Raw genomic sequence first — 72,089 nt, forward strand, 5'->3', positions numbered from 1 at the left:
GATAACTTATGCTTCTAGACAGTTGAAACCCCATGAGAAAAATTACCCCACCCATGAACTTGAGTTGGCTGCTATTGTGTTTTCTTTGAAAATCTGGAGACAATATTTGTATGGTGTCCATGTTGATGTTTTCACTGATCATAAGAGTCTGCAGTATGTGTTTACCCAGAGAGAATTGAATCTTAGGCAGAGATGATAGTTAGAATTATTAAAGGACTATGATGTGAGTGTGCTGTACCATTCGGGCAAGGCCAATGTTGTGGTGGATTCCCAAAGTAGAGTGTCCATGGGTAGTGTTTCGCATGTGGTAGAAGGTAAGAAAGAGTTGGATCGTGATGTACATCGTTTGGCTAGATTGGGGGTTAAGTTGTTTGACTCTACTGAAGGTAGTATAGGGGTTCAGAGTAGTTCCGAATCCTCCTTGGTTTCGGAAGTGAAGGAAAAGCAGTACTTAGATGCTAGTTTGGTCAGAGTGAAGGAGTCAGTCAAGGATCGAAAAGTAGAGGTTTTCTCCCAAAAGGGAGATAGTGTGTTGAGATTGTAGGGTAGATTGTGTGTCCCGGATGTTGATGATCTGAGATAGTGGATTATGGCTGAAGCGCATGGGGCGCGATATTCTATTCATCCTGGTGCCATCAAGATGTGCCGAGACTTGCGGGAAATCTATTGGTAGAGTGGCATGAAGAAAGATATAGCAGCGTTTGCAGCTAAGTGTGCAACATTCCAACAGGTTAAGGTTGAACACCAAAGACCTGGTGGTATGATGCAAGAGTTTAGTATTCCCACCTGGAAGTGGGAAGAGATAAATATGGACTTCGTGATTGGTTTACCTCCTTCCTGATGCCATAATGATTCCATTTGGGTTGTGGTTGATAGGTTGACTAAGTCTGCTCATTTACCGCCTGTTCATACTTTATTTACTGGTGAGGATTATGCTAGATTGTACATCCGAGAGCTAGTCAGACTGCATGGAGTTCCTTTGTCTATCATTTCGGATAGGGGTACTCAGTTTACTTCGCAATTTTGGAAAGCTTTTCAGAACGGTCTTGGTACCCAAGTGCTTTTGAGTTCTGCTTTTCATTCGCAGACCAATGGTCAGGCTGAGCGGACCATCCAGACCTTAGAGGATATGTTGAGAGCTTGTGCACTTGACTTTAAAGGAAGTTGGGATGGTCACTTACTGTTGATAGAGTTTGCTTACAATAACAGTTTCCACTCTAGTATTGGCATGGCTCCGTTTGAAGCCTTATATGGAAAGAAGTGTAGATCACCCATAGGTTGGTTCGAGTGGGTGAAGCGGTTGTGAGTGGTCCTGATTTGGTATTTGAGGCTATGGAAAAATTTAAGTTGATTATGGAAAAGTTGAAAACTGCACAGAGTTGTCAGAAGTCATATGTAGATGTTAGAAGGAGAGACGTTGAGTTTGAAGTTGGTGACCTAGTGTATCTAAAAATTTCACCCATGATGGGGGTGAAGAGATTCGGAAAGAAGGGGAAGCTTAGTCCCCGTTATGTTAGTCCTTACAAAATTCTTAGCTGTATTGGTAAGGTAGCTTATGAGGTCGATTTACCTTCCGAGTTGTCCTCTGTTCATCCATTATTCCATGTCTTCATACTTAGAAAGCATATTACCGATGCTGTGGTAGTGGATTCCTCTATGAGTGTTGACATTCAAGAAAATCTTTCTTTTGATGAGATTCTTGTTAAGATTTTTGATTTCAGTGTCCGAAGACTAAGGAACAAAGAAGTTCCCTTGGTCAAGGTGTTGTGGCGAAACCAATCTATTGAAGGTGCAACTTGGGAAGCTGAGGCGGATATGCGATCTAAGTACCTGCACCTATTTTTCGCGAACTCCGATCAAGACGAAGGTACCGTTCTTTCATAAATCATGCACTTTTGATAAAAGTTGCAGCAGTTCAGCTGTCATTTATTATGTGTTCAGCTGTAGTTTCTTGAATTTATGCATTCAATGTTGCATTCAGAGTGAGGAACGATGTGGTGATGAGTCTAACGAATGGTTTCAACTATATGCTCTATTCCCTATCTAATATTTTCATGTCTAGCGTCATTCGAGGATGAATGTTTCCAAGTGGGGATGATGTAATACCCCGGGAAATGTTTTGTTGAAATTTTGTTCGTAAACATGTTGGGTTCTATCTTCTAGAATAATTTATAAATTTTCCGTGTGGAATGTCTTAGATTATGACCCACCATTGCGTAGAGTATCAAATAAGATTTCCAACGATATGTGGATCATCCAAAATGGACACCCGAGCGACATGTTATGAACATCCCGATCGAACCGTGAATAGTAGTGAACAGTAAAACGTGCAGGAAAAAGTACTGAGGCCGGGCGTATTTTTTCTCCAAATTTAAATAATCATAACTCCTTGCACATAATAATCTGGATGATCTACTAAATATCAACGGAAAGCTCTGCGAGTCCTCTTTCCAATGAAATTGGTTTCATCCAATTTGTCTATCGGAGCAAAAAGTTATGGTCGATCTACTTCAGCCTATCAAAAGTGAATTTTTGAGTCAACTTCAAACGATCATAACTCCTTGTACACAATGATCTGAGTGAGATACTATGTATCAACGGAAAGATATGAGATTCCTCTTTCTAATGAAATTTTTTTCATCCAATTTGGATATCGGAGTAAAACGTTATGGTTGATTTACTTCAGACTATCAAAACAGTCTACCAAAGGACAGATTCGAGAATTATTTGATTTTTAGGGGCGTTTTGGTCATTCCCCCACCCAAAATCCGTCCAAACCTTATATTAAAGCCTATTAGAAGCATTATATGTCATATTTCATCAAATTCCCTCAAAAAGAAAACCCTAAGATCCTACATCCAACTTCAAGAACCTCCAAAGTTCACCATAAATTCTGCAAATTTATTCAAGATTCCAAGTTCCTAGTTCAAGAACTTCAAGAACCTCCAAAGTTCACCATTAATTCTGCAAATTTATTTAAAATTCCAAGTTCCTAGTTCAAGAACTCCAAGAACCATCATTCAAAGACACGATTAACATCTCAAAAACGAGTATCGATCTAAAGTTCATCATTCAAGGTATGAGGGGTTCTTCAACAAGAACTCTCTTTCGTTCTTGTGCCCAAAAGTAATTTTCTTTACAAAAGCATGGTTTTTATTTGATTTTTACGAATTTGAAGCATGAACCCATATCTTATGATGATTATTATGAAATATTGATGTTTATGATATTGAAAGATGAATTTACATGTGTGGAGATATAAAGCATGAATCTTGAACGATATTTATCATAATTTTGATATTTGGGTCATGAATCCCCATTGAAAATTGTATTTTTTTGAGAAAGTGTGTGTTATAAGCACGTTGATGTTGAATATGTGAGATATTTTGAATGATTTGACCTTTTGGTGTTAGTGGAGTTGTTTTGAACTCGAGTGTGAAAGAAATCCACAATGTGGTTGATTTTGATAGATGGGAAGCATGATGACTCCCGATGTATATTTATATATTACTGAAATTGTTTTGTTTTGGATTGTCTTTGAAATGATCTGAGCTAAGTCCGGGAGAAATCTTTAGCACCGAGTGGGAGGTATAAAGCAACCTTACTTCTGTAGAACTACGTTCCCCCGTAGGAGTGAGCCTGAGGCTGATTATATAGTGATCACTAGTTTGTGTGGATTTGATATCGATAGTCCTACTCCGATGGCAAGGATAGGACGGCTCTCCCCAACGTGGGTTGTACGTTGGACTCCATGTAGCTCACATGGTTTATGTCGGTTATAGGATCTCCCAGTGTGTGTGTGTTTCCCTATGTCTATAGTGAATGGTGAAGTGATTTGAAAGTGGAATTGTGAAATTTACTCTTTCGAAAGATTTAAATGATATTTACATTATGAGAATTGATATTCTTGATGATCTGAAAGTGATTGACAAATTATATGATGACTCATATGTGTTATTATACTTATTTCATCCTCTCATGATTATGATGATTTTCTTTGGGCTATGTAAGTCTTTCATATATCCTGCATATTTCTTATAAATATTTATGATGATGATGTTTATAAAACTGGATACAACCCCATATACTCGGTTCCTTTCCATGGTACTGACCCACATCTTCGGATGTGGGCTGCATTTTCTCGGATTCTAGGTTCAGGTGCTCAGTTTCAGGTTCTACAGTGATTATTCGGGCACGCTGTTCTACATCCTCTGTCGTGGTGATTCCTCATGTTCCGAGGACATGATGTCTGATGTTGGTTTCACGGAATTGTTTACATTTGATAACTGAGTATGAGTTAGTTGGGGCATGTCTCAATGGCTCGCTGGTTTTATTAATTTTCTTAGAGGCTTTTCAGACTCGTATAGATGTTGAGAGTTGACAAATAAGTCGTATTTTGTTATCTTTCTGAAATTCTTTTATTGTTGGATGATGATTACTCTGTTGATATTTGAGGGTTATTTATGGAAACCCCGCTGATTTATGTTGAACTGAATGAAAATGGCTCAAAGGGTTAGCTTGGGGCTACTCGTAGCCTCAAGCACCATGTGACGCTAAGGGACCCATTTTTTGGGGCGTTACAACTGTTCGATTAGTCTGGTCGGCCCATCTTGGGATATAAGTAACCATCAAACGGATGCTTTCGAGGAATCATCTCTAAAAGTTTCTTTGTCTTTTCAACTAGAACCAAATTCAGTTGTAAAAGGTGACATGAATATCTTAGTTCACTTCTTGTTCCTTGGTACAGGTGTTTGTGTCATTCTGTTTACCCAAGTGGGCTTTTAAAAAATCTGATGGAAACCGACTATCATGGATGTGACATACTGTCATTGATTTTTTTTGGTACTAACAGACTTGATTGGCATTGCAACGACTGATGTGAAAATTTTAGCTATGATATTATCTATCAATTCCTGAAATGCATCAGTCGAAATCTCAGTGGTGGACTCCTTAAAAAGTGAAATTATTATATACAACTACCAAAAATTATAAAATTAATTTTATGTAGGAGAACTCATATGATATATAAAGTGTAATACATCTTTAACATTATTTCTTTATGGGCTGAATTTATAAGAAAGAACCCATATGATACAAAAGGATTCTTAGGTATCATAAAAAAATATGATATGTCTGATACATTTCGTAAAGCATAATACATTGTGTATATAATGATGTATCAGGTGGATTATATGTCATGCATAAACTTCTTTTACAAAAAAATATTCCTAATTAATAACATATAATTCATACACTATGTGTTATCCATACCTGCAGTTCATTTTGAACTTCAACATCGTCTATTTGTTAAGATGAATCAGGGAGATTTACTTTCAGTGAAAGCCCAACAGACTTTATTGACATTGAAACGACTGGTGTGTAAATGCCAACTATGATGTTATCTATCGATTTCTGAAACACATCAGTCAAAATCTCGGTGCTAGACTCCTGAAAAATGAAAATTATTAGATATAGCGTACCAATATTTACAAAATTAATTAGATGTAAGAGAACCCATATGAAATATATAGTGTAATACATCTTTAAAAATCATTTCTATGTGTTGAAATTTAAAAGACTAACCCATATGATACAAAAAAATTGTTATGTATCATGAATAAATATAATAGGCATGAAACATTTTATAAAGTTAAAAATAAATTATTTATATAATGCATTAGATGAATTATCTGTCATGCATAACCTCTTTTACAAAATGATATTCCTAATTAATATATAATCCACTATAACACCCCACATTTTTGGGTTAGAATTTAAATCGTTGTTCCTATGCGTAAAGACTTGAACCCAATTATTCTATGTATATACATGTGTGATTAGCAAATATATTATGTGGGAATATCTTTGTATATTGATCAAGGTCATAATACCCTCACTACAAAAAAAATTATGTTTAGCGACACGCACTTTTCGTCGCTATCATATGAAATTCCGTTGTTAAATGGAAATAGTGACAGAATAGCGAAGGATATGCTTCTGTCGCTATATTGCTCGTTGCTAACCTCATAGCGATGAAATTTTGATTTTCGTCGAAAAATTTGTAATCCCTTAGTGACAAATAGTTTCGCTTGTTGTTGTTATCGATGGATTATTCTGTTGCTATAGCATTGCTATTCCCAAAATTCATTTTCGTCGTTTTTAAATTTACGACTGAATATTTTATCGTTGATCCATTGCAACATGATTTGGTTGGCTGAGTAGCGATCAAATTTATCCATCGCTAAAGTTTTTCAGTAGTAACGAGAAAAGTTAGTCACTAATTATTTGTCACAATACTAGCTGTGTTTAGCAACTAAATTTTTTCGTCTCTAAAGTTTTTCAGTAGCAACAACAAATATTAATCACTAAATTTTTATCGCTAATAATTTTCTAGGAAAATAATAGAATCACATAAATTATAGAATAATTAAAATAAACAACATTCATATAGATAGCAAAATGCACAATAATTGTGCCCAAAAATTCACAAATTCAAATATTTTGTCAAACATAAACTAAAGTCAAACCAACATCTATGAAAAATAGTATTTGTTACTATGTAGATAAATATTTTGTATTTCCACACAAATAGTCTATCAAAAATTAATGCAACATGATCAAGGACTACAAATACTATGAAGCTAGGAATCAACGTCGTCATTATCATATCATTAGTAGGAGGAGGATCAAGCATGACCCCTTCTTGTACCCTAATACCACCAACATGCTCAATAACTACCGGAAGAAAATGAGTAGTTAGTGCAGGAATCAATTGCTTCATAAATTCCTCAAAATTTGTTGTCAGTAAAGAAACCGAAGGTGGTACTGATGAGGAGGAGGCATCGCAACCACAAAGTTTTTTTTATAGTAACTGCCAGCTTCAAACCCAAGACCAAATAATCTTTTCTTCTTTGCTCCTTCCGCAACTTCATAATATATTTTCAATTGATTAATTTCAGATTCATACTGTAATTTTTCCCGTACAATTTGTTCATACTTTTCCTGTAACAAGTGGAGTTATTAATATAGACTCAAGTTCATGTCAAAATAAAAGAAAAATAAGAGAAGAGTTATATAAAATGATATAAATTATGGACTTACATGTAGAAGCCGGGAACGCTCACCAACATAAGATTTTCCATCATGATTATGTGTATGGACGTGCAAATGTAACTCACTTGGAGTTGGATCTCGACCTATTTTAAGAGCCTATATAGAATTCAAAGATAATGACAAACATTTAAAATGGAACATGGCCTTAAAATGGAACACATATTATGGAACATGGAACACATAAATAGCAGCAGCAACAGAAGTAGCATGGTAGTAGAACCATATCTTTCAAATGAAATCAGTGGACAACAACTTAGACACAACCATAGCAACAATCATGACTAGTCTAGCAAAAAGTATCAGCCAAATCATTTCAATGAAATCAGCGGACAACATGTTAGTTTCCCAGATATTAGCTATCATCATCACAACCAAGAAGCTATACACTAAATCTTACACAAACAGCAGCAGTAGTAGCATACGTACTAACCAAATCTTAAACTTATGGAACACATAAACAGCAGCAGTAGCATACGTACTAACCAAATCTCAAACTCTTAACAAATCGTCCAAACCAGCCATATCATTCAAATGAGCCATATCATTCAAATGAAATTAGTGGACAACAACTTAGACACAACCATAGCAACAACTATGACTAGTCTAGCAAAAAGTACCATCCAAATCATTCAAATAAAATTAGTGGATTGCATGTTAGTTTCTCAGATGTTAGCAATCATCATCACAACCAACATAAACAGCAGTAGTTGCATACGTACTAACCAAATCTCAAACTCATAAAACACATAAACAACAGCAGTAGCATGGCAGTAGAACCATATCATTCAAATAAAGTGAGTGGACGGCAACTTAGACACTACCATAGCAGCAGCCATGACTAGTCTAGCAAAAAGTACCAGCCAAATTATTCAAATAAAATCAGTGGACAGCATGTTAGTTGCTCAGATATTAGCTATCATCATCACAACCAACATAAATAGCAGCAACAGTAGCATACGTACTAACCAAATCTCAAACTCATGAAACATATAAACAACATTAGTAGCATGGAAGTAGAGCCTTATCATTCAAATGAAATCAGTGGACGATAACTTAGACACAACCATAGCAGTAGCCATGACAAGTCTAGCAAAAAGTACCAGCCAAATTATTCAAATTAAATCAGTGGACAACATATTAGTTGCTCATATATTAGCTATCATCATCACAACTAAGAAGCTACACTAAATCTTTACATAAACAGTAGCAGTAGTAGTATACGTACTAACTAAATCTCAAACTCATGGAACACATAAACAGCAGCAGCAGCAGTAGCATGGCAGTAGAACCATATCATTCAAATAAAATTAGTGGATAGTAACTTAGATACAATCATAGCAGTAGCCATAATTAGTCTATCAAAAAGTACCAGTCAAATCATTCAAATAAAATCAGTGAACAGTATGTTAGTTGCTCAGATATTAGCTTTCATCATCACAATCAAGAACCTACACTAACTTGTCCTACATTTATAAATGTCATACAAAAAGTGCAGCCCTCAAAGAAAAGAACTCATCCAAAAATTACCAACCATATCATTCACACAAAGTACCAGCCATATCAATCAAAAGAAATCAGTGAAAAATAACTTAGACACAACTATAGTAGTAGCCATGACTAGTCTAGCAAAAAGTACCAGCCATATCATTCAAATGAAATCAGTGGACAACATGTTAGTTGCTCAGATATTAGTTATCATCATCACAACCAAGAAGCTACACTAAATCTTACATAAACAGCAATAGCAGTAGAATACGTACTAATCAAGTCTAGTCAAAAGTACCAGCCATATCATTCAAATGAAATTAATGGATACATAATCAACAATAATCAATACTTACAAGCTTCTTTCGGTGTTCTCCAATTATGATAGCGCTACCTGTTTATGTCCCAGCAGCTACTTCACGCCAACCACAACGGTTCTTTAAATTTATCTCAGACTTCTTAATACACTCATCACTTTCCAAAAGTTCCTTCCATTTTTCCCACACATGATCATTTACAAATTCTGGTTGAACTGTAGCTCTATGTTTCTTGATATTAGAAATAAAATTCTTATAGCATAATGCAACCTTCTTCAACCACTGTTGCTTCATTACTTCTTTACTAATAGAAGCATCCCAATAGAAATTCTTCTGAAATACAGATTAAAGTAAAATAATTAAGTGTTAGCTGCAAACTCAGACAATTGATATAGATTATTATTTTAAAGAACATACCTTGAATTCTCCAAAATAACCATCTTTGACATCTTTTGAGACACCTTTCCAGTTGATCCCATTGGGATCAACTTTATTTTTGAAAGATAACGTGATTGAACTGGAGTATTTTGAAGAAATTTCCAACCTGTACAACATCAAATCCAACACTAATGACACTACAACATTTGTGTACAAAAATAGTAATCACAAAAGCTATTTGGGCATTGATTATCAACTAATAATCACCAACAGCCAACAAAAACATTGATGAAAAATAAATAGCAAATACTAACCCTGAAGAAGTCAGATAAATAAGGGTCTGGCCATTGGTAAAACTGGAAACAGCTGAACCAAATATATTTCTTTGACTAGATGTTCCCTCAGTAGCTGTGTTGCTTTGAGAATTCATATTCTCGCCTGTTGGGATGCTTTGGTTTGGTGGAACGGAAGGTGTTTCAGTAATGACCGTGGTATTTCTTTCTCCTAATGTATGAACCGATGGCATACTATTAGGAAATATTGTTTTCTCGACTGGCAGATTGATAGGAATGAAAGTGGTATCATCCTATTCAATTATTGTAGATTGCATGATTAGCAGTCTTACTCCTACCTGAGCACTTTCCTGCACGATATCCACCTCGAGTCATATCTACAAAAAAATGATGTCATTAAATCATTACTATTAAAAACCAAATTAAAAATCATGTGATATAAAAAACTAACATATTAATAAAAGAAAATCAAAAAAATAAGAAAATGATAATAATTTAGAGAAGCCAATACCAAAAACAAAAAAAAAATACAATAAAGATAAAATAGCAAATTTTTATCAAACACGAGTCACTATTAACATCTTCTTACTGAAAACAAAATACAACAAATATAAAATAACAAATTTTTTAACAAGCTCTAGTCACTATCTGTGTCTTGTTCAAACTCTTCCTCTTCATCATCATCCTTAGTTTCATCAATTTCATATTCTTCTTCTTCAGTGGATCCATCTTGGATTTCATGATGATCTTCAAATAAACCATCATTAAGAGGTTCATTCATTTCAAGAACACCCCCATTTGGATCATGCAATAGAATATCTGCATCAATAGAAATAGACATATCTATCTCATGGACTTCAACTTCTTCAACTTGAAAAGGAACATTCAGATTTGAAGTTGTCACCACTTTCTCAACTAGTAATACAATAACATTCTGAGGTTTGACCTTTAATACATCTAGCCAATCATCCTTGTCCTTCTTTTTTCTTAGATAAGGTACATAACATACTTGAGTTGCTTACATTGAAAAAGTCAAAGACTCATACTTTTTATACCGACGACCATGGTTAATATCAAACAATTTGTACTGATTGTGCCTCTTAACACCGACATTCATTATTGGGTCAAACCATTCGCATTTGAATAACACAGTTTCATTTAAAGGTGCTACAATATTCCACTTGTACAATCTTTTTTATCTGCCCATAATAATCACCAAAATTTGGATCCAAGATACAAAATCCACTATTCATTATTGATCTCACGCTATCATGACCTTCTGTGTGAAATTTATATCCATTAACAAAATAAAACGAATGGCATGTAGCTCCTATTAATGGTCTACGAGCATGACAACGCAAGTATTCATTTTCAATGAAATTGCACCGAGCCTATTTAAAAAAAATCAAAGATTTATTTAAATTTGAGAAGCCAATTTAAGTACATCATTATATGAAAGTTAATATTTATTTAAATCTTACATATTCCTTGAACCATATAGCAAAATTTTCTTCAAGGCTCTCGTCTATTTCACTTTTAGAGAGATTTGAAAATTCTTCTTTCAAACGTTGCAGGTACATATTTCATTGCAAAGAAATAATTTAAATCAGAGAAGTCACGATATAAGAATAGATTTTATTATTATTAAGAGAATTTGGTTAGTACACAAATGGCTTAACCTCCTCACAATTTAGTAAAATATAAGTTTGAGCTGCCTTGCTCATTTTTTTGCTTCTCCCCAAAGTCGACCTGGATGGGAGAATATTGAAAGATTTTCTTTAAGATCTTCCAAAACACCACCATTGTCATTACGGTCCACATTATGATTTTGGGACATGACATGAGGTTCAAAATAATGAGAAAATAATTATGTTGACTCCATCATCAACTAAGCTTCACAAATGGAACCTTCAACACTAACTTTATTCCCAATCACCCATTTAAGAGTTCCCAAATACCTATAAATAGAAAATAATAAAACACATTACGTCTAAAAGTTATGTATTAATTATTTATCACAAGTTTGACATAAAGCTTCACATTTTCCTTTCAAAAGGATAAATCCATCGATATTGCACAGGTCCAGCAATCCTTGCTTCATATGAAAGGTGCACAGGAAGATATTCCATTGAGTCAAAGAACCCAGGAGGAAATATACGTTCTAACTTGCACAAAATTAGTGGAATATCTCTCTCTAATCAGACCATATAATCCACTTGTTGAGTGGTAGAAGTAAGATTCTTAAAAAATAAGCTCAATTCTGTAAGTGCCTGCCACACATTACTAGTAAGTAGTTCATGAAAAGCAATAGACATTAGTCTTTGCATGAACACATGACAATCGTGACTCTTCATACCAAATAACCTTTTCGCATTTGTGTCTGGCAACCTACCCAAATTTGAAACATACCCATCTAGAAACTTTAAGCCTTTCACCCAATTAAACAAGATACCTCGTTCTTCCTTGTCTAATGTATAAATAGCTTTTGGATATTGTCTATTACTATCCTTTCCCAATTGTGGTCGATCATAATACTTTGTCGTATCTAGACGTGATTGTGGATTATCTTTGGTTTTGTCATCAAAATTGAGTTAAAGACATTATCAAAGAAGTTTTTCTTAATATGCATCACATCAAGATTATGTCGAATCATGTTAGAACTCCAGTATGGAAAATCCTAAAAGATGCTTCATTTTTTCCACCCACATGTCTTACATATTATTTTATTAACTTGTTCTGTATCTGACTCTGTTATATTTATTACCCCCAAATTAAGAATTTGGTCTAATATTTCCTCTCCTATTCTATATGTTGGGGGTGGGGGGTCGTTTGATAGTCCGCCCTTTAAGAAAGTTCTTTCGATCTCTCCTAAATGGGTGATGCTGGTTAAGGAATATTTTGTCCCAATCAAACCATGATTGTTTTTTTCCATGCTACAATCTAAAGGATTCTATTTCCTCCATAGAATAAGGACATGCTAATTTACCCGCAGTACTCCATCCCAATAACATAGCATATGTTTGAAAGTCACTAATTGTCCACATCAAAGCTGCCCTTAATTGAAAGTTTTGCCTTTATGAGATGTCAAAGGCTTCCAAACCTATCTCCTACAACAAGGTCGATTCCTTTATAAGGGGTTGTAGATATACATCAATTTTATGTTTGGGATTGATGGGACCTGGAACAATGATAGTTAAGAACATATAAGCCTCTTTCATGCACATTCCTGGAGGTAAATTGTATGGAGTGACAATCACTGGCCACAAAGAATATTTTCTTCCAGACTGACTAAATATTTGAAAATCATCCGTACATAACTCCAACCTAACATTTCTTGGTTCAGCAGCAAAAAAGGGATCAGTTTCATTGAAGTGCTTCCAAGACTTAGAATATGATGGATGGCGCATCACACCTTCCTATTTTTTATACTCATGATGCCATCTCATGTCGACAAATGTAGCATGGGATGCATATAATCTTTGCAATCTCAAATTCAAAGAAAAATAATACATTTTATTGTAAGGGACTAATTTTCTCTTACAAAAGCCAACACAACGCGTATACCTTGGCTTGCCACAAAATTTACAAGATGTAAGGTGTTCATCATCATCCCCCTAATACAACATACATCCTAATTCACAACAATCAATTTTTTCAACTGGCAAACCCAAGCTACGCATTAGCTTCTTCGTCTAATAATAGTTATCAAGAACTATGTTATCTTCAGGTAAATCCTCTTTAAGAAATTGAGTCATCTAGTTATAGCCTCTCTACGACATATTATTCTCCATTTTAATATTCAAAATTTGAGAGACAACTGTGAGTTGAGTGATAGATGAACTCGGATATAATTCTGCATTAGGAGCATCTAGTAAATCAAAATATTTTTGAGACACGAGATTATGATCTTTCTCCATTGAATGTTGACAAGGAAGAGATGACTTAGGTTCAATATTGCTATAAGATTACCAACTTGAATCCTGAGAAAAGTTGGGACCAGCTGCATCCAAAATCATTTGTCGGTATGGATTCTCTCCGAATACAGGTTGACCACCACCATGCAAGTCATTACCATAAGAAGTCCTACTTATACCATCTCTTTTCCCTTAATGCTTCCAAATAAAATAGTTCTCAACAAATCCAGATTGATAACGGTGACATTTAACAGTTTCGACATCCATGAATTTATAGTTCTGACATTTTGCACATAGACATTTAAATTTGTCACCACTCATGCAATTTTGTTAAGAACATGCAAATTGAATAAATTCATCCAGCCCGATTACAAATCTAGAGTATAAAGCCCCTCGGCCATCTAACTCTCATACATCCAACCACGCTCTAGATTATTCATGTTCCTATTAAGGTTGAAACAAAAAAATAGGATAATCAGTGCTAATTAACTAGCTTAATAAGAAACGTGACAATTAATCTACTAATTAACCTTGTTGGAAATTCATATTAACAAAATACGATAATCTATGATCAGACTCTATATGAAGAACTAGTTAGCAAAGAAAGCATAATTAAGTAGATTAATTGACAGTTTAAAAGTTTCACTAAATTATTCAAATTGATGCTCTCAAAGTAGAAAACAAAACTAGTTTACAATAAAAATAAGATATAAGTGATACATAGTTTATTTTTACAACAAATTTATCGGTACATGCTTAATAACAAAAATAAGTTACAAACATAATCAATTATTTAAAAACACACCTGACTGTATACAATATTTCACTTATTTTGCCACCACTGCACTATACCAAATCCAGTAAAAAGGCACCTGAAAGAATATTTTGAATATATAAACAATAATGGAATTAGAAACAAACTGAAGAGGTTCTGCACGAATAGCACACACACACAACATAATACTAAAACTTGAAGATTTCTAAGATAATCAGTGCAATATAAAAAAGTAAGTAACCTAATAGACGAAGGAGGAGGAGAACTGCTGGAAAGAACAGACAATAGTTCAATGTTTCAGTTTCTCACAAGAACATACAAGTTACTATAACTATCTTTCTACATGTTGCAAGATCATGACACATCCTATAACTATCTTCTACATACCAAACCCCAAAACTACAACAACATACCACAAATTCCAAATGAATCCCCAAAATCCATAAATCAGACCACAGAAAATTCATAAATCAGACCCAAATAAACCCTAGCCCCAACTGTTTCCATGAACCCTAACCCCAACTATGTAAACTAAAGAGAAATCACAATATTCACCCCCACTGTAATGTAAAATCATGGACAAAACATCCAAAACCAAACGGATTCTCAAAGAATAGATAAATTTAACCTTCAATTCGAACAATAATTTAAAATTGACTCAAAAATTAAAGAAAACACTAATTTGAATTCGGATAAAGTATAACAGTGGAAGCAAATACCTTTAAATGCTTCAAATCGGCAACCCAGTGTTAGCTTGACCTTCAATACATGCATAAATGTCTTTGATTCGTGCAAACACTCATTCAAATTGGTGCAAAACTCATTGAAATCATATTTAATTCTTGAGAGAGGGAGAGTAGAAAAAGAAATGCGGGGGCTGGGGGGGCTGAAATGAATAATAACTCTAGAAGCCCGCCCTTTTATATTCTTTAATATTAATTAAAAAATATAATTAATACTTCATGACGGAAATGTTGGTCGCTAAATAAAATGATTTTTTTTTCAAAAAATGAAGCATACCGACCAAAGTTTGTTGCTAAATCCGTTGCTATGAAATAATTAAAATAGCGACCAATATTTCATTGCTAATCTGTCACTAAATTTAGGCGTCAATTTTTCCTGCTATTATTTAGTGACAGAATTTTAATTTCGTCACTGATTCGTTGCTAATAGCATACCAAAAAATTGAACTGTTATGTTTTTGACCAAATTGAATGTTCCATTACTGATCCGTCGCTATATTGTGATGAAAATTAGTCCGTCAGTAAATTTCATCGATAAACACAGTTTTTTTTGTAGTGCCTCCTAACTCAAAGACGAGTTATGACTTTTCTATTGATAGAGTTTTGAAAAAAATGTTCTAGCTATGGTCAAATTTAAATGAGTGTATCTCCCAGTATATATAAATTCAGGTACCATACTTTATATCATATTAAAGGTCCCTAAGTCTTCTTTCCAACACAACCTTAATTCAATATCAGAGTGGAAAGTTATACTTATTTTACCTTAGCATGTCTGTCTATCAGCAAAGTGATGACTTGAGGTGATAAGCTGTAAACTAAGTGACGACTTATCAACCAAGTCGTCAGGCCAAACCATAAAGTCATCAACTTCAGCTTCAAAATGACGACTTGAGGTGATAAGTCATCAACTAAGTGACAACTTATCAACCAAGTCGTCACCTATAACCATCTCAGCTACAAAAGTGCCAACTTGAGTTGATAAGTCATCAACTAGTTGATAAGTTATCAGCTCAAGTCATCAACTCTTATTTAGCTTCGGAGGGGTATTTTGGTCTTTTCCTCAACTCAAACCCTACCTCCCACGACATAAATCATCAAATAAATATACTTATCCATTATCAATCAGTTTTAAAAGCCATTAACCCTCTTTATTCCCAAGAACAAGATTAGGGTTTCTTCTTAAGGTCATCTCCCAAGAACAACAAGACTCCATTACATTCTCTTCGAGATAATCAAGAAATTGTGATTCCCAATCCAAGAACGTTCAAGAAAAGTTGATTCTCTTTTAAGATTAAAACTTTAAGGTATGTTTGATGTTCATCCTTGGGTTCTTTTCACCCATGGAGTCAAAGAATCCATTTTTAAGATTTAAAATCATGAATTTACACATTTACATTATACTATCTCCATGAATCCTTATGAATATTGATTTTACATGGTGTCTTCAAGTAATTGTCATTGTAATGCCCCGAGTCTGTACCTCTAACGCTACATAGTGCTCATAATCCTGAAGGACCACAAGCTAATCCATTTCTAGTACCTGCTACAATAACTAAATAATAATACTGTAATTATGTGGAAACTTGCCATAAGGTTCAAATCTAAAATAACTATTGAAACTGAACATCTATCTGAAAATTATCTAGTCTTAAAAGTCTCTATTGTCTGAATAAAGAGTGGATAAGACAAGTCCCCAACTAACTCCGATTACTGAAATAAACTGAGTACTGAAATACGGAAATAATAAATTTATCCTCAAAAATTGAGGACTCACCACTAGTATGCTACTAATGAATCGGGCTGCTATGTATGATTAGATGCCTATGCGTCTGAACCTATGATATAAAATATCATAGCACAAAAGAAAGGTATGTGTCAGTACTTTGAATGTACTGGTATACTAAGTGAGGTAGGCTGAGATGCATGAGTTCATATACATGAACAATACTGATTGAATAACATGAGTATAACTGAATGAGAGTACATACATGAATACATAAACTGTAACTGAGGTCATGATAACATTGGATACTGAGTTCTGAATTACTGATTTATTGATATCTGAGTTTACTGATATTGTATAATTGATAGTTGTATGACTGTATTTGACAGTCCTGATTCTGTAGAACTGTACTAAGTTTTGTACTGAACCGAGTGATTGTATCTGATAGTCCTTATTCTATAGAATTGAATTAAGTTCTATACTGAGACTGGAACTGAAACTGAAACTATGAGAGTTAATCATCTAACCGATATGCCTTTTTTCAGAATAGATTGGGGTCCAACCTATAACCCTAGTTGGAATGATATCAGTACTATACCACGGGTAAAGACAACTGTGAGTTAACCCTCTTTGACAAGAAGCTCTTTTGTCAACCCTCGTAGGCAGGAAAATCTGTATGAGATGTATCAACCTTAGTCTGACAAGAAGATATCTCAACCTACACAGACTAGTAGTTTTGTAACACAAGGATTGCTACTAAGGGTCAAACCCTCTACCGAAAGAAATGCCCCTATCCCTGGGTTTGGTCGGTGCTGAATCCTACTCCCAACTAAATATATATTGAATTGAATCCCAGTTTATACTAGGCTTGACTGAACTATTACTGATTATACTATCTAAATGAACTGAACTGAGTTCACTGAGTTTCGTTGACTGACGAAATACTACTGAGTTCTGTTAATTGACTAAATTTACTGAGCTCTGAATAGAATACTGAACTGGACTGGACTGATATTTAGTCTACTGAGTTTTTCCTGAGTTCTATAATTGATTGAGACTACTACTGATCAAGAAATGACTGATATTATTCTGTAACTGACACTAGCTATAGGTAAACAACTAAATTATTGGGTATTAAATACCCCCAGGACTCAATAGCATGAAAAGTAAATCACTGCATGACTTTAGTAGCATAATGGTACTAGCTTGCTAATAATACATTCACTTAGACATTTTTGTCAAACACTTGTTATACATGAGCTTGTGCATGATGGAATTCTTACAATAACATGTTATTCTTGGACTAGTCTAATCACATAAGCATTTTGACAAACACTTAGGGAGCATGGGTATTTCACATATCAATAAACATGTAGTAATATCATGGATTCTACATTCAACTTGCAATTCAAGAGTTTGACATGTAGTTCACAAAATTTAATTCACAATTAAACTAGTTTGCATGAAACTTGGGACAAATCATGGAATTCGATCACCATTAACATCATAATCATTAATACATTTAAGATCCAACATGAAATCCATGAAATCAGTTAACTTGTATTTAGAAAGATTTTCTTAAACTCCAAGGGTGGAAGCAAACCCTTGGATGAACACTTCAAATACCTTGGTGTTCAAATTTTTGAAGAATGATGAAGTGTTCTTCTAGGCTGAATATTGAATTAGAGATCCGAGGGTTTTCTTCTTAACAAATTTTGAGAAGGATGAATGGATTTTTCCTCTAAAGGGGCTTAATTTCGTGTTTTGGGGGCTGACATAAGGTGGGAAAAAACCCAACTACCTCTGAGGACGCGGATTTTTAATGACTAAAAACTAATTTAGCGACGCACAAACCGACGCGCCGTGTCATTACTATCGATGCGATAGCCAACGCGCCACATCGAGGTCACATCGGTTCACTAGAATTTACATTGGGAGCTGGGGAAAAATACTCATCGATGCGATGGGAAATGTGGAACGTTGAGATCACATTGATCCACTGGTTTGAGCTTTCAAATATGTTTCAAATAAAGTTCAAAAAATTTAAAACTTATCGAGAATACCTACTGACATTCTTGATCATGATTCAACCTAAAAATCATTACTTTAAGGTCATGAGAGTCGTGAAATAGAGTTACCAACCTACAAAGGCTAAAATAACACTAAGTCTGAATACTTAGCTAAAGTTTTCTAAGTCTGGGACCCCTTAACAAAATTTAAAGGACTGAGTTAAGCTTAGAATTTTGTGGGGTCTTACAATATCTCCTCCTTGGGAACATTCATCCTCGAATGAGACTTACTAAGCTAAAAATATTGATAGACTGAACTTATATACTGGATATGCACAAATGCAACATAATTTAATAACTAACACTGCTGATATGCTGAAATTTCATACTGAGCATGCATATCTGATGCATGAGTACATAGCTAAACATTATTCATGAATGCATGACTGGGATTGCTAATAATCTGAGTTTCTCATGAATATATGATGCATGAAGTCACAACTAAATATGCAATGGTAATTGGTACCAAGCCTATAAAGGAAAATTTGAGCATGTAATAGAGTAAGTTCAAGGAAAAACTGTTACCTTGGGTTGAGTTTGAGTTTGCGGGGAAGAGGTGAGGATACTTGGTTCGTATATCTGCTTCTGATTCCTATGTAGCTCCCTCAACAGACTAATTCTACTAAAGAACTTTGACTAGAGGGACCTCTTTGTTCCTTAGTCTGCGAATATGATAATCCAGGATTTCAACTGGAATCTCCTTATAAAAGAGGTTGTTTTGAACGTCTATACTCCCTACAGGGACTAAAACTGTTGGGTCACCTATGCAGTTCTTTAGCAAGGAGACATGGAACACTGGATGGACTAAAGCTAAGTCTGAAGGCAACTGAAGCTCGTAAGCTACCTTTTTGAAATAGCTAAGAAGTCGGTAAGGACCGATATATCGGGACTGAGCTTCCCCTTCTTTCCAAACCTTTTCACTCCTTTCATAGGAGAGATTTTTAAATACACATAATCACCAATCTCAAACTCGAGATCCTTTCTGCGCATATCTGCATATGATTTTTGTTAGCTCTGAGCTGTCTTAAGACTTTCCCTGATCAGCTGAACTTTTTCTAAGGTATCAAATACCAAGTCAGGCCTTACCACTATGGCCTCACCCACTTTAAACCAACCAATGAGAGATCTATATCTTTTCTCATAGATTGTCTCAAACGGAGCCATCTGAATGCTAGAATGGTAACTGTTGTTATATGCAAATTCAATCAAAGGAAAGTGGTAATCCCAATTACCTTTAAAGTCAATAGCACATGCTCGCAGCATATCCTCTAAAGTATGAATGGTCCTTTCTGATTGACCATCTTTCTGAGGGTGAAACACTGTACTGATGTGGACTTAGGTACCAAGATCCTTTTGCAAGGCTTTCTAGAAATGAGAGGTAAACTAGGTACCTATATCTGAGATTATAGATATTAGAACTCTGTGTAATCTGACCAACTCCCTGACATAGAGCTTGGCATAGTCCTTGGCTAAATAAGAGGTATGAACTGGTAAGAAATGAATTGATTTGGTCATCCTGTCTATAATAACCCAAATTGAATCATGTTGACGACGAGTATGAGGCAAACCCATCACAAAATCCATGTTCACCTCCTCCCACTTCTAAGTGAGAATACTGAACTCATGCATAGACCCATTGGGTTTCTGATGCTCAATCTTAACCTGCTGATATGTAGAGCACTTAACTACAAACTCTGCGATGTCTCTCTTCATCCCACTCCACCAATAGATCTCCTATAAATCACGATATATCTTAGTGGCCCCAAGAAGAATAGAGTAACACCCACCATGCGCTTTTACAAGAATCTGGTGTCTCAGGTCATCTACACCTGGCACATATAGCCGACCTTGACAATGCAATACACCATACCCTACTTAGGAGAAAACCTCTATCTTCTAATCTCTGACTGATGCTTTCAACTTAACGAGACTGGGATCCCTATCCTACTTTTCCTTTACTTTGGAAATGAGGGATGATTCTGTACTACTCTACACCCATACACTACCTTTTGCTGAATCAACTAAGCGGACACCTAGTCGGGCAAGCTAATGAACTTTATGAGCTAACTTCTTCTTACCATCATCCATATGAGCAATACTACCCATAGACATCGTACTTAGAGTATCAACCAATACATTGTCTTTACCTGGATGATACAGGATGCTCATATCATAGTACTTCAATAAATCCAACCACCTTCTCTGATGGAGGTTTAGATATTTCTAAGAGAACACATATTGTAGGCTTTTATGGTCAGTGAACACATCGACGTGCACACCATACAAGTAGTGCCTCTAAATCTTTAAGGCAAATACTACTGCTGCTAACTGAAGATCATAAGTTGGATAGTTCTTTTCATGGGGCTTAATCTATCTAGAGGCGTAGGCTATAACCTTACCTCTCTGCATCAAAATACACCCCAAACCAACCCCGTAATCATCACAATATACCATAAATCCATCTGAACCATCTGGTAGAGTCAAAACTGGGGCTATAGCGAGTCTAGTCTTTAACTTCTAAAAACTTTTCTCACAAGAATCTGACTACTAGAATTTGACCTTTTTCTGAGTCAATCTGGACATTGGGGATGCAATAGACGAAAATCCCTCAATAAATCGTCGATAATAGCCATCCAAACCCAAGAAACTACTTCTATTTATTGGAGAGACAGGTCTGGTCCAGTTTTTTATTGCTTCGGTCTTTTGTGGATCAACTTTAATACCCTCACCGATAATGATATGGCTGAGAAAAGCTACTGACCGTAGCCAAAATTTGCACTTACTAAATTTGGTGAATAACTGATGATTTTGTGAGCCTACAATGCTATTCTAGGATAGTCTGCATGATCACGCTCACTGCGGGAGTAGACAAGGATTTCATCTATGAAGACTATGATGAACATGTCTAAGTACTGCTTGAACACATGGTTCATCAATTCCATAAAAGATGCTAGGGCATTGTAAGACCAAATGACATAACTAAGAACTCAAAGTGACCATACCCAGTTTTGAAAGCTATTTTTGGGATGTCACATTCTCTGACTCTGAGCTGATGATAGCCTGATCTAAGGTCTATCTTAGAAAAGTAACTGGCACCCTGAAGTTGGTCAAATAATTCATCGATTCTTAGAAATGGATACTTTTTTTTGATCGTGACTTTATTTAGCTGATGGTAGTCTAGACACATTCTGAGGGAACTGTCTTTCTTATACACGAATAGAATTGGTGCACCCCACAGGGATATACTGGGTCTGATAAATCCCTTATCTAGGAGATATTTCAGATGTTTTTTTAATTCTCTAATTTCTACAGTGCCATTCTATATGGCAGAATAGATATGGGCTGAGTGTCTGGAAGAAGGTCTATTCCAATGTCGATTTCCCTTTTGGGAGGGACACCAGGAAGATCTTCAGGAAATATAGCTGGGAATTTACATTCTACTGATACTGACTCAAGAGTAGGGGTTTCTGATCTAGAGTCCTGGACTTTAATGAGATGATAGACACATCCCTTAGATATCATTTTCCTTGCCCTAAGGTAGGAAACAAGCTGACCCCTAAGTGCTAAAGTACTACCCCTCCACTCTAGGATAGACTCATTTGGAAACTAAAACTGGACAATTTTGTTTTTTTAGTCAACTAAGGCATAGAAGGAATGAAGATAATCCATACCGAGAATGATATCAAAATCAGTTATCTCTAATTTGACTAAGTCTGCTAAAGTGACTTTTTGAGATACAATAATCAGATAGTTCCTGTATATCCGCCGGGCTATGATAGATTTATCCACTGGGGTAGATACTGAGAAAGGCTTTGCTAGAATTTTAGGACTGACCCCGAAGCCAACAACGATATAAGGAGTTACAAAAGATAAAGAAGCTTTTGGATATAGCAAAGCATAAACATGCAAATAATAAACTTGTAACATACTAATAACCACATCAGGAGAAATTTTTTGATCCTATCGAGACTAAAATGCATAGAGTTTGTTTGGGCGTTGCCCACTAGTAGTGGCACCCTACTGGTTCGGGTGACTTGACTGAGCTAAGGGACGATTATGCTGACTCTGCGAACCTACTTGAGGACACTGTCTGACTCAATATCTTGGCTTTCCACATTCAAAACATACATCATTGCCAGTTCTGCAGACACCCTGTTGGTTTCTGCTATACTTTTACCAGAGAGGATTTGTTCGGGTACTCCTAACACTACCCTGGGGTTTAGGGACTGATGCCATATCTCTATTGCTATCTTTAAATTTTGGCATGGGAGCACTGGCTAAGGACGGAGCTGGGGCTGAGGATTTTGGGCGGAACTTAGAATGATTACTACCCTCTGACTTAGGCTGAGCTAAGTTGAAACTGCCTGTTCTCGCTCTTTTGTTCTTCCTATTCTTAGCCTTATCTATCTGCTGAGAATGGACTATAAGCCTGGATATGTCCATCTCTTTAATCAGCATTGTGGTCCTACACTCATTGACCACACCGCTAGACACCCATGACACAAACTTACTTATCTTTGCTCTGCTATCTGTTACCACATGAGGGGCATATCTGGATAACTGAGTAAACTTAAGAGAATACTCTTGTACCATCATGTTTCCTTGTCTCAGATTTATAAACTCCAAAACCCTCGCTTCTCTCAACTTTAGTGGGAAAAACCTATCCAGAAAAGCAATAGAAAACTCCTCTTATTCAATAGGTCCTGCATCTACGACCCTCTCTACTTTCCATTAGTTGAACCATGAGTGAGCCATATCCTGCAACTGATATACATATAACTTGGCACTCTCACTAACTGTCATGCCCATAATATCTGTAACTTTTTGCACCTAATCAAGAAATTCTTGAAGGTCCTCATCTGACTTAGACCCATTAAAAAATGGAGGGTTTATTCGGGTGAAGTCTTGAATCCTGGATGTAACAGTATTAGCCACTGGATTGGTCAGAATAACAGCTGAGCATTTATTTAGGGCTGTCACAGAATGAGCTAGGGTGGTGAAAGCTACTCTGAATTCAGAGTGAAAGACATGTTCGTCCAGGGGATCTACCTGAATGGCTGAGATATTGACTGATTTTTGGTTCTTTTATCATTAGTATTTTTGGGAGGCATGTTCTATAAATGAAAAGGATAGAACATATTAGAATGAGAGTTCAACTTGGGCTCATGCTCACTCGCACGACATGAATACTGAAAGAAGGAAAACTTTTCCTAAAAAATCTAATATTCTCCTGTCCATAAGTGGGGCATGCTACACACCTATGCACAAGACTCTACTATATATGTCTTTCATACTTCCTAGGACTCCGTTGAACCTTAGGCTCCGATACTAAGTTTGTAATGCCCGAAGTCTGTACCCCGAATGCTCCACGGTGCTCATAATCTTTAAGGACCACAAGCTAACCCATGACTGGTACCCACTTCAATAACTAAATAATAATACTGTAATTATGCAAAAACTTACCATAAGGTTCAAATTTGAAATAAATACTGAAACTAAACATCTATCTGAAAATACTCTATTCTGAAAAGCCTCTACTATCTAAATAAGGACTGGATGGGACAAGTACCCAACTAACTCCGACAACTGAAATAAACTGAGTACTGAAACACTATAATAATAAATTTGTCCTCAAATAATAAGGACTCACCACTAGTCTGCTGCTGATGGATCCGGCTGCTAAGTATGATCGGAAGTCATGTGTTTGAACCTATGATATAAGATATCATAGCATAAAAGAAAGGTATGTGTCAGTACTTTGAATGTACTAGTATGCTAAGTGAGGTATATTGAGATGCGTGGGTTCATATGCATGAATAATACTGACTGAATAACATGAGTATAACTAAATAAGAGTACATGCATGAATATGTAAACTGTAACTGAGGTCGTGATAATACTGGATATTGAGTTTTGAATTACTGATTTATTGATATATGAGTTTATTGATACTATATAAATGATAGCTGAATAACTGTATCTGACAGTCCTAATTCTGTGGAACTGTACTGAGTTCCGTACTAAATTGAGTGATTGTATCTGACAGTCTTAATTCTGTAGAACTAAACTGAGTTCCATACTGAGACTGGAACTAAAACTGAGACTGTGGGAGGTAATTATCTAACCAACATGCCCCTTTTTTGAATAGATTAGGGTCAAACCCGTAACCCCAGTTAAAAGGGTGTCAGTACCATGCCATGAGTAAAGATAACTGTAAGTTAACCCTCTCTGATAGAAAGCTCTTTCGTCAACCCTCATTGGAAGTAAAACCCTTATGAGATGTATCAAACCTAGTATGGCAGGAAGATATCTCAACCTACACTAGCTACGTAGTTCTGTAATGCAGGGATTGCTACTAAGGGTCAAACTCTCTGCTGCAGGAATGCCCCCATCCCTGGGTTCGCTCGGTGTTGAATTCTACTCTCAACTGAATAGACACTGAACTAAATCCTAGTTTATACTAGGTTTGACTGAACTATTACTAATTATACTATCTAATTGAACTGAATTGAGTTCACTGAATTTTGTTAACTGACTGAATTTACTAAGGTCTGAACTGAATATTGAATTGAACTGGACTGATACTGAGTCTACTGAACTTTTCTTAAGTTCTATAACTGACTAAGAGTACTACTGATCATGACATGACTGAGATTATTCTGTAACTGACACTGGCTCTACGTAAATAGCTAAATTATCGGGTATTAAATACTTCAGGACTCGATAGCATGAAAAGTAAATCACTGCAAGACTTTAGTAGCATAATGGTACTAGCTTGCTAATAATACATTTACTTGGACATTTTTGTTAAACACTTGTTATATATGAGCTTGTGCATGATTGAAATTACACAATAGCATGTTATGCTTGGACTATTCTAATAACATAAGCATTTGACAGATACTTGGGGATCATGGGTATTTCACATATCAATAAACATGTAGTAATATTATGGATTCTACATTCAACTTGCATTTAAGAGTTTGACATGTAGTTCACAAAATTTAATTCACAATTAAATTAGTTTGCCTGAAACTTAGGACAAATCATGGAATTAGATCACTATTAACATCATAATCATTTATACATTCAAGATCCAACATGAAATCCATGAAATCAATTAACTTGTATTTAGAAAGAGTTTTTTGAACTCCAAGGGTGGAAGAAAACTCTTGGATGAATACTTCACATACCTTGGTATTCAAATTTGTGAAGAATGATGGAGTGTTCTTCAAGGCTGAATCTTGAATTAGAGATCCTAGGGTTTGCATCTTGAGTAATTTTGAGAAAGATTAATGGATTTTTCCTCTAAAGGGGCTTAATTTCGTGTTTTGGGGGCTGACATAAGGTGGGAAAAGACCTAATTACCCCTGAGGATGTGGCTTTTTAATGACTAAAAACTAATTTAGCGACACATAGACCGATGCATCGAGTCATTGGCATCGACATGATAGCCAACGTACTGCGTTGAGTCTACGTTGGTTCACTGGAATTTGTACTGGGAGCTGGGGGAAAAATACTCATCAACGCGAAGGGTGATGTGGCACGTTGAGATCACATTGATCTACTAGTTTGAGCTTTTAAATGTATTTCAAATGAGTTTAAAAAATCTAAAACTTATCCAAGAATACCTACTGACATTCCTGATCATGATTCAACCTAAAAATCATTACTTTAAGGTCATGAGGGTCATGAAATAGAGTCTCCAACCTATGAAGGCTAAAATAACACTAAGTCTGAATACTTAGCTAAAATATTCTAGGTCTGAGACCCCTTAATAAACTTTATAGGACTGAGTTAAGCTTAGGATTTTGTAGGGTCTTACATTTGTTGAACTTAAACCTTACAAATTAGAATGATGATGTTTTCATATTAAATCCCAAATTTATAGTTAAGTATTGTATCCATATGATTAATTATTTGTTTTAAAATATTCCCATGCTTTAAATTCATGACCCTTATGTGTTTGATGAAATGTCTAAGAAATGAGTTTTAGCAAAATGGTTTCTATCATGGTTTTAGAGTGTTTAAGTGTTCCTATTATTATTGCTATCGACTCTTAGAGGTTAGGAATATATAAAATTTAGTTGTTTACTTAGTCTCAGTATTTTTAGAATGATTTCAAACACGTAGGAGCATTGTCAGTTTAGTCAGTTATCATGTTAGTCAAACTTAGATCAGTTTAGTAATCCGAGTCACTTCCTTCTTTAGTTAAACTTAGTTCAATCTTGTAATCTGTGTCAGTTTAGTTGGGAGTAGGATTCAGAATAGAGCAAACCCATGGATGAGGGAATTTCTGTTAGTATAATGTTTGACCCTTAGTAGCAATCCCTGAGTTACAGAACTACATAGACAACGTAGGTTTGAGATGTCTTCCTGCTAGTTTAGGGTTGACACATATATCACGAGTCTCTGTATTAGTTTAGGGTTGACAGGATGTCTTCCTGCTATTTTAAGGTTGACACAACCATTGTTAGTACCCATGGCACGGTACTAGCACCCTTTCAACTAGGGTCACAGGTTGGACCCCGATCAGCTTAGCTTTGGGACATATCGGTTAGATGATACCTCCCACAGCTATAGTTTTAGTATTCAGTATAGAATTTGGTTTAATTTTTCTTGACCATAACATACAGTTTATCAGTATTGTTACCAGATTTCAATATTTTAGTTTACAAACTATTTCAGAATCATATTATATGCTTGGTCGTGTATTTTCAGATTTTACAACATTCACACATTTATATCAGTTATTCAATTACCTCACACTACTCATTCAGTCATTCTTTATTCATGCATATAACCCATGTATAAGAACCTAACCTCATCTAGCATACCAGTATATTCAAAGTACTGACTGCATACTCATTTTTTACGCTATGATGTCTCACATCATATGTTCGTATACTCAGGTTCTCGACTGCACTTAGACATTCCATCATATCAGCAACAATAATCATGGTGAGTCCTCATACTTCGAGAAAGAGTTTATCTTATATTTAGTTATGTGAGCAGTTCAGTTATGTAGTCAGTCGAAGTTAGTTGGGGTTTGTGCCATCAACTCCATAGTCAGTCAGTTTTAGAGGCTTTTAGACACTTCAGATAGTTAGTCAGTTTGCCATTATTTTTATTAGTTTTCAAACAGTTATTTTTAGGCAGTTGATTCTAGATTTATGACTCAGAGATGTGTTAGTATTTAAAAACTTATAGCAAATTCAGATATTCCGCACATGTTATTTTGTTTTTATTATTCAGTGCTCACAGAAGGTACCAGCTTATGGGTTAGCTTGTGATCACTTGTGTCCATAAGCATCGTATGGCATCTAAGGTGTACTACCGGGGTATTACATCTACACCCCATGTGTTATACGTGCCTCCAACTTATTTTGAACTTAAATGTTGTCTGTTGTTAAAGATGGATCAGGGAGATTTATTTTCTGTGAAAGCTCAACAGACTGTATTGCAATGACTGGTGAGGAAATTCCAGCTACGACGTTATCTATGGATTCCTAAAATGCAATAGTCAAAATCTCAATGCTAGTCTCCTAAAAGATGAAAATGATTAGATACACCGGACTAAAAATTTCAAAATTAGTTAGATGTAACAGAACCTACTAGACATATATAGGCTAAAAGATCTGTAACATTACACCTTTAAATATGGTCTTTATGGAAACCATTTTTAACTCAAATATTATTATGTATCATAAAATAATAACATCTTTGAGATATATTTGACCTATATATCAAACTTTGTTCATTGAATGTGTCAGTTGTACTATATATCATGCCAAACCTATTTAACAGATTGATATTCCCCATTAATAACATACACTCCTCAAACAGTTTTTTATCTGTACCTTTTGTTCATGTTGAACTTCAATGGTCTCTATCGGTATAGCTGGTTCATCAAAAATAAATTTCAGAAAAGACTTAACATTTGTTTTTTCATCCAGCTTGTGATCTCCTGTAGATCCAACATTCCCATCATCATTCTGGTACATAAAAATTACATTATATTATAAAAATAATATACAATAAATATTTCTAAAATTTCTACTAGCTTACCTTGTCAGATATATCCTTTGGTTGTTCTTTCGGAGTTCCTAATTCATCGCCATCTTTCTTATTCTTTTTCACATCTCTATTTGAACTATCAATGTCAATAAAAACCTGAAAACATATCTTTTCTAATAAGATAATTGTATATAAAATTTAAGGTAATTAAATTAAAAGTTGTATGTCACAAATTTGGACACACACTACAATGAGAGGATAGTGATAATATGAAGACCTGACTACTTTCCGGTGAAAATGATAAGTATGATTGCGCAAGCTGTTACTTGTGAAGTGAAGCATATCCCATGCAAGACTAATTTCTTACTTACAATAATATATTCTTTTAATGGTAGAGAATAAAGAAGAAGCTTATGGGAGTATTTGATTAGCACTTGTGATACCTGCAGACTTAATAGTTGATTACAGGGGATTTTAATTCTGTGTTAAAAAAGATGATAGAGTTGGAGGAAATTTTGTTACTTTAAGGGAGATCAATGAATTTCATGATTATGTTGAGGAGTGTGAAATCATGGAATTGCCTCATAAAGGAAGTCGATATACATGGAATGATAGACATGGTGCTAATAGAATCGAGTCAAAGATTGTAATACCCCAAAAAATTCAAACCAATATTAGAGCCATGTACCAAGCTCATGCATAGTACATCATGGTTATTTTATAGTGTTATGAGTAATTTAGATAGATATTAAGGCTTCAAATAACTCCCAGCTATCAGACAAATTAAAACATACCTTACCGATTGAATTCTTGAGAAGGATATTGGTATAGTCAACTTCAAATGAGCATATATCTCATTATATTTGGAATTTTTGAGCTCATGATATATCAAAAAATATATAATTTAATTATCTTTCCAACGATATAAGTTTCGCCTAAATCCGATATCGGACCAAAGAGTTATTCCTATTTTACTCCAGCATGTCAGGCTGGAAACAGTGTGACGACATTCGTGGTAACTTACCACATTTGTGACGCCCTATCATGAAGGTCGTCAGCCTTAGGTAGAAAAAAACTCCTAAGTGATGAAATCATGGTAGCTTACCACATTTATGATGCCCTATCACGAAGGTCGTCAGCCTTAGGCAGAAACCAGCTCCTAAGTGACGACATTCGTGGTAGCTTACCACATTTTTAATGCCATGTCACAAATGTCGTCAGCCTTAGGCAGAATCCAGCTTCTGTGTGATGACATTTTTGATGGATTACCATATTTTTGATACCATGTCACAAATATCGTCATCCTTAGGCAGTATCCATTCTCTGTGTGACGATATTTTTGACGGCTTGTCATATTTTTGACGCCATGTCACAAATGTCGTCAGCTATTATTTTTAGCAATTGGTAATTTATTTCATAAGGGTATTTTGGTCTTTTCTCTTCACTTCCCATGAGTTATAACCCTCAAGGAACGTATTATCTTCCATTCTCTTTAGTTAAAACATCTCAAAAAGCTCTCTCAAACACTTTCAACCACAAGATTAAGGTTTCCTCTCAAGATCATCTCCTCAGGAACAAGAACATTCTTTCCCAAAGGGGTTAAACCCTAGTCAAGAAAAATCAAGGGCAAGCCTAAGGATTTCTTTAGGAACCTTTAGAAACATTAGATCTCTTTCAAGATCAAGCTTTAAGGTATGCGTAGTGTTCATCTATGGATCCAATCCGTTCATAGAGCTCAAGAACCATATTTTAAATATTATTTTGTAAACTTTTTGTGGTGATATGAGTATGTACATGTTGACGATTGTTGTTTAAGTTTCAATGTGATGTCTAAAGCTGTTTTCATGGAATATATATGTTTGTTAATTGAAAACCATGAACTTTAGGTGGTTTAATATGGTGCAAGTATGAAAGTCACCTATGTCTTAAAGAATGCATGAAAGGTGTTTGATAAAATGATTAGGATGCTAGAAATTCATGTTTACATGGTTCCATGATATCTAAATGACAAGTCCATGTTAGCTATATACTTCAATATAAATTCCATGCTATTGATGTGTTGCTATTGTTATGGTATGAAGCATGTATGATAGTGGAGATATACTATATGTACATGAAATATATCCATGCACTCCCTACCATGCTTAAGATGTTGAAGAACTACATGAAGTAAAATATTCCCTACTTATAAAAATGTGAATTGTGGACTCCAATCTTATGATCAAGTTAGTCATGTTGTGTCTGTTTCCTTCCATCGAGTCCTGGGGGTATTCGTACCGGAAAAATGTAACTGTGTGCCTAGAGCCATGTCATGTCATCATGATACTCTCAGTCAACCAATGATATATAGAATTCAATCAGTCATGTGACTCAGGAAAACTCAGTAATCTTAGTAATCTCAGTAGTCCAGTATCTCAGTAATCTCAGTGCTCAGTAACCTCAACAACCTCAGTATTCACAGTTAATCTCAGTAACTTCAGTAGTCTCAACCAGTCCTTGTAACTCAGTACATTCTGTCAGTTATCAGAATCCAGTAAACTTAGTTATCGGAATTCAATATTGATAAAGATAAGAGCCCTAGACTAGATGGGTACGATAGTGACTTCTTTTGGTCAGCCCGAGATATAGTTGACATGGATATCAAAAAGGTAGTACTTAATTTCTTTGAAAATAGAAGGCTATTGCAGCAATTGAATGTTACTACAATCTCTCTGATCCCAAAGGTGGAGGTACCACAAAATGCAGGGCATTTCAGGCCAATATCTTATTGTAATGTATTGTACAAAATTATTTCCAAGATGATTTATGATAGACTGTGAACAACAATAAGCAACGTTGTGACAGAAAATCAGGCAGTGTTTGTTACTGGAAGATTTCTTGTGCACAATGTATTGATATGCCATGACCTTTTGAGACACTACAAGAGTAAAACAACTCCGAGATGTATGATAAAAATTGACCTAAAAAGGCCTATGATATGGTTGCTTGGGATTTCATTGAGGAAGTACTTACAGGATGTGGTTTTCCTAGAATCTTTACAAAGCTAGTGATGACTTGTGTCATATCTACAAAAATTTTTATTAAGATCAATGGAGAAACCTATGGGTATTTTAAAGGGAAATGGGGACTGAGGTAAGGGGATACAATGTCTCCTTTGCTATTTGTCCTTGTTATGGAGTATCTATCAAGAGCGCTGAATAAAGTTGGGAAATTACCTGACTTCAATTTCCATCCTATGTGTAAGAAAATCAAGTTGAATCATCTGATGTTTGCGGATGACTTAATGTTATTCTATAAAGAGGACATTAAATCTATTGGGAGGTTGATGGAGGTGTTGCATTATTTTAGTAGAGTGTCAGGACTCATGGATAATCTAGAAAAATCAAATATTTTTGTCGCAGGGGTGTCTGATGACTTAAGAGATCAAATTTTGTAGGTCACTAGTTTTTCACTTGGTCAGCTTCCAATGAGATACCTGGGATTGCCTTTATCCCCAAAGAAGTGGTCAAAAATAGAATGCCAAATGTTGATTGATAAAATCACTCAAAGAATCACTACTGCTTATTCAAAACACTATCATATGCAGGTAGGTTGCAGATCATTAATGTCATATTATTCTCAATCTATAACTTTTGGAGTGCAGTCTTTATCTTACCCCAAAGTGTAGTAAAAACTGTGGACAAGAAGTATAGAGACTATTTATAGGTAAACATGAAAGAGAAGAGGACAATAGCATTAGTATCATCGGAAAAACTCTACAAGCAAAAAAAGAATGGAGGGTTGAATATTAAAGGTTGTCAGTTGTGGAATACTGCATTTGTTGTTAAATTGATATGGCAGCTGGCGACAAAAGTTAACTCCTTATGGATTAGATGGGTGTATGGGTTTTATATGAAAGGTGAGCAGGAATTTTAGGACCATACGCCTCTCAAGGATAGTAGCTAGTACTGGAAAAATATTAATTCTATTAAGTAGGCGATGAAATTATGGTATCAGTACGGAGTTTATAAATTGACTGCTAATGGAACACATAATGTAAGTTGTAGCTATGGCCAATTGTTTGGTAGACAGAGAGAAGTATAGGAAGCTGATTTGATTTGGAATAAAATTTTAATACCAAGACAGATTTATTGTTTGGTTGGTCAATCAGGAGAGACTTCTAACAAGAGAAAGCATGAGTAAGATACATATACCAGTGGATGATGATAACTATTTGTTATGTGGTGATGATAAACTATAGACACAACTACATCTATTATCAAAATGTAGTTGGACAAATAGAGTGAAAAATGAATTAGAAACTTGGTTTGGGATTACATCATATGGAAAAAAGATAACACAATTCTTAAGCCGGATTAAAGGGAGGCACTGAAAGCAATTCGAGAAGGAGGTGGCTGCAGCTATTTTAGGTGAAGGATATATCACACTTGGACAACACGAAATTGGAAGTTGTATAGAGGAATAATTATACATACAGAGATTTCTATTCAACAAATTAAGAAGGAGATAGTTGGAAGAATAGAATACTTGAAACACACTAGGAAGGCTAGGAAATTTAGATACTTACTTCAAAAGTTTTGTAACTAGACTGAAGACTTTGATTTGAGGATTTAGGGAAGATAGTACTGCTGGCTTCCTCATAAAGTGCTCTATAGGTGTAAGAATTTGCTTGTTAATGGTAATTCTTCACAGTTTACTAAAAAAGTAAAATCAAAAGTTACTTTTTGAGGAGCATTATGCATCTCTTTCACGTCTGACATCACCTCTTCATGTTGTTTTTTCATCTCTTCATAATGTTTTTGCATTAATTCTTCATTGTGATAAATTCTTTTGTCAACCTTTATAAGTTAAACAGAGTGTATTAAATATGTCAAGCTAGCCAATTTTAAAAATAAAAATACATGTAGCATTTACATATGTCTTCACAAATGATTCAATTGCATCCATATCAACTTTAAGCAAAACTTGCTCATGATGTATGCCTCCAGACACATTAATTTACTATATAAACTCACTCATATGTGCAATAATTGGTGGTGTCTGTTTGCCAATGTCCAATAAATTCGTCTTGAGCTTCTTCATTGATTGGGTCAACAAATGATTTTGATGTGCCAGGAGGTAATACATTGACTTCTTTAGCAGATGAGTGAGATTTAATCTTTTCTTGAACAGTCACAGACTTTCTTTGCTCAGCTTCTGTCTTTCTTTTTTTTTAAAGGCGATGCCAATGATCTATCAGACCTAGACTTTGACTTAATTACCATTTCAACCAGTGATGGGGTAGCAAAATCCTCAAAATCATCTGACGGTGATGAACCAGCTATTATCATTGCTTTATGATCAACTTTTTCCTGCTGATCACTAGATGTGGACGGTAAAGTTGAATTGACCGAATCATTCAAATCCATACCAACATGATTTGGCAATTGAAAACAGTTCAGCTCATCAATCTTAGGACATAGGCTGGTATACACTTACTATAATTAAGGTTAAAAAACATAACAACTTCAGTTAAATGGATATAAGAGCAATAATGTATCATTATTTTACATAACAGCTAGTAAAATACCTTAAAATGTACAATTATGTATCATGTATCATACAAGTACTGTAATGTATCATATAACAATGAAAAAAATTATTTTGATGCAGGGATTGATATGAAAGATGTTTGTTCTACAAAAATATTACTGTATGAATGAGTTACATGCTTCAATATATTTTTACAAAAAAATATATAATGGAAACATGAATTAAACTTCTTGTATGCAACATAAAATACAAAAACAGATTGAATATAACTAAAAATTACCTTGCTAAACATTTCATTCATAAACTTCTCGAATTTAGGCTTTGTTCCAATCATAAATCAGTTGCATATCTTCGGTATACGGTTACTAATACGGTAAGCAATGTCTTTATCTACTTCAAAACAACATTTGTAGATCCAAACGTTGAGAACGTGTGCCATTTCTCTTAAATAATAAAGCCATTTTTCAATGATGATGTCCTGTCTCAAAGAATTCATCAACTTGTTGAAAGAAATCTTTCCCAGCAGATAATGTTCATATCGACCATCCTATACCATATTAAATTCTAAAAAACTAACAGATACATCATTAGATTCAGATAACAAATACGTATGAATAAAGAACAATATGGTCATTTCTAGTGCATCCTGAATATTGTCAAAATTTTTCATCTTATACCATTCAATCAATATTTTTTTAGAGATTTTATTTTTTGCCTCTGGGAAATCTTTGCCAATAACACAGAGGACTCTGAAGTCGAATACTGAAACTCTTTAATTTTTGCAGTGCAATTTAGACCACAAATGAGAGCAAATTCAAATAGAGAAAATTTCAACATTGTTCCCTTGACATATACATGGAATTCATTTGGATTATCTTGTATAAACTCAAGCATCAACAAATATTTGGTTATTTGAACTTGAAAATTTGATTTGGGCATATCAATAAACACACCAAAGCATGTCTCTTTAAACATGTTGAGTACTTTTTTATCCACAAAGTTCTCAACATCGGTAGCAAAGTTACGGTTACACGAAATGCCAAATCTCAGTGGGTTAGGTGGAACAGTTTTGATCACATATTTCATACTCTGCATTAAGAAACAATGACGTATCATAATGCATGCACTGACTTTATATTCATAATTATGTATCAGATTAATAATTAGCTTTAACATTTGTTACATTTTCTATTATGATACATAACTATAACATATGTATCAGACATCATAATATATTTCATACTTATGTGTCATACTCAGAAAATATATGATGTGTCATAACGCATGCACTGACAATATCTTCATGATTATGTATCAGATTAATTATTAACATTGACATTTGTTACATTTATATTATGATACATAACAATACCTTGTGTTGGAGAAATCCATCTACCAAATACATAAATAACATACCTTCGGTAATGAGTCTCTTTTCACAACTTCCTTTCTTCTCCCCTTTGAAATAACATCTGCAGACCTTTTTCCTTTAGCACTAGCAGCATCCGTTAGTTCTTCATGATTTTAGGATCGTTTCGATGCTTAGATCTATTTTCACGAATATCATTGTCTTCATAATCGAAGTTACAAGGAACAAACCCGAATATATCAATTTCAGTAGAAGTTGAATGCATTTGAGTAAGCCCCAAACTATAAGATGGTCCTGGCTCCATTAATGTTGTTATAATGATTAAAGAACATAAAATTGAAAAACGATTTCTTCAATTTCTAAACTAATAAACAAAATCATCAACTTGAAACAAACTAACCTCCAATTAATTTTGAATATTTAAGTTACTGGAGTAAAAGTGTGTAAATTGTAACTTTAAAGTAATTGTAATAGAGGACAACAATTGTTGTATCAAGATCGAATTTTGGCATAATCTTCACTACTACTATCGTGATTTTAGGCTATAATACAGTAGTTGTGTGTTGTGTTCAACTGTAGTTGGTAATGTATCCGAAAAAGCGCTTGTATTGTCAATTAGAAGGGATTTTTGTAATATGTTTAGTAGGATGGTATTTTAAGTAATATAGAAAAGTAAAGGTGTTGAGTTATGTAATTTTTCCTTTAAAATATGCCACCTCATCTAATTATACACATTAGCCTCAATAAACTATAAAAACTCAGGATTCAGGTGTGTTCCAATTGATCATGACGAGTATAATCAAAGGGTGTAATATTGATTAATAACTAGATGATTGGAACTTGAGAACACACATAATTTTTTTCGGAACTTGAGAACACACATAATAAGACGAAATTATCTAATAGAAACATTTTATCGTATGTTTAGATGCTTAGTTGGGGTATGTTTTGAGTGTCTAGATAAAATTTATTGATAAATTTATTAGCATGTCAATCTAATTGAATTTTGTGGAAGGGCTTTACGAAAGCATACAGTTGTGAGCATTATTTTTGAATGTTGTCTTCTTCTCGTTTTTTTTTTTGTGATACCAAACGGCATATTACTGTAGCGCGCTTACCTTTCAGAAAGATGCTCGAAATATTCCATCATTTTTGCTTAATAGTTTACGACATGACTTATCATTGTTTCTCTATAGTACGTAAAATAGAAAAATGCATTTGGCTGCAACGGTGGAGACAAGTGATTTTAGATTCCCCATATAAGAGTCATCCGATTTTGGGTTCATTTAATTTACACTTTGTTTGGGTGGTTGTTGTTTGATAATATATCGTATGTTATATTTTATTAGACGGAAAAGTCTAAAATGCTTTTCAATTATGTAAAATGGTGTAAAAATGCGTCCCGTCTACGTATTGAATCTAAAATATCCATTCCGTCTATCTATAGAGCCTATTTTGCCCTTTTATTTAAGTAAATTACATGTAAAGGCCATCATTAAAACTTAATTACATAAATAATAATATTTTTTTAATATTACAAAAATATTTTTTTTCTTTTTTACATATATAGACATTTAAAAAATCAGAAAAGATAATTACAATTTGTAATTTAATCATATAACTAATTATCAATTCACCTTAATTTAAAAAATATATTTTCAATCTTCAAATTAAAAAGGAAGAAGATAATCCCTACTTTCGAATCTTTCTCTCTCTTATATTAAAATTCAAATATTTTTAAATAAACTACGTATTCCATTATTTGCTAGTGTACGTTTTGTTTTGTTTTCATGTATGTTAATTATTTAATATTATTTCATTATTGTGTATTTTTAATTCTAATGTAATAGGTAAACCATAATTTTTTATGGATAAATATTTATGAAATAAAAATCATTATTTGAAAGTACAGATATACCATATATTTTTGTTGTATAAATATAATTTATGTCAAAGTCAAATTATTATTATATTTTTGATATAATTTATGAGATAAATATTCATAGTATATCTCATTATGTCGAAAGTACTTTTCTTGTTAAAAAATTATTTATTAAATATGAATATATACTTTCAGTATTACATGGTATAAATTTCTTATATCCAAAATATACCATGTATGTTTATGGTATAAATATAATTTGTATGGTATAAATATACCGTATATTTTTATGATATAAATATAATTTGTATAATATATAAATATACCATGAATTTTTATGGTATAAATATACCATATATTTTTATGAAGGTATCGTGAAAGCAGACTATAAAAATAAAAAATATAAAATTTTGATATAGTATATAAAAAATGAATGAACAAAGACTTTCATAAAATAGACAATAAATAAGAAATATGAGAATTTAATATATAATTATTTTTCTATTTATTAGAATTTTTTATAAAAGTAAATATTTATATGCTATATCTGACAACCAATTAATACAGCTATGTATATGTAGTAATTTTTTTAAAAATGACTATTTATGTTGTTTTTTTTTTTTATCTATCAGATCAATTTAGAAAGATAAAAAATTGATATTATACACTATTTATTTGATTAATATTAATAAAAATGATAGGGATTTTATGTAGTTTAATAAAGATAAATTGTGGTATTATATATATATATTTTAAATAAAAGGACAAAATAGCTCCAATAGGAAGACGGAAAGGGCATTTTAGGCCCAATATGTAGACAGGGAGAGCATTTTAAGCCCAACGGGTATACAGATGACATTTTTGCATTATTTCACATAGTTAAAGGGCATTTTAGATCTTTTTTTGTTTATTATATTGTGTTATATTTTGTTATAGTAATATCTTGTTTTAATGAATACAAATTTTTGGTTATAATGTATTATTTTCTGTCATTACATAATGTCATACATTAACAATTTAAAAGATATGCTTATTTTAAAAAAGTAGAATACTGAATTGAGCTATTATAAAATGGTAGGATACTGATAAAATAAAATTATTAGATAATAAGCAAAGTTAAAAGGAGAAGAATGAATAGGGTGACTACACGATCATACCAAATTGATTATTATACAAAATAAGATTTTTCATCGTTACATAACAGTAAATTTAATGATACAATACAATAAAATTTAAATAGCAATAAAAATAAATATTATGTAACAAACAAGCAGACATGCTATTGTAATTAAATTAATTATGTAATAACTCGCATGCAAAAAAAAGTCATTCTTTAGCGTATGATATAAAAACACCATTAAAGATAATCAAAGCTTGATGTAAAAATTTTTATCTGCATTTTGTAATTGTCTTGACTAGCAGATATAAAATTCTGTTAGGAAAATATTAAGGAGCTTGAAAATCAATTTTAAGGTTTTTTAGGTACAACAATGCATATAAGCCAATATCAAGGTGCATTCTCCATGAAAATTTGTGTGCCAAATAAACGTTATAGCATGTGAAATACACATATCGAGGTGCCTTCTAGGTATGATTCGTTACTTGAAACAGGAATGCCAAATAATTGGTTATAATAGTCATACAATTATGGGTTTCCATTGCTAAGCCTCATCTTTGACCAAATTATGCTAATAAATAGTTGACCAAATTATGCTAATAAATATTTAGGGTTGTATATAGATGCAGTATTCCTATTTTTTTTTTTTTGAAGATCAAATAACATAAATTCAACCAGTAGAAAATAAAGATCACTGGATTTCAAGACTGGCCTGATAACATAGAATTTCATAAAATAAAGACTATAACGTAACAATTAGAAAATTAAAGATAAAGTTCATAAACCAACAAGTATAGTTGACGACACTCTCAAGAAGAAAGCCTGGGCAGCGAAAGGGATACGATGGTGCGTTCCTTCATAGTCAAAGTCAATGCCAAGACCACCTCTCATCCTCAAATTCTCAATCATGAGGTGAAATGAATCTCCCAGAATCAAATAGATCTTTTTCATTAAGACAACATAGAACTAACCGGTGAAGAGATATCCATCCAAACAAAATGTCACATCGGGGCATTGTGAGGTAATCACACTCATAGCCTTGAGCTTGAGCGATTCAAACTGAATGGTAAAATTGAGATTTGAGATCTGATCCAATAAAATTTCTTCAAATAAATCATAATCATGATTAGCTTCTTCTCTCACTTTTCTCTCTTCCCACCCAAACAAGGCAACAACACATAGCAAGGCAACAATTCCCACCCAAATAAGGCAACAACACATAGCAAGGCAACAACACACACCAAGTTCTTCTGTGCTCAACTGTTACTTTCTCCTTATCCTTGTTCTTCTTAATTCAGAACCTAGAATTCTCACCTCAATAATTCCCCACTCATCTCTCTCCTGCTTCAAGAACTGTATGCTATAATAATTATTGGTTCTTCTTGCGTTGTCATAGGTCGCATATATAACACAATTTGCTTGAAGGCTTAAATACAACATATAACAGCGTCTTATAACATTAATGACATAAAGCAAAATTTTAATAAGACCATTTAAAAATAGAAAAACTTTTAGAAAAATTAAAAAATCTTTAATTAGTAATTATTCAGAATATATAAGTCTAAATAAAAAAAAAAAAGAAAACCCACAAAGATTAGCCTACTTAATTACATTAATATCTAGTATTGAATCAAAATTAATAATCCATTTAAAATCTAGGAGAATGAAACACATACTACCTAATTATGATAAAATTAGATTTAGATATCCGCCAAAATATTATAAACATGGTTTAAATGAATAAAGTACAACAATACAAAAGAATTAAAACAAATTATTTCTGAAAAACGTAAAGAATTAAAAATAAGAATAAAAAGACTACATTATAATATATTTGCCGGAGTTAATAAAAACTCAATAGATACACAAAAAGATGAAATATCAAAATTAGAATCACAAATAGATAGTTTAGAATATATATATCAACATGAACTATTCACAATAAAATGAACAAAGAAGAATTTATAATAGATGAAAAAATATATGAAAACCACGAAGGATCAAAAATAAAAATAGTATTTTCTAATCTAGGAAGAAGATATAAGAAAATAGGTGAACATTTATATCTAATGTTAGAAAAAGAAGAATTAAAATTAGAAGATAAATTGACAGCAATGGTAAGAATAGAAAGAGAAAATGAAGAAATAGATAGGAAAAAGGAAATAGAAAAAATAAAACAACAAACTACAGAAGAAATACGAAAAATAGAAGAAACTAAAAATAGTGGGATTGCTGAATTAGAAAAAGAACTACAAATGTTAAAAGAGCTGTATGAACAAAGACAAAAAGAAAAAGAAGAAAAAGATAGAGAACAAAAATTACTGAACGAGATAAATCAATTTAAGGAAAAATTGGAAATAAAAAACAAAGAATTAGAAATAAATAATACAGACATTGAAGAGACAGATAATTATGATTCAGAATATAGTGAAACATACACAGAAATATTAACAAATACAAAAAATTTAGAAATTAATGAAAAACAAAAAGAAATTAATGAAGAAAACTAAAACTAAACATTAATTCTACTTAACAAGATATTAGTAATATATTTACAGGTTATCATCTACGATGTTGTTGTAAAAAATTAATTTACTAATATAAATATTTGAGTTATTAAATTTAAAGTTTTAAAATATTTTCGGTAAAAGATAGATAATTTTTCTTTCTTTTTTTCAGTATACAATTTGAACCTTGTTTTTACAAACTTCAATATTATTTTGATGAAAATAAATCATAAATTTACCATTTAATTTTTTTTGGATCTCAATATTTTGGGGGTCTAAAGTAAATACTTTACGAACTTCACTTTTGAGCCACCCCTGACAACATATTATCTTTTCCCCAAAATCTATCTAGTCACTGGTAATGTGATTTTGTTTAATTTAAGAATTAAATGATATACTCCCTAATTTCTAAAATAGTCAGTCACATTTTACTTCTCAAAAGTCAATTTAACTATTTTTCAATTTAGTTTTGGAGATATATTTTCGACATATTGTTTATGCCAAAACAAAAGCTCTTAACTTCGCAGTTTTTAAGTCATTCCAAACACTCTATACTAAGGCTGCATTTGTTTTCATTAACATTAAGATGCATAAATCTAAATGCACATCTGAATGATTAATACGTAGTCTCTAGAAATGAACACTGAATGATTAAGATGTTTGTTTTTCAACGTCTGAATGTGCATAATTTATTTATTTGTAAACATAATAAATATATAATTCAAATTAAAAAAATTAAATATTAGAAAAATATAATTTAATAAAATAAAATCCTCATTTGATTTAAAAAATTAAAATATTTTTGTTCACTAATAATAGTGGAGATGGTTTATAGCAGTGGCAATGGTGATAATAATTTGTGTTAGTAGCTAATAATGGTGGCGACGATAGTTGTGATGACGGAGGTGATTGGTATTGTAGTGATTGATGTGATGACAGTGGTAGATAGTCATCACGATCTGAATCTACCCTAAATATAACACGGTACTTAGAGCCACAATTGGCCCAAAGCAACCACATGACATGGTATAACACTAATCATTTTGAAATATGTAAGACTAAGCGAATGATAAGCTGGATTAAAATAATCTGAGCAAAATCTCTAAAACATAAACTAAATCTTAAAAGAAATATACCAAACTAAAATAAACATAATATTTGTCTGATAATAAAATTTTTCATTACGTTAAGGGGAAAATTTATATTGTTTTCAAATTTAAAAAGTTACTCTAGATATCAAAATTTTGTGAATTCTACGAGAAGAATTCAATTTCTGTTAGAGTTATTGGAGGCTACTTTACCCTAGCCTATATTGAATGCTACCCAACCCAAAACCCTAAATCATGCCTATTTAAAGGGTAACATATTTTCTTAAAGAGGCATCTTTAGTATTCCATAAATTCATGGGATATTCATAAAGATTTCTAAAAAATCTCCAAAATTTTCAAAAACTCATTGAATATTCACAAAAAGAGATCAAAACCAACTTTTCATGATAACCAAATGCATCAATAATATCCATAAAAGCCTTCTTTCATGGAAATCAAACTCAAATCATCTTACATTTGAAAAATATGCTACTAACGACCTCGAATTATGGAGAAAATTCATATCAGATAAAAATATACCTAGTTTGAGAAATACGATACTAATGACCCTCAAATTATTGAGAAAATTTATATAAAATTCAAATCGTCCTACGTTCAAGAAATACGCTACTAACGATCCTTAAATTATGGAGAAAATTTGGAGAGAAGAACCAAGGGAGAAATAGAATTGTACCCACATGTTTATCAATAAGAGTTATTATTTCTTCATATTTTTGTTTGTGGTTGAAGTTTATTTTTCAAGAATTAAAATTTATTGCAAATAAATTAGCACACCCAATCCGACCAAATCTGTCCTTCATATCTTGTGTCACAAATTAAATTTGCAAATCTGAAGCTAGAAAATTACAAAGATGGAAGAGTACTTCAAGACTTGTCTTTGAGTTTCATCAAGTCTCCCCGCCGACAAGCCTTGAAGTAGGGGGCATATGTGGACATCAAAATTTTGTAGACTCTACAAAAAAGAATTCAATTTCTGTTAGAGTACTTGGATGCTACTTTTTTTCTAAAATTAGCTTTGAGAATACTCTATCCTAAACCCCAACTCACGCCTATTTATAGGATAACATATTTCCTTAAAGAGACATCTCCAATATCCCATAAATTCATGAGATCTTCAAAAAGAGATCTAAAAAATCTTCAAAATTTCTATAAACTCATTGAATATTCACAAAAATTGATCAACATCCACTCTTCTTGATAGTCAAATATATCAAGAAGATTTACAAAAATCTCATTTCATTGAGATCAAATCTAAATCTTTCTACATTTGAGAAAGACACTACTAACGATCTTCAAATTGTGGAGAAAATCAATAACAAATTCAAATCTTCATACTTTTGAGAAATATGCTACAATGGACCTCAAATTTAGGAGAAGATTTATATCAAATTCAAATCATCTTACATTTGAGGAAGATGCTTCTAACGACCCTCTAATTATGGAGAGAATTTAGAGAGAGGAATCAAGGGAGAAATAGAATTGTACTCACATATTTATCAATAAAAGTTATTGTTTATTACTATTTTTGTTTGTACTTGAAGTTTTTATTAATTAAAATTTATTGCAAATAAAATGGCATGGCTAATGGGACTAAATCTACCTCTCCTCTCTTCTCTCACAAATCAGATATGCAAATTTATAGCCAAAAATTACAAAGATGAAAGAGTACTTCAATACTCTCCTTTTAGTTTCATCAAGTCTAAATGCTAACAAGCCTTGAAGATGGGGGAATCTATAGATATCAAAATTTTGTGGGCTCTATAAGAAGAATTCAATTATTATTAGAGTTCTTGGAGGCTACTTTATCCTAAGCCTAGCTTGGAGGCTATTCTATCATAAACTCTAAATCACGCCTATTTAAAGAATAATATCTTTTCTTAAAGAGGCATCTCCAATATCCTACAAATTCATGGAATATTCACAAAGAGATCTAAAAAATATCCAAAATTTCCATAAACTCATAGAATATTCACAAAAAATGAGATCAAAATCTACTTTTCCTAAAAAACAAATACATCAAGAAGATCTATAAAAATCTCCTTTCATAGAGATCAAATTCAAATCTTCCTATATTTGAAAATATGCTACTAACGGCCCTTGAATTACGGAGAAAATTCATATCAAATTTAAATCTTCCTAAGTTCAAAACCTCGCTACTAATCTCCTCAAACTGTGGAGAAAATTCATATCAAATCCAAATTGTGCTATGTTCGAGAAATATGATACTAACGACCCTCAAATTATGGATAAAATTTAGAGAAAAGAATCAAGGGAGAAATAGAATTGTACCCTTATGTTTATCAATAAAAGTTATTATTTCTTCATATTTTTGTTTGTGTTAAAGTTTATTTTGCATAAATTAAAATTCATTACAAATAGATTTTCACGTCAGTGGGAGCAAATATGCCTTTATCTCTTCTCTCATAAATCAGATCTGCAAATTTAGAGTCATAAAATTACAAAGATGGAAGAGTACTTCAAGACTCATCTTTGAGTTTCATGAAATCTACACGCTGAAAAGACTTGAAGTAGGGGCATATTTAGATATCAAAATTTTGTGGACTCTATAAGAAGAATCTAATTTTTATTAGAGTTTTTAGAGGCTACTTTACACTAAGACTAACTTGGAGTCTACTCTTTCCTAAGCTCTAAATCACACCTATTTAAAGGGTAACTGTGATGACCTTTTCCATTGTTATGTATAAGGTTCTCATTTAAAATTCCATGTTATAGTTCTTTTTAGATTCAAAGTTATAAATTTTAGGCTAGGCAAATTTCAGACGAAATCAGAATGAAGTACGGATAATTCAAGAATTATTTGGGTACATATGGTGGTGTTTAATTTTATTCTTAGTTAGACAAAACAATAAGGACTCATAGAATTTTTAAGAATTGAATTTGGGTAAGTAGAAATCCAAAAAATGGTCTTAGCGTAAAGTATATTGTCTGGAATACTATGGAATTAAGGTGTGTTGTGAAAAGGGGGAATTCTGAGCCAAACCAAGCATTCTACCTCATAGAGATATTTCCAAAAGCAGAAAAATTTCCGCTATAGCGCAAAGTCAACATGGTCAATGCTACTATGATGACTTGTTCCTCTATAGCGACATATATTGTTATAATGGAAAAAACCACTGAGTTATTTTAATAATTCTCCAAAATAATTTATTCTTTTTAAAACTCATTTTGGAAAAAGGGAGAGGCAATTTTAGGCAAAACTCATCAGATAATCATCATTTTGATTCATTAAGGTTAGGATTTCATCCCCCTTAGCTAGTAAGTCAACAATCTAACCTTTGAATTACTAGTTTGTGTAGTTTAGAAAGGGTTAAGGGCTGATTTTTATTGTTTTTCTGGTGCACGAGATTAAATTAAGTATAAAATTAATGGTTTTTTGTTAATTATTGTTAATTTACCCTTTCATGTCACTAATTCACTAAATTATTCATGGAATTGGTAGTTTTAGGTGAATTAAGATACAAAAATAAAAAACATGGAGGGAATGATCATGAAGGTGGCCATAGGGGTTGGTGTGAGTTATAATCCCCAACGTGATAGGTCATTTCATTAATAAATTATTTATATGTATTTTATAGATCAAGAGTAAAAGAAAATTGTATGAAAGGGAAAGGCTCTAGCTTAATGGAGTTGTGCAAGCTTGGTTCAAGGTTGGTGATAGTATTGTAGTTTCACCCAATTTGTAATATATGCGCATTGTTAACTACTACTTAGTATGGATTGTTATTTCATGTTGTTTGGTGAGGTCAATTCAATGAATTTATCTTGTTGTATGATTTTGACTTACCTTATGGTTAAATGAGAAATATTTTGGTATTTGAACATTCTCATGTTTATCAGTGGAATAAGGTTGATAGACATTTATGTCTTGAGTTTTGGTATATGGAAGGAGTTCGTCCCCTATAGGTCATGATTAGAGGATGGTTATGATACCCATATCATGTATGTACGAGGTTCAGGTGAGTTTGATGGTTCCATGAGTGAATCAAAAAATATATTTATATGTTTTTTTATTAGCTAACTTGTCTTGACTTGGCTAGACTTACTTAACTTGGTGGTAAATGGCTTGAATTACTTAACTTGGTAGTAAATGGATTGACTTGTTGCTTGTAATCCTACACTGCTTAATTGATACTTGTTATGCTGTGTGTAGGTTAGAATGATCATGGATTAACTTGATGTACTATATTTTGGTTAAATGTTTATATTCTCATCTTGGGTTAGCCAAATGACCTTACCTGTACACTGTTGTTCTTCTGTGCAGATACCACACCTGCCTTTTCTTTTGTTGAGTACAAGGCATATCCTAGAGTCTCAACCTTAATTGTATTTATATTGTGATTTAAGTTTCAAGGGTGAGCAACTTATTTGGGTTACCATAGAATCTTTCCTTTATGTCATGGTCCCTTGTTTGGACATTATACACTTTCCTTTAGTTTTAGGGTTACATCCCCTTATTGTCATTCGTAGTATATTTTACACTGACTTTGAGATTCTAGGGATGTTTTTATTTTAGCATTTATTTCCATATTTTTTAAGTTGTTAGATTTGGTTGGTTCTTAAAACTATTAATGAGATAGTTTCTCTATTTTCTCTTAGTATTGGTTAATGCTTTTGGAGTTATTAGTTCTTCTATTGGGAAATAGGTGGGTATCATTCATGTCCAATTGGGTCATGACAAAGTTGGTATCAGATCCTAGATTCCTTGATCTCATGTACCAAAATAGGTCCAGTAGAGTCTCGCGAAATGGTACAAAGACATTTGTACTTTTCCTTGGGAGTCTATAAGATTTTAGAAAAATTGCCATTCTTTCTTCTTTTGTGTTGTAATTTGATTCAAATTGTTATATGGAAATCCAAATAAAATATAATTTTCTTCACTCTTTTGTCCACAGAATGTTGACTACTAGGTGAAACAGAACCTGACAAGTAGCCCCCTACACTGGTAGCTCTAGCTGTGAAGCCGACCATAAGTAGAAGAGGAAAAATAAGAGGAAGAGGTAGGGAAAGAGCCATGCCTGCCAAGGGTGGAGCTCAAACAACTTCTATCCAGGCTCATAGAAGGTCAGTACCACCTCCCCTACCTCAGGATCATTTAGAGAGGTGTGGGGGCAATCTAGATATTTCCCTACTTCATCTATTAAGGCCCCACGACTTTTAACTCACTTGTGAGGTTATTTATCCTATTAATCTATTCATTAACACTTAGCAAACACTTTCTAATCCTCTCTAAAGTTGTTAGGCAAAGGAAGCTAGGTTTCATCTTTAGGATTAATTTGGGGCTTGTGGTGATGATTTCTCTCTCATCTACTCAATTTAAGGCATATATTGTTCCCTCATTGTTTATCCCAACTAAAGGCATAGTTTTACACAATATTTTTATAGTTTGATTATTGTATGATTTTGGGTTTTGAAATATAATTTGGGGGTTTGGTTTTGGTTTTCCCATGTTTTAATTATGTTAGTACGTGCTTTAATGGTGGTTTTCGATAATTGTTTGCATAGGAATGGTTACATGGTATTTAGTTTTGGTTTTGGAAACACTGTGCCCCCAACATGTTTGATAAAATGCCTATGATAATACTTTTACTCCATTATGGAACTTTTATTGAAACTATTACATGGTATGGTTTGGTAACAAAACCATAAATGGGATAAATTGTTTAAATGATTTGGAATGGTTAAATGGAATGGTTTAATGGTCATGGTCATGGTTAATTAAACTCTTTGTGGGGTACAACAGAATCTCCCAAGTAAACATATTAATGAACAACTTGTGGGGTACATGGGACTTCTCCAAGTAAACATAATAATGGAACACTTGTGGGGTACATGGGACTCCATTAAGTTAATTTGGTAAATAGGTAAACAGGAATCCATTAACCTCTTAAGGTTTGGCTATAGATAATACTTGCAAGTTATAGTCGGTACGATGATACCACTATTAGTAGCCTTGGTTAATAATAAATAGAATAATGGATTGGTTGGCTGGAAAAGATTTTCATTGGGCAATAATGGCGGGGTATGATAGGTAACTGTGAAGGTGGAAGTTCAATGAACGAACACTAGACACTCATGTTTGCCGATATGAGGGGTTGTTCATAGAGACCATAGATGATACTATGAGGTTCACGGGAATTCTCTAAGTACACTGTACATATGTATCATGGAGAGTGAAGGGTACTTGGGAATCCCTTACTCTTGTTGTATCTCTGATTCGTGCAGCTACACGCATTGAGGCCCGTTTAGGGGGTTAAACTAGACCCATATAGCCCATGGGTGGTTAAGGATAGTTAAGATACACTTACCCAGGTTAATGGTTTTTAATATAGCTAAACCCAGTTCCTTTTCCCGGTATGGTTATATATATGCATGGTTTGTATGCATATGAATGGTTTACTTGGATTTATTAAATGGTATTATTTTATCCTTATTCAGAATTCAAGCTAGCGTTCACCCGCTAACTCGTCTTAGGGCAGCTGTATCCAAACGCGATGTAGGAACCAACCATTCATTTTCTCCTGCTTAGCGACCGAACTTCGGAATCAACTATTAGATTGAAGTGGTAAGCTTTCATCTCTCTAGAAAGTTCTATTCATGTTATGGATATTCTCATATACTCTGGTTTATTTATGGATATTAGTTTTGGCTATGGTTGGGGTCAGTCCCAACTAAATTTTTGTAATCTTTTGGTTAGAGGCTTTTGTGGAATTACTATGAGTTAGCATGGGCGGGATCGGTATTGGTGTTATCCTTAGTATTGGCATTGGCATTGGGGTTGATACCATTGGACAAAATTTCTCACTATTCCATCCTTTTATGTTATGTAATAGAACATATTTTGATTATTGGTTTTGGCTTTGGTTTATGGTTTGGTTATGGATATCAGTTGTTTTGGGATGGTTGGGCTCATTAGGGTTGGTCACGATTATGGACCTATCCTAGAGACTATATTTGGATAGTTATACACTATCTTTTTATATGTTTGAAAATGATCTGACTCAGGGGTATGCGTTGGACGGTTGGGTTGGGTAATGGGGATTGTCCCTGGTCCTGGTTGAACTTGGGATGCCCATTATGATAAGGCCCCGGGTTGGATTATGTCAAGTTAGTATCAGATCTTTAGGTTCATGGTCAATTAGGAGTACTTAAAGTCGTGTCTAGTAGAGTCTCTTTTAAGGGAGTGTAGTGTGCTACACTTATAAGAGAGAGGCTACAACGCATTCAGGAATGTGTAACTTTCTTGGTATTTTATTTTCAAGCTTCTAGTCTAAGTCCTGGAAATATTCTCTAATCTTTGTCTGTTTGATTTTTAGATCATGCCTCGACGTCTGGAGAACAAGAAAAGTCTTTTGTCCCATTAGAGACAACATAGAATGGACATACGAGATCCATATTAGGTCTAGGGGTTAAGTCCCTGATATTTTTGGAGTTCCACCGATTGATGCTAGTCCTCTTTAAGGTTAGGTGATGAATGAGGAATTTCGTCAATCGATTCATACTATTACTTACCAGATCAAGGATGTTGAGTACCAGTGGTATGAGGAGTGGGATATGGATAGAGGTGATGTTAAGGAATTGTCCTTATAGGATAGTTTCTCAAATGCTTTTTTGGATTTCTTCTTTCCTCAAGAGTTAAAGAAAGCAAAGGCGGAGGAATTCATCAAGCCGAGATAAGGGAAAATGTTAGTAAAGGAATATGCCTTGAAATTTCATCAGCTGTCAAGGTATGCTCCTGAATTGGTGTCTTATATGAGGAAAAGGATGAGAAAGTTTGCTTCTGAAATATCTCAAGAATTTATCCTTTAAAGCAAGACTGGATTGCTGATCAAGGATATGGATATGTCTAGGTTGGTGGTTCATATGCAACAAGTAGAGGAAGAAAAGAGAAAATAGGCAGAGTTTGGGGAAAGGCCGAGTAAGATGTTTAGGTCTTCTAAAAAAGGTGGTGGGCAATAATAAGGTAGTCGAGATGCAGCTAAGTGGCCAATGAAGATGTGAGGGAGTTCTAGTTCTTTTTTATCTAGTTCTTCATTCTTGAAGCCTCTGGGTGATAGGCATTAGCAGGGTGGTGATAATTTTTGGGCAGAAGGTACCCAATCTTAAGTGATCGAGGCATAATCGACTTTTTCGTGTCCTTATTTTTTGTTCAATGGTCGTCTTCATCGGGGATTTTTTGATGAAGAAAGCGTCAGGTGTTTTAAATGTGGTCAGCCAAGCCATATTCTTAGAAACTTTTCGGTTAGTAAGGGTGCTTCAAGAGCGGTCAAAGCTCTGATTTTTCATCTTCTGCTCCTATGTGTAGTGGTGCTGCTTGGGCGTCTACTCCTGCTTCTGGTGCCGATGCTGGTCAGAATTAGTTATATGCTTTTGCATCACAACAAAAGTCTAAGGCATCTTTTGATGTCATGATTGGTATGTTACAACTCTTTTCTCGTGACGTGTATTGCTTGCTTAATATGGGGTCCACACTTTCTTATGTGACCCCATTTGTGGCTGTATCCTTTGTTTTTTATCCTAAGGATATTTTGGATTATTTTTCTAGTTCTACCTTGGTAGGTGATTCAGTTATTACTAAAAGAGTCTATAGGGGGTGTGTGGTATCTGTTGGTAGTAGGAAAACTTTGGTGGATTTGTTAGAACTGGATATAGTGGATTTTGATATTATTCTAGGGATGGATTGGTTATATTCTTTTTATGTGTCCTTAGATTGTTGGACCCGTAAGGTTGTATTTAGGTTCCCTGGTGAATCAGTTATTGAGTAGGAGGGTGGTTCGCTAGCTCCTAGGGGAAGGTTTATTTCTTATCTTAGAGCTTAGAGATTAATCTCCAAAGGGTGTCTCTATAATTTTGTCCGGGTTAAAGATTCTAAGTTGGAAGGTCCTTCTTTATACTTGGTTCTAATGGTAAATGATTTTCCTGAGGTCTTTTTAGGCGATCTTCCTAGTGTTCCTCCTAATAGGGGGATTGAGTTTAGTATTAATTTGGTTTCGAACACTTGTCCAACATTTATTCCTCATTATAGAATGGCTTCGGCTGAGTTGAGAAAACTCAAGGAACAATGTACTAATCTTCTAAATAAGGGTTTTATTCATTCTAGTGTATCCCCGTGGGGTGCACCATATTGTTTGTGTGCAAGAAGGATGGTTCCCTTTTGATGCGCATTGACTATCTGCAATTAAATAAGGTAATAGTTAAGAAAAAGTATCCTCTTCCAAGGATAGATGATTTGTTTGATCAATTACAAGGTGCCAAGTTCTTTCCTAAGACAGATCTTTGGTCTGGGTATCATCAACTTAAGATTAGGTAGGAGGATATCCCTAAGATGACTTTTTGTACTCGGTATGGGCGCTTTAAGTTCTTGGCATTGTCATTTGGGCTGACTAATGCCTCGACGACATTTATGAATTTGATGAATAAGGTTTTCAGGCAGCTTCTAGATCTTTTTGTCATTGTGTTTATTTATGACATCTTGGTGTATTCTAAGAGTGTGGTGGATTATGCTAATCACCTCCGTGTGGTGTTGCATACCTTGAAGGAACATCAGTTGTATGCCAAGTTCTCCAAGTGTGAGTTTTGGTTGAACGTTGTAACTTTTCTTAGTCATATTATTTGTAGTGAGGGGATCATGGTAGATCTGCAAAAGGTGGCTTTGATTAAATGGTGGCCTAGATCCATGAATCCAATCAATATTCAGAGCTTCTTGGGTTTGTATGGGTATTATAGGAGGTTTGTGGAGGAGTTTTCTTCTATAGCTGCCCCATTGACTAAGTTGACTAAGAAGAAGGAAAAGTTTTCTCGGTCTGAAGAGTTTATAGGGAGTTTTGAGAAGCTTAAGGATAATCTAACTTTGGCTCCAGTTTTGACATTGCTTGAAGGTAATAAGGGGTTTGTGGTTTATTGTGATGCACCTAAGTGGGATTTAGCAGTGTTTTGATGCAGCATGGGAAAGTGATTGCCTATGCTTCTAGGCAATTAAAGGTGCATGAGAAGAATTTTCCTACCTATGATTTGGAGCTGTTAGCATTGGTTTTTGCTTTAAAAATCTGGCATCATTATTTGTATGGAGTGCATGTGGACATTTTTTCAAATCATAAGAATCTACAGTATGTGTTCACTCAAAAGGAGCTAAACCTCAGGTAGAGAAGATAGTTGGAGCTTCTCAAGGACTATGATATGAGTCTTCACTACCACCCAGGTAAAGGTAACGTGGTTGCTGATGCTTTTAGCAGGTTATCCATGGGGAGTTTGGCTCATGTGGAAAAGGAGAAACAAAAATTGGTGATGGATATTCACCGATTTGCTAATCTTGGAGTCTGTCTTCTAAACTCAGAGGATGGCGGTGTATTGGTATAGGAAGTGGTTCAGTCATCTCTTAGTGTGAAAATCAAGGAGAAGAAAATGCTAGATCCTGTCTTGATGAAAATCAAAAGTGATGTTAGTGTGTGAAATATGATAGTTTTTTAGATCAGTGGTGATGGTACTTTATGGTACCAAGGGAGGTTGTGCGTTCCTGATGTCGATGGTTTGTGATAGAGGGTCTTGGCAGAGGCACATGAATTGCGCTATGTTGTTCATCCTAGTTCAACAAAAAAGTATCACGATCTTAAGGAGATTTATTAGTGGTATGGTATAAAAAGGGATTTGGCTGATTATATAGCCAAGTGAATGGTGTGCCAACAAGTCAAAGTTGAGCACATGAACCCTGGTGGGTTATATCAAGAAATTGAGTTACCTAAATAGAAATGGGAGGTGATTAAAATGGATTTTGTTACTGGTCTTTCTTGGTCTCGGAATCAATTTGACTTGATTTGGGTCGTTATGGAAAGGATGACCAAGTTTGCTCACTTCTTATCGATGTGGACTAACTTTTTGGTGGAGGACTATGCAAATTTTTATCTTTATATGATAGTAAAGCTGCATGGGGTACCTATTTCACTTATCTCTGATCGTGGTACGCAATTTTCATCTCACTTCTCGCAGGCTTTTTAGAAGGGATTGGATGCTAAGGTGATTTTGAGTTTTGCTTTTCATCCACAAATGGATGGGCAATCATAAAGGACTATTTTGACATTGGAGGATATGCTTCGGACATGTATGATAGACTATCGTGGTCTTTGGGTTAAGCGTCTACCTTTGTTAGAGTTTTCTTACAGCAATAGATGTCATTCTAGTATTGGAATGGCCTCTTTTGAGGCATTGTATGGTAGGAGGTATAGATCTCCTACTGTATGGTTCGAGCTTTTTGTGGCAGATATGTTCGGTCCAAATTTGGTTTATTTGGCTATAGAAAAGGTGATAGTGATTCAGGATAAGCTTAAGGCTTCCCAAAGTCGCCAAAATTCCTGTGCGGATGTAAGGCATAGAGACTTAGAGTTTGAGGTTGGGGATAAGGTGTTCCTAAAGGTATCTCCCATTAAGAGAGTAATGCGGTTTGGTAAAAAAGGGAAAATCAGTCCCCAGTTTGTTGGTCCTTATGCAATTTTGCGAAGGGTTGGTAATGTGGCTTAAGAATTGGAATTGCCTTCTTTTTTGAGCTCCATTCATTCAATATTTCATGTATCTATGTTGAGAAAGCGTCTTGGTGATCCTTCTTTGATGGTTTCTTTGGAGGGCTTGGGTATCTCAGATTCTCTGTCTTATGAAGTGGTCCCAATCGACATCTTTGGATAGGCAGGTTTGGCAGTTATGGACCAAGGATGTGGACTTCGTTAAGGTTTTATGGCAGAACCACAAGGTGGAAGAGACTACATGGGAAGCGGAGAAAGTCATGAAGTCCAAATATCCGCATCTATTTTCTGCTCCAGGGATTGGTGCGGAAGGTATGTTTTATTCAACATACTTGTTCTTAAAACTTTGTTAAAGGAAAGATTAATATCTTTGCATCATTATTTTCTAACTTGGTTAAAGGTTGGATTGATATTTGATAATGCAAATGACTCTAGTGGATTTCTTTGCGTCTTTGTTAAAGATAAGAGTAGAAGCATCTAAGGAGTTTAAATCTTGCTAGTACCTACCTTGTCCGTCATTTGGGGATGAATATTCCTAGTAGGGGAGACTAAAACACCCTAGGTTTGGGACCCTTATAAAATTTTCTAGATTTTTGGGTTCTGGACAACATACGACCTGTGGGGTACTAGTCGTATACTAGGGTATGAGTGGTATGCCTTATGCTGGCCAGTCTTGGTTGAGGGGTTGGATTGGGTTTAGGAGTGGGTATGATTTGGGTCGGTATGAGTCATATGGATGGATATGGGTCGTTTGATTTGGGTCTTTCCTTTACTTAATCTCAGACTTGGTAGAATTACTTGGATCTAATTATGAGTGGCTCACCATAAGCCGTAAGCCAGGGTACGAGTCGTACCATGGACTCATATGGTGAATAGTGTTCACACCTCTTATGATTCTATTCTGACAGGGGTACGGTCAAAGGTATGGTTCATATGCTTTGGGTACGACTTGGTTTGAATAAGTCGTACCTTGGACAGTTTTGGATCCAACAGGCATGTTAGGGTATGAGTGGTGGGTACCACTCGTATTGGAGGGTACGACTAGTATGGTTAGTCGTACCCCCATCATAGAAATTTTATGCAGTTTAAGTGAGGGCAATATGGACATTTCCTCACATAACCTATTAAGGTCCCACGACTTTTAACTCACTTGGGAGGTTAGTTTCCATATTATTCTATTCATCAATACTTCGAAAACACTCTAATCCTCTTTAAAGTTCTTTGGCAAAGAAAGCTAGGGTTTCATCTTAAGGATTAATTTGGGGATTGTGTTGGTGATTTCTCTCCATTATCTACTCAATTTAAGGCATGTACTATTCCCTCATTGTTAGTTCCAACTAAATGCATGGTTTTATACAATTTTTTCATGGTTTGATTATTGTATAATTTCTGGTTTTCAAATATAATTTCAGGGTTATGGTTGTAAATGCCTGGTTATCCCATGTTTTAATTATGTTATTTTATGGTTTAATGGTAGTTTTGGATAATTGATTGCATGGGAATGGTTACATGGTATTTGGTTTTGGTTTTTGAGACACTGTGCCCCAACATGTTTGATAAAATGCCTATGATAATGCTTTTACTTCATTATGGAACTTTTATTGAAACTATTGCACGGTATGGTTTTGTAACGAAACCCTAAGTGGGATTAATGCTTTAAATGGTTTGGAATGGTTAAATGGAATGGTTTAATGGTCTTGGTCATGGTTAATTGAACTCCTTGTGGGGTACAACGGAATCCCCCAAGTAAACATGTTAATGAACAACTTGTGGGGTACATGGGACACCCCTAAGCAAACATAATAATGGAACACTTGTGGGGTACATGGGACTCCCCCAAGTTAACTTGGTAAATGGGTACACGGTAATCCCTTAACCTCTTAAGGTTTGGCTATAGACAATACTTATAGGTTATAGTCGGTATGATGATACCATTATTAATATCCTTGATTAATAATAAATAGAATAATGGATTGGTTGGTTGGAAATGGTTTTAATTGGGTAATAATGGTGGGATGTGATATCTAACCGTGAAGGTATGAGTTCAATGAACGAAAATTGGAAACTCATGTTTCTCGAAATGAGGGGTTGGTCATGGAGACCATATATGATACTATGAGGTACACAGGAATCCTCTAAGTACACTATACATATGTATCTTGGAGAGTGAAAGGTATTTGGGAATCCCTGACTCTTATTGTATCTCCGGTTCGTGTGACTACACACATTGGGACCCGTTCAGGGGGTTGCACTAGACCCATATAGCCTGTGTTTGTTAAGGACGGTTAAGCTATGCATACCTAGGTTAATGGTTTTTAATGCATGCTAAACTTGGTTCTCTTTCCTGGCATGGTTATATATATATATGTATGGTTTGTATGCTTTTGGATGGTTTACTTGGTTTTATTAAATGGAATTATTTTATTCTTGTCCTGAGTTCATACTAGCGTTCACTCACTAACCCCTATTGGGAAGCTGTATCCCCACATGAAGCTGGAACCAGCCGTTCTACTCCTGTTTAGCAATCGAACTTCAGGATCAACTATTAGATTGAAGTGGCGACTTCCATCTTTCTTGAAGGCTCCATTTTATGATATGGACATTATCATATACTTTGGTTTATTTATGGATATTGGTTTTGGCTATGGTTGGGGGCATGTCCTAATCGAATTTTGGTATTCTTTTAGTTATAGGCTTTTATGGACCTACTATAGGTTGGCATGAGTGGTATTGATATTGGTGTCATCCTTATTATTGGCATTGGTATTGGGGCTGATACTGTTTGACGAAATTTCTCACTGTTCCATCCTTTTATGTTATGTACTGGAACTTGGTTTGGTTATTGGTTTTGGTTTTTGTTTAGAGTTTGATTATTGCTATCTATTGGTTTGGGACGGTTGGACTCATTTGGGTCGGTCACGATTATGGAACTATCCTAGAGTGTGGATTTTGATAGTTATACGCTATCTTTTTATATGTTTAGAATTCATCCGACTCGGGGGTATGCATTGGACAGTTGGGTTGGGTAATGGGAGTGGTCCCTGGTCCTGGTTGGACTTGGGATGCCCACTAGACACAACCCCTGGTAGGGCTGGGTCATTACGTTATTATTCCGGAGTTATTTAGTTATTTAGGTACGACATTAGATCATTATTCCAGGTTTGCCTTTTTCCCTGATTTAGCTTATTTATCTTGTATATTATCATACTTATATTATGATTTGGCTTAGTCAGCTGATTATGCCTACCGAGTACCTGTGGGTTTGGTGTTCATACTACCCTTCGATACCTTTTTGGTGTAGATCCTAGTACTAGTGGCCGCCGCTGACATGATATTCATGTTCTTTTAGACTTTGAAGGTAGGGTGAGCTCTTGGAGCCATGGTATCCCTTTCTCCTTCTTTTATCTATATTTAGTCATTTATTATTTGAGATTAAGTTATATTTGTCAATTATAGTAACTATGTTCCTTTATGCTAGTGGCTCTTGTAGCCACACCACTAGGTCGTGGGATGTTATTATTATCTTTATCTAGCTTTCATACTATTATTATTTAAATTATTATTGTGAGCCCTTACTTGCAAACATTATGACTTATACGTTTTTTTACAAAGATATCCCATTGCTTCTAGCTCTAGACTATGGTTTGGCTTACCCAATGGTGGGGTTCAATAGGTACCATCATGAATTGTAAATCGGGTCGTGACACTCATTGAGTCCTAATAGAGTAATTTCACCTAAGGAATGAGCAGTTAAGACAACTAGACCTAATTACAATCTCCTAATCGCATAAAATAATCCAAATTACACTTAAAATATCTCTAAGTCCTTATTTCTAACCCAAATCTAGCGCAATATTATATTGACACTATAATTAAGCCCAACCTTAAAACCTAGCCTACCTGGACGTCAAAGAAATCCTGATAAAGTCTGCTAAACTGGCGATTTCCCCTTCTGAGAAGCTTCTGCATGATGTCAGGCTATCAAAATAGTAATCTATGCATTAAAATGAGAGCAATATTACCTATATTACATTTTTATGCTTTGGGTCAAAAATTAACCCAAAATCCCATGTAGGGCCCAATTGTAGAATCATACTTTTGAAACTATCAACACGTCCCTCTATGCTCAAGGGTCATTTACCCTTAAGAATGGTTAAATTTCAAGCTCAAATTATATTAAAATCAACCTATCAAAAAATAAGGATTTGGGACTAAATTGAAGAACTAAACAAAGAATTAGATAGAAGCTTACAAGGATTTTTATGAGGAAATGATTATTTCGAGCTTACCACCACCCCACAATCACCCAATGATTAGTCTCCCAATTTTCAACACTCTCTAGGGATTTTTGTCTTTTGAGACTTCTGAATAAAAGAAGAAAATTGGGTAAAAGGCCAAATTTAATACCCTCCCAGGTGCCATTTATGAGGCCAATTGACTGCTTAAGCGTCCACCGCTAAAGTATCATAGTACTACTAAAGTGGTACCTGGTTGGGCTGGCCTTCCACTAAAGAAGATAGGCCGCTGCTTAAGTGGAATCACTTTCGTGGACAGGTTTCCACTGAAGCAACTCGGCTGGGCCAAACTTGGCCGCTAAAGCGACCAAAGGTTCGCTTTAGCAGATGCACCAGTTGAGTTAATAACCAACTGGAACTTGGAATATTCAAGATTCCATCGACCTTTTGGGATTTATTCAGAATCCCTATATCATAAAAGAACTATGGTATCCTATCGAATTTGACATTCCAGACTCAATGGCGCCATCAAAATTTCTATCCGAGGTTTTTTTGATGATATGTAGGCCCCACATCCAAGGACCACTTTTATCAAATTTTGACTAATAGCTCGAAATGAGTCAAGAGGCCTTGAGACTCGAACCAAAGGTTTCCCTAGCCTGAATTTGAAGTTCCAGAGCTGATAAAATCGACAGAATTAGCATACGAGGTTGTTAAACTAAAGTTTATGCCTGATAGCTAATCCTTACTAGCAAAGATTTCAAAGTAGAGAATTGCCAACTAAAATCAAATGAACTGCCTGCTAACTAAACTATCATCTCCAGAAAAACACAACTGACTTGGGGTAGCTATAGGAGAGATCTAAATAGAAAAAATGTGTGGAAATGTAGAAAATGACTTGGAGGGTCATTACAAAATCCACTACTAAAATGACTTTTCTTTGCCAACGTAATAGGGTTAGGATGTACCTAAAGGCTCGAATAGGTGGGGATACTGGTCTCATATCTCGCTCATGATTTCCTAAGTAGCCTTCTCTATTGGGCGGTGCTTCCATTGAACCTTTTGTAATACCCCGTATGTTTCCAAGCTAGGAAATAAATCAGTTCTCCTACGTATGAAACCTCATATCCTGTGACTCATATTTGAGTACATAATTTACAATGAGTATCCTAGATATAAGATAGCTTATGATGTGTTAAGCATGCTCATGTGAGTCACTCATAGTAAGGCAAGCTTATAGCTTTTGGATCCATCAAGTTTTAGTATGTGATTCCACAAGAGTGATCCTTGAACGAGGATAACTTGATTTATATATGACATTTTGGCATATTTAGACCCGTCAAATTGTAGAGAATCAAATTAGCCTTCCAATGATTCCAATTTTATAAAATCCGACACCGGAGCAAGAAGTTAAGGCCCTGTAAAGTAGGAGTGTGACACATAAAAAATCGCACATGTCTACTAGAACAAGTGTGCAACAGGTTGTGCGGCATACACCCTCAAGTGTGTAATATCAAATACGACACACACCTTAGATTATGCGATAGGATGTGCAGCGCACACCTTAGCATATGCCATGAGGTGTGTGGCGCACACTTATGATTTCATCCACAAAAAACACTTAGTTTTTGAGTTATTTTGAGAATTATTAAGTCTTTTAACACTCCTTACACGTCCCAATACTTAACCTCACAAAATTTATAGCTTCTAATCACATTACAACCCTATTAACATCTTAAGTTCATTATCCAAGAGCATAAGAATGAGAAAAAATACTAGGGTTTCATAGTCAAATTTGAAGGTCCAATCTTTCAACAATTTCATCGCCATTAAGGTATGCGTAGTGTTCATCCACGGATCCCTTTCGTTTGTGGAGTTCACGAATCAATATTTGAAAACAAAATCATGAATGTTTTGTGGTGATATGGTTATGTTCATGTTGGTGTTTGTGGTTTGTGTTATAGAGTGGGAATTTGATGAACTTCCAGGAAGATTATGATCATATAGTTGGAACCCATGAATTTGGGTGGATTAAAGTGGTGTAAGTTTGTGAATACACCTATGCCTTAAAGAGTGCATGCAAGGTGTTTGATAAAATGCTTAGTATATGATAAACCAAGTTTCCATGACTCAATAGTATTTGAATGACATGACAATGTTAACCGTTATAATATGATATGAATTCCATGATCTACCCGTTATGATTTCACATAAATTTCAAGTTGTTGTTATGTGTCATAGTTCTCGTATGGAACGAGCATGATATTGAAGCTATGCAAGTAATTACATGTCGTATGAGTTCTCCTTTCCATATATAATGTGCTGAGAACCATGATTAGTATGAAATCCCTTACTTATGATATTATGAATTATGGACTCCAATTTTGTGAACAAGTCATGTCGTGTATGTCAGTTTCCCTCTATCGAGTCCTGGGGGTATTCGTACCCAAAAAATATAACTGTGTGCCTAGAGCCCTGTCATGTTTACATGATACTCTCAGTGAAGCCATGATCTATAGAAATCATTCAGTCATGTGAATCAGGAAAACTCAGTAATCTCAGTAGTTCAGTATTCTCAGTAATCTCAATGCTCAGTAACTTCAGTAATCACAGTAAATCTCAGTAACTTCAGTACTCTTAATCAGTCCTCAAAACTCATTATATTCCCTCCGTCATTGGAATCTAGTAAACTCAGTTTTAGCTCTGCTAAATAATACCACTAGTATTAGTTCAATTAATTAGTATCAGTTCAACAAATCAGTTAAGTTAAGTTATTTAGTTCAGCTAAGTTATTCAATTCAGTGTCTTTCAGATGGGAGTAGGATTTAGCATCGAGTGAACCTAGGGATGGGGGCTCACCCGCTAGAATAGGAATGATGTAATCCCTAAGTTCCAAAACTACGTTGCCAGCGTAGGTATGAGATGTCAGCCATTAGATAGGACTAACATACTCAAGGGTCACCCGTTAGCACATTTATATGTATAGGACTGATCCCAGGAGTCACCCGCTAGATTAGGACAGACTCCACAGTAGATGTCTTTACTGGTGGCGTAGTACTGACACCCTTCCAGTCAGGGAAGAGATTGGACCCTAGTCAGCTTAGCTTAGGGCATGTCAGTTACATGAACACATCCCGCAATTTCAAATATAGAATCAGGGCTTTCAGACATAGTCAACTCAGCTTAGTAGTACAGATTCAGTACTGTTAGATAAAGTCTACGCTTATCATTGTAAATAGACTTCAAGATCACCTATTATCTAGGACTGATCTCAACTATGATTAATCAGTATCAGAATTATTAGATTTATAGATCACTCGCTAGATAGGAATGATCTCAGACTAAGTCAAATCATCCTTATTATCAGTATACTCATGATCACCCGTTAGATAGGACTGATCTCAGATTTAGTTACTCCAAGTAGAACGGAACTCAGATAGTTCCATCAGAACATAGATTTTTAGATACAGTCACTTAGTATCAATTATATTGATTAGTCCGATCATTACAGTTATATCAGCTATATCAGTTGTCATAGCTCACATTACCAGCATTCAGTTTTAGGACTGTTAGACATAGTCATTCAAAACAGTTCTTCATAATTTGAACTGTCCAAAATAGTCAATAATCTATTCAGTACCTCATTAACAGTAAAGTCATGTCATCAACATTCAGACTCAGTAGTCAGCATCATCACGAGTTCATTTATAGTTGTTTATGCATGTATGTATTCTCACGTTTAAATTAGTTAGCATTGTTCATGCATATAACCCTTTGCATTTAGCCTACCCACTCGTATATGCAGTACATTCAGATGTACTGAAGCATTTGTGCTATGATGATTTCTCTTATGTTATGCCATAGGTTCAGAGGCTCGAGCTTCAGATCAGCAGTAGTATTCCAGTATTCAGAGTTTGCAGTGTGTCCTTCTTATTCGAGGAAGATATGATTATTGCTACATTTACTATTTAGTTTCTAGATGGAGTTAGTTGGAGACATGTTCCTTCAACTCCTTATTCAGTTCAGTTAGAGGCTTTCAGACTAGATGTCAAATTAGATATTCAGATCTCATTATTTTTAGTATTTATGACTTATTTTGGTATTGTTATACCTTTTTCAGACATTTTCTTATCAGACGTTTATTTAGTTCAAAACTTATGGCCTTTCATGTTCATATTTCCATATTTTATGATATATTATGCAGTATGTAGGTACATATATCAGTCATGGGTTAGGTTGTGGTCCTTCAGGGTCATGAGCACCATGTAGCATTCCGGTTCAGAAAATTGGGGTGTTAGAAACTTGGTATGAAAGCCTAAGATTCAATAGAGTCCTAGGAAGTCTGAAAGCCGCATCTAGTAGAATCTTGTACATGTGTGTGTTGTGCACCACACCTATGTGCAGGAGGCTATGAGATGTTTTAGGAACATTTTCCCTTCTTTCAGTATTCATGTCGTACCAGTGAGCAGTCAGATTTGTATAGCTTATTTTCTCATCCTTGCATCTATTCATGCTATCTAAAATCTCAGAAAATGTAACTATTTCAAGGTAGAACCTTCTAGTAGTTGCAAGTTCAGTCCATCTCATGCATTAGTGTCAGACTCCCAAAGTTTAGATATAATCTAGTTCGTAGATGCCCTGTGCATCACCCAGTATCTCCGTAAGGTAAGTGTTCTTAGAGGGACATAGTGTCCCAAGGGGGAGATACCGCACATTCTCTTAACGCTCTCATGCCTTAGATCCTTCAGTTTATCCTTGCATAACAAATTCAGTCTAGAATAGAGGGTACTCATAAGTTGAACTTCAAGCTAGACCTCAGCTGTAAGTCAAGTATTCAAAGGTTCAGTTCAGTTCATGATGTTCAGTCCATATGTCACGTAGCAGAATCAGTCATGTTCTCATGTTTCAGTTTAGTCTTAGTGGCTTTACCATTGCATGTTCAGTCGCATGTTCGTGAGTCAGTTCAGTCATGTATTCACGCACCAGATATGTATTGTCAGTTTATTAGTACTTTCAGTCATGTATTCACGTATTATGTCAGTCATATAATGATGCATCAGATATGCATGGATTGAACATATCAGTTAAGCATCAGATATGCATTCTCAGTTTGAGAAATTCAGTTTATCGAAACACTCAGTCCTACATTCATAAATCAGCTACCCATGCATCAGATATGCATGTACAGTATGATATGCTCAATTTTTAGTCATGTCAGCCATGAAATCATGATCATTCATTCATGCTATATATTCGTGTAAGTTTTCTTTTCTCTCATCTCAACCAGTATCATTCGAGGATGAATGATCCTAAGTGGGAGATATTGTAATGCCCCGTATATTTCCTAGTTAGGAAATGAAACAATTCTCCTACGTATGAAACCTCATATCCTATGATTCATATTTGAGTACATGATTTAAAATGAGTATCCTAGCGATAAGATAGCTTATGATGTATTAATCATGCTCATGTGAGTCACTCAGAGTAAGGCAAGCTAATAGCTTTTGGATCTATCAAGTTTTAGTGTGTGATTCCATAATATTGACCCTTGAACGAGGATAATTTGATTTATATGTGATTTTTTGGTAGATTTAGACCTACTAAATTATCTTTCCAACGATTCTAATTTTATAAAATTTTGACACCCGAGAAAGAAGTTATGGCCCTGCAAAGAAGGAGTGCGACACATAAATAATTGCACATGGCTATTGGAACAAATGTGCGATAGGTTGTGTGGTGTACAACCTTAAGTATGCGATAGCATGTGTGACGCATACCTTAGCTTATGCGATAGGATGTTCGGCACACACCTTAGCATGTGCAATAAGGTGTCCGACGCACACTTATGATTTCAGCCACAAAAAACACTTAGTTTTTGAGTTATTTTGAGGATAATTAAGTCTTTTAACACTCCTTACACATCCCAATACTTAACCTCACAAAATTTATAGCTTCTAATCACATTAAAACCCAATTAAAATCTTAAGTTCATTATCCGAGAGCACAAGAAGGAGAAAAACTACTAGGGTTGCATAATCAAATTTGAAGGTCCAATCTTTCAATAATTTCATCACCATTAAGGTATGCGTAGTGTTCATCCACGGATTCCTTTCATTTGTGGAATTCAAGAATCAATCTTTGATAACAAAATCATGAATTTTTTGTGGTGATATGGTTGCGTTTATGTTGTTATTTGTGGTTTGTGTTATAGAGTGGGAATTTGATGAACTTCCAGGAAGATTGTGATCATATAGTTGGAACCCATGAATTTGGGTGAATTAAAGTGGTGTAAGTTAATGAATACACCTATGCCTTAAAGAGTGCATGCAATGTGTTTGATAAAATGCTTAGTATGTGATAAACCAAGTATCCATGACTCAATAGTATTTGAATGACAAGCCAATATTAACCGTTATAATTTGATATGAATTCCATGCTCTATGCTTTATGATTTCACATGAATTCCACGTTGTTGTTATGTGTCATGGTTTTCGTATGGAACGAGCATGATATTAAAGCTATGCAAGTAATTACATGTCGTATGAATTCCCCTTTCCATGTATAAGGTGCTGAGAACCATGATTAGTATGAAATCCCTTACTTATGATATTATGAATTGTGGACTCCAATTTTGTGAACAACTCATGTCGTATGTGTGAGTTTCCCTCTATTGAGTCCTGGGGGTATTCGCACCTGAAAAATATCTCTGTGTGCCTAGAGCCATGTCATGTTTTCACGATACTCTCAGTCAAGCCATGATCTATAGAAATCATTCAGTTATGTGACTCAGGAAAACTCAGTAATCTCAGTAGTTCAGTATTCTCAGTGCTCAGTAACCTTAGTAATCACAGTAAATCTCTTTAACTTCAGTACTCTTAATCAATCCTCAGAACTCATTATATTTCATCTGTCATCGGAGTCCAGTAAACTCAGTTTTAGCTCTGCTAAATAATACCACTAGTATCAGTTCAGTTAATCAGTATCAGTTCAACAAATCAGTTAAGTTAAGTTATTTAGTCCATCCCAGTTGTTTAGGTCAGTGTCTTTTAGATGGGAGTAGGATTTAGCATTGAGCGAACCTAGGGAGTGGGGATCACCTGCTAGAATAGGAATGAGATCCCTAGAAGAAATCCCTAAGTTCCAGAACTACTCAGGGGTCACCCGTTAGCACATTTATATGTATAGGACTGATCCCAAGAGTCACCCGCTAGATTAGCACTGACTCCACAACAGATGTCTTTACTGATGGTGTGGTACTGACACCCTTCCATTCAGGGCAGATATTAGACCCCAGTCAGCAGCTTGGGGCATGTCGATTAGATGAAAATATCCCATAGTTTTAATTACAGAATCAAGGCTTTCAGACATAGTCAACTCAGCTTAGTAGTACAGATTCAGTACTGTTAGATACCGTCAATGATTTTCATTGTAAATAGACTTCAAGATCACCCATTAGCTAGGAATGATCTCAACTATGATTAATCAGTATCAGAATTATTAGATTTAAAGATCAACCGCTAGATAGGACTGATCTCAGACTAAGTCAAATCATCCTTATTATCAGTATACTTATGATCACCTGCTAGATAGTACTGATCTCAGATTTAGTTACTCCAAGTAGAACGGAACTCAGATAGTTCTATTAGAACTTAGATTGTCAGATACAGTCTCTCAGTATCGGCTATATCGATTAGTCTAATCATTAAAGTTATATCAGCTATATCATATGTCATAGCTCACGTTACCAATATTCAGTTTCAGGACTGTTAGATACAGTTATTCAAACCAGTTCTTCATAATTTGAACTGTCAAAAATAGTCAATAATCTATTCAGTACCTCAGTAACAGTAAAGTCATGTCGTCAATATTCAGACTCAGTATTCAGCATCATCACAAGTTTAGTTATAGTTGTTTATAAATGTATGTATTCTTACGTTTATATTAGTTAGCATTGTTCATGCATATAACCCTTTGCATTTAGCCTACCTCACTCATATACTCAGTACATTCAAACGTACTGATGAATTTGTGCTATGGTCCTTTCTCTTATATTACACCTTAGGTTCAGAGGCATGAGCTCCAGATCAGCAGTAGCATTCCAGTGTTTAGAGTTTGCAGTGAGTCCTTCTTATTCGAGGACGATATGATTATTGCTACATTTACTATTCAGTTGCTAGATGGAGTTAGTTGGAGACATGTTCCTTCAACTCCTTATTTAGTTCAGTTAGAGGCTTTTAGACTAGATGTCAGATTAGATATTCAGATCTCATTATTTTCAGTATTTATGACTTGTTTTGGTATTGTTATACCTTTTTCAGACATTTTGTTATCAGATGTTTATTTAGTTCGAACCTTATGGCCTTTCATGTTCATGTTTCCGCATTTTATGATATATTATGAAGTATATCAGTCATGGGTTTTCTTGTGGTCCTTCAGGTTCATGAGCACCATATAGCATTCCAGTTCAGAAAATTGGGGTGTTATACCTTTCATCTGACTTGGCCAAAAAGAACATCGTCTCCTCCGTGAAGGTCAATCTCTCATCCAACTGAATCGAGCCCACCGACGCACATGTGAATCATCGAGAATGTAATGACGCAACATAGAAATGTGTAAAACAGGATGAACACGCCACATCTCAAAATGTACGAAGGATCTCAAAATGTCTAATATATCTAAGGTCGAGATTACCTTCCTCCCGAACCTCATCATACCCTTCATGGGAGATACTTTAAGGAATACCTGATCTCCAAATTCAAATCTCTGGGCGCAAAGTCTACGATATGTATAAGCATTTTGCCTACTCTGAGCTACCCTCAGCCTATCCTAAATTACCTGGACTCTATCCAATGACTCCCAAAGCGTGTTAGTACCACATGGCCTAATCTCGGAGGGATCAAACCATCTTATTAGGGATTAACAATGTCTTCCATATACTTCCTCAAATGGTGCCATCTCAATACTCGAATGATAGCTATTCTTATATTCAAACTCCGCCGATGCTAAGTACTTCTCCCACAGACCTCCAAAATCCATAACACATGTTTGGTGCATATACTCAAGAACCTGAATAGTCTGCTCCGACTGCATGTCGGTCTGAGGGTGAAAAATGGTACAAAGATCCACTCGTGTTCCCAACTTCTCATGAAAATCCATCTAGAAGCTAAAAGTGAAATCTGAGCCCCAATTTGAAATAAAGATATGGATACTTCATGAAGGTAAACTATTTCATAAACATAGATACGGGATAACCTCTCTGCACTGAAGGATTTTTAAATAGAAGGGAAATATGCCAATTTGGTAAACCAATCTACAATGACCCAAATGACGTCAGAACCACAGGAGGTTCAAGGCTAACCACTAACAAAGTCTATGGTGATCCACTCCCACTACCACTTAGGAATAGGAAATCTTTGAATTAGGACACCAAACCTCTAATGGTTAGCTTTCATTTTTTGGAAACATAGGCAACGAGCTATAAAATTCATCACATCTCTCTTTATTCCACTCTGCTAATAGTGTTGCCTTAAGTCCCTATACATCTTAGCTGTGCCAAGGTGATTAGAGTTTCTAGAGTTTTGATCCTCACAGAATATACACTGAATTAAGTCACCAACCCTTGAAATATAGATTCAATCATCATACCTTAGAATACCCTCAAAATCTAGGGTATTCTCCAAGACTCGCTACTCAACACTTGAGCCAGATGACACATAGTCCCCTATCCTCAAACTAATGATACTGAATCTTCTCAAATAAAGTAGACTTGTCTCTACACTTGCAAGGATCCTCCTGGGTTCAAAATATCAAGTCACATCATCAAGTTGGATAAGGACAATATGTCCCACACTAATGACCTCTCAGAAACTGAAATATAAGTCAAGTTTCCCATATTCATCATCTTTCAATTCAAGGCATCCGACATTACATTCGTTTTTCCTAGATGGTATAGAATTGAGATGTCATGATACTTCAGCAACTCCATCTATCTACATCATCTAGAATTAAGCTCTCTCTGAGTCATAAGATGCTGAAGACTATGACAATCCATGCAGATCTCACAATACACACTATATAAATAATGCCTCTAAATTTTAAGCACAAAAACTACCATCACCAAATCTAAATCATTAGTGGGATTGTTGCGCTCATGCACCTTCAGCTACCTCAATGCATAAGTAATAACTTAGCCCTGCTACATCAAAATATAACATAAACCAATACCAAAAACATCGCAATACATAGTTAATACCTCACCCATAACAGGAAGAGCCAATATAGATGTTTAATTGAGAAAACCCTTGAGCTTTCAAAAGCTCGACTTATACTTCTCTGACCATAGGAAAAGAACCACTATTAAGGTTGATCTGGTCATTGGTGCTGTAACAGTAGCAAACCTCTGAATGAACCACCTGTAGTAACTAGCCAGGCTAATAAAGCAACAAACCTTAGGCGAAGATGTATCCTTAATCTTTGTTGGACCCACCATTCCTATCATTAGAAACCGCATATCCTAGGAATATCATCGACTCGAGCTAGAACTCATACTTAGAGAATTTGGAATAAAGCCTTTGATCAATTAAAGTCCGGAGTACGATCCTCTAATGTTGCATATGCTCCTCCCTACTCTACAAGTGCACAAGAAGTTCGTCGATAAACACAATCACTAAAGAGTCCAAATAAGATCTGAACACATAGCTTATCAAATCCATGAATGCATTGAGGCATTGGTTAACCCAAAAGATATTACTAGAAACTCATAATGGCCATAGAAAATCTTGAAGGCTGTCTTTGGGATGTCCCCAACCTAAAAACTCAACTGATGGCAACTAGACCTTAAATTAATCTTAAAGAACATCGGTGCTCCCTATAGTTGGTAAAACAAGTCAACAATATATGAAATATGATGCCTATTCTTTACTATTACCTTATTAAGTAATATGCAAATAATGCACATATGCAAGAAACAATTTTTATTTTTCTAGAACAAGATAGGATCACCCCAAGGCAACATACTCGGCCAGATAAATACTTACCCAGAAGATCCTGAAGCTATGAATTCAGCTCCTTAAGCTCAGCAGGATCCATACGGTAAGGTGACATAGAATGAGGTCGGGTGCCCTACCTAGATCAATAATAAACTCAATACATGCTCTGGAGGAAGAACAGGTAGATAGGTAGGAAAAATATTAGGAAAATCACGGACCATAGGAACATAGTCAAGCGAGGGACTCTCCGCACTAACATAATAAATATAAGTATCCTAGCCCAAACACAAGAAATAATACTCATTGGCATGTAGCTAAAAGATCCCTGCCACACAACTGGGGGTAAATTGATCATGGCTAAGGTAATGATCTTGGTGAAACAATCAATGAACGCATTAAGGGGATATCCAATCGATGCCTAAAATTGCATTAAATCCACCATATCTACTATTACAAGATTAGTCTAAAGTATTAAACTCTCAAAGAGTCACAACAAATGAATCATAAACTCGATCCTCTACTAAAGAATCACCCTTAAGAGTACACAAATATAATGACACATAATAAGCAGACACAAAGAATAAGTGAAACCCAAATCAAATAGAGAAAAAGTCACTAAATGGCGTACTAAGATCATACCTATAATAATAACATCCAAAGACTCTGCCCCCAGTCTACCAGGTACAACATATAAATGACCTCACTCGCCACCTGGCCAGGCACTTGACGAATCACCTGTCATCTCTACCTAAGGACCTCAACGACAACCTTATGAACCACCCCTATAACCCTACATATGAACTCTAGCTAGAGGCATTACTGCCCAAATTGGTGAAACACTCTGTGCTGTAGGTACAATTTCCCCATAGCGAGGACACTCTCGAGAGAAATGGTTGAAGGCCTTATACTCATAACACGTCCTATAGACATGTAATTTTGTTACTCCAAAAAATCACTATCAAAATTCACTCTATTTACCATATCATTAGCATATACACTCACCCATTCATTAGTTCTACCACAAGAATCCAAATAACAAAACCAAAAATTTCATAAAAACTTTGGATACCTCACCTAACAAAAAATAACCACCCCTCAAAACCCATGCACCCCTACCCACCTGTAACACCCTAATTTTTCTGAACCGGAGTTCTACACAATGCTTATAATCCCAAAGGACACAAGCTAACCCATGATTGATATCTGTACGTGTACACTAAAATATATATCATAATAATATGGAAAACATGAACATGTAGGCCATAAAATTTGACTGAATAAAGAATCTGGTAAAATAACATCCATATGGGTGAAAGATACCTAAACAACTGAAAACTAAATCAAATCTAAACTAAATCTGAAAGCCCTTAAACACTGTCTGAATAAGGAGTTGAAAAAACATGTCTCCAACTAACTTTATCAACTGATAGCTAACTAAAATAATAAATAAATAAATCAAATCATATCGTCCTTGAATAAAGAGGACTCACTGTAACTCTATATACTAGAATGCAACTGCTACTACTGGTCTGGAACTCGTGTCTCTGAACCTATGGTGTAACATAAAGAGAAAGAACCACAACGTAAATGCATCAGTACAACTGCAGTAATAAGTATATGAGTGAGGTAGGCTGAACATAAATAGGGTTACATGCATGAACAATGCTAACTAATTGACTGATATGAATGTGAGAGTGCAAACCTGCATACATAGAAACTGATATCGCGAATGCATGATAGCTAAATCTATACACTAATACATAGTTTACTGATAACTGATCATGAATGATACTGTAGTTTTGAATACATGGGGTGACTGTGTCTAACAGTTATGCATCTAATGGAACTATCTGAGTTCCGTACTATAACTGAATTTGACTGTATCTAACAGTCCTGGTTACTGGTATCTAAAGAACTGTCTGAGTTCTTTTACTGAGACTGAGTCTAAAACTGTGGGAGATAGTTTTTTAACCGACATACCCCAATAATGCATATAGCTAAGTTAGGGTCCAATCTCTGCCTCGACTGGAGGGGTGTCAATACCGCGCCACTGGTAAGGACAGTTATTAGTCACCCTCATCTGGCAGGTACTCAAATGAGAATGGTGGGAACCCTAAACAGATAAGTTAAGCCACCACATCAAACCTAGTCTGATAGGTTAAGATTTCTCAACCTATGCTTGCTACGTAGTTTTGGAACACAAGGATGACTGCTAAGAATTACACCCTAAATTGGCGAGTGAGTTCCCATCCTTGGGTTTACTCGGTGCTAACTTCTACTCCCATATAAAGAGACTGAACTTGATTTAACTGACTATACATGGACTGAGTAACTGACTTCTATTGAATGACAAAATACCACTAATATCTGAGATTTTACTGAGATCATGAGATTTTTGAGGTTTCCTAAGTCACATGACATACTGAGTTCTATAGATTGTGGCTTGACTGAGATGATCGTGATGAAATGACATAGATCTAGTCACACAGGTATGTTTTTCAGGTACGAATACCCCCAGGACTCGATGGAAGGAAACTGACACACATGACATGACTTGATCACAAGATTTGAGTCAATAATTCATAATTTCGTACAAAAGGGATTTCATACTAATCATGGTTATCAATAATGTATTGCATGGAAAGGATTTCATGTCACATGGAAGTACTTGCACAACCTTAATATCATGTTTATTGCATAATCATACTAGCAACATACATCAATCGCATGGAAGTTCATGTGGAATCATCTTAAGAGTTGACATAGCTTGTTATTTAAATACTATGGTGTCATGGGAACATGATTTTTAGCATTTTAGTCATTTTAACAAACACCTTTCATGAACACTTTGGGGTATAGGTTTTCTCAACAATTTTAATCATCTTGAGCCACCCAAATTCTTGGGTTTTAACTACAAGCATGCATATATCATGGAAGTCAACTTAAATTAATATCTTGAAGCTTAGAAAATGATCATTAACTTGAACAAAATCAC

General features: G+C 34.8%; 1 protein-coding gene and 1 long non-coding RNA gene across 2 annotated transcripts; one reads left to right on the forward strand and one right to left on the reverse strand.

Moving 5' to 3' along the window:
- Positions 1-6,801: 6,801 nt before the first annotated feature.
- On the reverse strand, positions 6,802-9,723 carry LOC107876409. Its single transcript, XM_016723338.2, has 5 exons — positions 9,608-9,723; positions 9,333-9,459; positions 9,015-9,248; positions 7,102-7,209; positions 6,802-7,002 (listed from the first exon to the last, which is right to left on the reverse strand). Exons 1-5 carry the CDS (start codon positions 9,721-9,723, stop codon positions 6,802-6,804), a joined length of 786 nt encoding a protein of 261 aa, XP_016578824.2.
- A 3,339-nt stretch (positions 9,724-13,062) lies between these two features.
- On the forward strand, positions 13,063-34,327 carry LOC107877071. The gene is made up of 3 exons (XR_001676138.2): positions 13,063-13,313; positions 27,723-27,771; positions 34,046-34,327. It is a non-coding gene; the product is annotated as an uncharacterized LOC107877071 (long non-coding RNA).
- Positions 34,328-72,089: the final 37,762 nt, after the last annotated feature.

This window comes from Capsicum annuum, chromosome 7, assembly GCF_002878395.1.
Source record: "Capsicum annuum cultivar UCD-10X-F1 chromosome 7, UCD10Xv1.1, whole genome shotgun sequence".
Lineage (NCBI taxonomy): Eukaryota > Viridiplantae > Streptophyta > Magnoliopsida > Solanales > Solanaceae > Capsicum > Capsicum annuum.

Excerpts from the sequence above, each read along its gene's own strand:
- LOC107876409 (XM_016723338.2), bottom strand. The coding sequence starts at position 9,723 with ATGAATTCTCAAAGCAACACAGCTACTGAGGGAACATCTAGTCAAAGA. Across the intron at positions 9,249-9,332 it reads GTTATTTTGGAGAATTCAAG|AAGAATTTCTATTGGGATGC; the intron begins GTATGTTCTTTA and ends TCTGTATTTCAG. Across the intron at positions 7,210-9,014 it reads ACCGTTGTGGTTGGCGTGAA|GCTCTTAAAATAGGTCGAGA; the intron begins GTAGCTGCTGGG and ends AATTCTATATAG.